We start from the raw sequence: 69,354 nt of genomic DNA, 5'->3' as shown, positions 1-69,354 counted from the left end.
TGAAATTTTACTCAGACATTGTTATGAAAACACAATATTATCTTCCAAACAGTATTATTTTAGAAATAGTCACAATAAATCATGTGAAATTGATTCTCTCAGTTGAAAAGTTTTCAAAGTTTTTCTGATCGAAGCAAATTATTTTTCAAAACAATTTGTAATCGAAATTTGAAGTTGTAGCTTACCTTGCTCTTCATACTGCTAGTTGTTGTCCTAGAGATGTATTTGCTCACTGTTCACTGCCCTGAGTGGGACTAGACTGACTACCAGATGGGACAAATCTTGTTTTATATTGCACCCATTGACGAATGTCCAGTTCAGTTTACCGCAACCACCACCACCACCACACCATCTCTTCGACCACCACACTTTGGGTCAGCTTATCCCCCTTCTCCATGTCTCAGGATTGCATGAAAGTGAATGAATAATGCACTAAATGATAACTGGAGAAACAAGGATAGGTGGGGAGAGAAAGAGGATGGATGGATGCAAGAAGATGATGCACGCAGAACAAGGTTCAGTTATGTAATGGAATTTGAGAAAAAATGCCGGGGCAGCATGCGTGAAAGTAAAACGGACTAATTACGAGTTTTCCTGTAACAACGCCGTTTCGAACAATACTGGATCATGCCCGATGCAACTTATTCTTCTTCTTACTACTGTATCTACCTCTCATACTTTTCCTCTTCTGCTATCCGGTAAGGACATGTCCATCCTCCTCCTCTTCTTGTCTCTTCAACCATAACCAGATGCTTCCTCTCACTCTCTGTCTCTGATGCGATTCTACACCTATCCTAAGGCTCTATAACATGGACATGCACGTTATAGCACCCACAGACTCACTCCAGTACAATACCTCTGTGCTTGATTTATGCGTTAGCAATAAACTTGTCATAGGTACCTATTACGGTGGCTGTGTGTTATTCATTCGTTGGTTATCACGATAGCAGAAGACATCATCTCTGACAGATGAGCTAACATCCGAACAGTCTTGCAAAGACATCTCTTGCTGTGCAGGATGTTCAAGCCGTTGGACCACCATCCTCAACAATATTAATTAACTCGGCGGCTGCGTTTTAAGGATTAAGTCATAGTTAAGTGAGAGAATGAAGTTGTCGTGATGTTGTGAGGAAGAAGATGATCTTGATAAGGCCGCAAAAGTGAGGAATGGGAATGATGAAGAAAGGTTCAAGTAGGTACGTAGTTGAAGATAGTTTTGAGTGAGGATATGAAATTGTGAGTGATTCGATAAGTTGCTAAGAAGCAAAGAACTTTGAGTTGCGATATTATGATGAGTATAGAATAAAGATTTCTCAAAATGAGAAGGATCGTATGTGCTTTTTCGATGAAAAGTTTATTAAACGAGTTGATAAAAAATTGGCTCCTCTCCATAATACACCATCCATATTCGTTCATCACATGATACAGTGTTATGGTAATATAGTTGGGTTTGGTTCAAGTTTCAAGAAATTCGATTCTTCAAACAAGGAGGAGTTTGAAGTTTTGAAAAATTGGATATGCCAAAATGAGTACGATTTGAACCAACTTAAACACCAATGATTTGTTTGATTTGTTTTGTTATGCTCATGACATCAAAAGTTCTAAAATATGTGAAAAAGTATATTAATTTTTACCAAATTAACGCTCTTACTAAATTTATTGTTAGAACAGCTGGCAAAATCCAACTATTATGCAACAGGTTGACACAACACCAAGTGCAATATCAATCGCAACAAAAACTTGTGACCCTAATCCCCGAAGAGATTGTAAAAATTTACATTGTAATAAATCGAATACTTGTTCTTGCAATATCAATCAATGTCTGAGCTTTTCTGCATGAATGTATTATTATACTCAAACAACGTCTGGCATGAACTGAAATAGCAAGAAGATACATCAAACCTGGAATGAACTTTATGTTCCACTATCTCTATTAATGGGCCAATCAGAAACTCTATATTCTATCAGATAAAAGCATTGATTGCTGCAATCATCCATCTGAGAAGAAGTTTTATTGATTCAGTGACAAGGAAATAAATTACTGGTCTCTAGAAAGCAGGCTATCAAAGATCTTTCAACTGTACGATAAAAGTTTCATGAGGATCTTTCAATGGAGAGCTCAGTGGAATAATATGGACATAAAACTCCAATAATAGTTTTGGTTTTGATGTGCGAGCAACGCAATACCTGTGTGTATCTAATGTCTTGACAAATAATGAAGAAAGCTTGAATTATCACGAATATTATCTTGTCGTTGGCAATAAATGGATTTGATTTGAATAAGGATAAATTATAAGTGGATAACGTATGCTACTCTTATTTTGTTGATGCACGAGCTCTCGCCTTTTGTGGGTAATGAAATTGATCAGTTGCGACCTGAAAACTCTGACACCAGACCTGAGCCAGCCAGGTCACTCGATATTATTATTATTATTATTATATTGTGGGAAATGAGACAGATTATGATTAGATCAGAAGAGTTAAAATTCTGGTTCATACCCTATTTTACATTAAATGACATTATAGCTAATTATTCAACGAATTTTACGAGGTATAAAAAATTATTAATCACAATGAATAGAATTATGATGCAAATATGAATATTATCTCAATGAAAAAGTTATTAATCACAATGGATAAAAAGCGATTTCAATATCTATTGTATAATATTGTATTTTAACTACAATCAGCAGTGTTACAACAAATAATTGTAGACTCTCTGAAAGGATATAAAATAATATCCTTTCCTTCAACAGACGACCAGAGAATTATGATGAGAGATGAATAAGCAGCTGCAGCTTTGGGTGGGTTCCAAACACCGGGAAGAGATATTTGAACTCATGAATGCTATTTAGAGGAATTCGACTTATAAAGTGGTCACCCTGACAACGGGAGTAGCAGACGCATGGAGCGTCTTATCGAACGATAGCTTATCAGCGCAGCGCGATCACCAAGCCAAACGCTTCAAAAAGCTCTTTTGTTCTAGAAAAGACAATCTTAAATATTACCAGGCTATTACACACAAGGTAATCATTTATTAACGTACTTGGAAATTATAAGAGAATTAAGCGCATCCGTACAAGTCAAGAAACATTCAATAGAAAATCAATAAGTATTAAAAAACTGAGCACGAACTCCATTTGTGCCGGTTTGAATCAATAATTCATAAAACTAGATCATTTTAATAATTCAATGTGAGAAATTCAACGTAATCCACTCGTATGTACAACATTACAGCATATCTCAGTACAGCATTATTTGATAAACCATATACATCATTTGAAAATTATGTATCCAATCAATCCTATAGTTTAAAACACAGAGTGTTTTATAATAAATATACATACAGTTAACATATATGTAGTGCTATCATGGACTTATTCTCTGTGTTTTAAACTTACAATGTACCATATTATGTTGATATTTATGTTAGAGGCAATGAGACTTTTAACATCATATCTTCAGGGGGAAATTGTGAGTTGTGCTTGGTCAGAGACCCTTCATATGGTCTTTAATGCAATATCGTGGGCTTCTGCAGATGTGCTCTGTTTGAAAACTTATTTATCGCTTAGCATTTTCTTTATGCGCATATTTTTCAACACTTCTTCTTGATCATCTTGTTTCTTCGGGATAATAATTTTCAAGAAGTTATTGGCTAGTATGGAGCACAAACTTTACCATAGAGCTGTATCATATATTGGAAAAATACTCGCTAATAGGACAACGAAATATTGCATTAAGTCACATTCAATTATTCTCTTTCCACATTCTATTTGTATTAAAAAATCTCTGAGACAATAATCCATTACCATTTAGTGGTCTGTGTGAGAGAGAGAGAGAGAAGGAACCTCGTATCAGATTAGAATTACTCTGACCAAAGTGATGACATCAAGTACAGTCCCAATACTTATATCCATTCAGAGGAACATTTCCTTATTATCTCCTCTTCCATTTTCAGTTATTCATAAATCAGACATACAAACGATGTAATATTGAATTTGAATAATACACATCAATATTGATAAACTTGCACATATCCATTAATCCAATTGATTATCATTACTCATCCATTTCTCATTGAAGTTTCAATTCATCCTCCAGACGCATTAATGATTTTCTATTATTAAGTCTTCATTAGCCATCACAATTGGTTGTGAGGGCGCTAGAGATTGCAATATTGCAGCCAAGCAGAATATGAGTCGTATAGGTATGTCACATAGGTATTATGAGAGGGATGGAGAATATTGGATTCTCATGAATCAGCATTGGTACAATATGTAAGTTCGTTTTCACAATAATTCGAATAGATGATTATAAATAATATTCATCCATGAAGCAAGCTTAAACCGCTTATTATTGAAGATAATTGATCCTAATGTTTCGGAGGGAGAAAGAGATCAGTGAGCTGAAAAACACAGAGTATTCAAGTGCTTTAGATAATTTCAGGTAAAAATTGATAATATGATTTAAAAATAGTGATTGAGTACTGTCTTTCACAATATGAGCAAGATAATACCTATAAATGGAATGGAGAAGAGACCATTCAGATTCCATTATTTGAATAAATAAAAAAAAATGAATTTTTAGATTTTCTCCGGTGAATGTTGAAATTGAAAATATGCATGGATAATAAATAAATTTAATAATAATCGATATACTAATATAGTCTTATCATCACCGATTAAAAAATAGTGTTTACATAGAAAATTAATTCACCATTGTAAATTCAATTAAGTGCTTTGTTAGCCATAAATGAAAGCGGAGTATCGAAAATGGTTCACCATTCCAAAGGTCTCGTAATACTTTGTCACTAGACCCTACTCAACTCAACTTAACAATCACTAGATAAGTGCGCTCAAAAACTTCGGATAATCACTTCCATAACTTTCAATTCTTTCCAACAATAATTATATCATACTTCACATTTAAGACTTTTGAGATTACCACATCAACAAGTTTCCTCTACTAAAACTGGAAATTACTGTGTTATTTTTAGAGCAATCAATCTTCCACAAAAAGTGCCGATAGCATGGTTGAATATTCGCCACCGAGAAGCTAATAATCAATAAATCATTCTGGAGACTTTTCACATAGGAGCCTTCTCTTCCATAGTTGTTAGTAATCAAATTATTGTAAGTTTACCAAGCTCAGTGTGCGCTAACGATATCTTTTGAAATCTCCACAGATATAAAACTTGACATGCTTAACTTCCAACTAAATTTAAAACTCATTACAGGAGTAGAGGAGATATTCTACTGGGCTACTAGAAATTGAATTGAACATGCATTCTACGTAACGCATAAGTAACGCATAATGCCATCCAAGTAGTTATAAAGTTTCCAAATCATTGATAATAATTAGATCACAAGTATAAGAAATATGAGGTATTGGTACATCAAGTCAGTGAATTGGTTACTCAATATCCCAGTATCATATTATCAGTTGGTATTGGTGTGGCCCAAAAAAGGTAGAATAATATACCACGTTCATTTGTCCAATCTCTTATCAGTTTTGTATAAAAATAACAGTGAAGTATCACACTGCAAGCGCAATTAATATATTATTAATCAACATCAAAAGCTAACCACACATAGAAGAGCAGATACATTTTTGCCATGTATCTGATTCAAACTCAGATGATTCGAATACGGGAGCATCATCTTAATTACCATAAATGAATACTTCTGCATACTAATGGAAAACGAGGATTGTTCTCTGCATATGTAGATGACAGGTTGATTTGAACCACATCATTCTACTACACAACAATCATATCAATTGGAAATCAAAGATCAACTTCGTTATCTTTCAATTCTGATTACAATATTAGTACCATGTATGTTGTGATGTCTCTTTTGTTTAGATTGAATCTTTATTCAAATTCACAGTAAATAACAACAAAGAACTCTTGAAACGACAAGCATTTAAAGCAGAACCAGCAACCAAGTAGGTAACTAAGTTTGTGATCTCATACAGGTCTAGTAGGTACTTCGAGATGGGCAATTGACATCTTATTTTGCAATAAAAGTTTTATTATGAGTTTGAAAGCATATAAGTCAACAATATATTATGCACAAAATGTATTTTTCTTCTTCTTTTTGTAATTGTGTTCGTGGAATAATCTTTTTTGCCAATAAAGACTTAACATTTTTAAGATTGGAAGATAAATGTTGTTCAAAATGAGATACCGTCAGGCAGTCTTGGAGTTACGAGACTTTCAGTCAAATAGGTATCAGATTATTTAAAAACTACTAAAAAGTGGAATCGAAAAGATAGTTTCCACATCACTCAAGAAACACGTTAGCAACCAGATCGAAATCAATATCTTGCTACATGGCTGGTGAATCAAACTCGTTCCAATCACGTTTATTAACAAAATTAGTTTCGTGAGTGGAAAACTATTAACGTGTGAATTACATTCTCTGAACTCAACACCACTAGAATATCCTAGTCATCGAATGGTGTCAATAAAAAAACGTTATTCATCACTTTACCTAAAACGCAGAATAAATGGACTAGATTAAAATCTCATTCCAGAAATGTGCCACTTATTCAATACTTTACTGTTGCCTGTAACCCATTAAAAATTTGACAATTTTTTCATCGAAACAAGAGAACTCTTTACACTTCTAAACTGACTACAAATAACTCTAAAATGACCAGTCGAAGAGTCGAAGTTTTTGCGGATAACTTGTATGGACTACTTTTTCCAGACAGACCAGACCAGACAGACAACAGTGAGCAGGAGCCATTGTAAATGCCATATGTATTAGGTGTTGTCAGCCACTTCCTTTCCACTACTATTATACAGGCACTGGTGCTGGTTGAGTGATATAATGACCAACTTGCACTTGCACGGAAATCATATATTACCAAACTCATTACTATGCGAATGGATCATAATATAAGATTGGTTCTTTCTAACAGCAATATGAGCTAAATATACTTTTTCTCCAAATTTGAGATGAGAACTGATTTTGTTTTTTCAACTTGGACTTAAAAGACAATGATCACATGGGAATGGCAGTCACTCACTGGCATCTAACACCTGAGAGATTATCATATTAATTTTTTCATCCATGTCTTCTGCTGGTGGAGAGAAATGAATGTTCTTCAACCTCGTCGCATACAGTAACCAGGTTATTCTCAATTTGGTTTAGGACGCTATCATTTGACATAAATATTGGCGTTCCTTACTACTATGGCAGCATATAAATACTGCAGAAGTTTCCACATGCTGAGGGGGAAGGCGCATTGAATTTTCTTGGAAGGGAGGGATTGTTCAGGAACAATTCTTGAGGGGGTCCAAAAAGGAAGGTCAGCAGTGTTGACTGACGAACTTTTCTGAGAGGTGCCTTCTTTTACGTGGCTGGTACTAGAATTTGAGAAATTTAGAGGGGGTGCGTCATTTGGCTTCAGTTCGGGGGATGGGCAGCCCTGTGTACTGGATAAAGATTGCTAGAATCACATGAAATAGGATGAAATATGTTTTTCAATAGTTACATTTCAATTCAATTGTAATCATTATCATTTGACAATGTTCAGATCAACCTCAGAAATGTTCAATTAACCTACATGAGATATGAAGAATGAAAATTAGAAGAAAGATAAAAAGAAAAATATGGATATAGCAATAATTTGAAGAGTAAAAATGGGTGTATAAATAGGAAAATCAATTTATAAGTTGATGGCATTGCATGGAAGAAACAGGTGAAGTCTGTTGTTGAAAAAACTTTAAGAAGACGACGATTGAGAGGACCATCCTGATGAGGAAAAATAAACAAAGCGTTGAGCAAAAAATAAGCTAAATATTGAGGGCCGGTTTCCGAGCTCGGGATTCAGTCATGTTCGAGATTTAAACAGTCAGAAAATTGGGTTTCCGAAACGGGGCGTAGTCGTAGTCCACGTTTTAAATTGAATTTCGAAAAACTAGAAAATTGAACACAAAATAAAATAAAGAGAAAATAGTGTAAAGTTTCAGCTATTTTGAATTATTTAGAAATGTTTCATTTCGTCAAGGAAAAACGTTTCCAATATAGAAATGAGAAAATAAGGATTATCATGAAAACTACTAATATGCCCGGTTTCGGAAGGCCAATTTTCTGACTCCAGCTGTTTAAAGTCTAGAACTCAGCTAATCCCGAGCTCGGAAACCAGCCAGTGCTTATATTGGGATGCTATCACAATCATTGAAATGAGAGAGTGACTGTTGAAGAGATAGAGAGAGAGAGGCTTGAGAGATAAAAAAGTTAAATAGAAAGTAATAATTTAAAGAGGGTGGGAGATGGTACAGGATTTGACAGTATATATTTATTTATTGGATACAACAAACAAAACAATAGTCAGGAAAGAAAAAAACAGGCCATTGAGCACGTTCAATTGAAAATAAAAAACGTAGTCTACTGCATATCAGATTGTTCTTTCGATTGGGGAATACACAAAGTATGGGAAGAATCGATAACATTTCAATTAATTCAATGTTTGAGTTTTTATTCTCCTGACGATGATACTGTAGCACGGACTCAATCAACCGATGACCTACAAATAATTGAATCCTGAAATGACATGAAAATGAATTGATATTATAAAATACAAGTAGGAGAAGCAATATCATTTTATATCATCTCTCTGGTCTGCCAGTCTAGCTCTAGAGAATTGTTTCTCTATTTTTTTATACGTTATTGTGATAATATCATTTTCCCGAATACAGTAGTGATTCGATTTGATATTCATTGATTGAGTAGTAGTCTATAGTGGACGTTGTTATTCAAACTCCCCTACGACATCAAATAAAAGGTATTTTATCTCTAGGCTACATTTTCTGTACTCTCCAGAATTAGCTTTTGCTCACATATTGGAGCAATGTAATGAAAATAAAAAACATGAATTATTATTATCATAATTATTATTATACTAGGGCTTTTATCTAGATCTACTAGTCTACCTTAATCAGTATTCAAATCGTACGACGGTACGGTACTTAACAATTAAGAAGCAGAGGTAACGAAGAACAGCAGAGATAGGTAAGACACATGCAAGTCCTGATAGTCCCATAATAAATGAGCATATTCTTGTCTTGGCATTTGCATGCGTTCTCCCTGAGAAATTTATCATGAAAATCAAGTTTCATTATTTAGCACAATAAGTAGGGTCGCTACGTACTACAAAAGCTGAAAACGAAATACAAAAATCCAGTTAGGCTATAATACATTGACAACTATGAGTATGATACACTTTTTCCAGTTTCAATGGAGTTTTCAACTCGTCGAGTTAGAAGAACTAGAAAATTCGTTCATTCTATGGATGATTTCTATTCTTCTTGGAAAATACAATTATAATATCAGGACTACACTCATTTTTGAAAAATCCATGTCTTTTTCTTGGGGATAAGCATCAGTTCAGAAAATGTGTTACAGTTAGTACCATACTTAATAAGCAATATTATTATTAATATGAATGTGAACTCTCTGTGAATCTTTCCTGACAGTGCTCAATACCCTAAAAATGTTACAAAACCAAGAAAGATGACCAACAGTGTAGAAATGTTTCGCTCGATAAGTCTCGTCATCACTGCTCAACAACAGAATTTTCCAGACATATTGACAAGTTAATCCATAATTCAATACTATGCGAAATCTAGTTTCCCTCCATGAACATCAATTTCAATTCTCACTGACTGTCAGGGTTCTATCAATTAGTGAATTGTAGGTGGGTCAATCCCTCTGCAATTTTCTCTTCAAAGAATCGAACGTCACGCCCGTGAATTTCGAATCATCATGAGAAGCAAAAGTAGCCAATAATAGACGTTAAACTTGACGAATGATAACTGGATGTTCTCATATGCTTTTTTATGCATTGAAGAATAGGCTAGGTACTGCACAACGAGGTAGTATCGAAAGTAATAGTAATCGAAATAACTATCTTTGGAACCACAAGATTCAGAAATTATTCACGCACGGCACATTTTTATTGAACTTATAGCCTAGCTTATTTTTCTAGCATGAGAACTTAATCAAACGTTCGTCTTGCTTGAATCAATATATGTGGACCATTGATCATAATCACATCTCAATCTAACATACCTAGATTAGCATAGGTGTATAAATAGCTCATCCAATAATAATCTCTCATTTTTGTCACTGACCTGCTACGACCATGAGTAATTTCAATTGAATGCGAAAAAGTTCCAGTTTCTTATACAATTGAGTAACAGCCTAGCTAGAATAGCTTGAACAAATAGCTTTATTCACTTCTACTCTATTAATTCCTTACTATATAGCCTTCTTTATTTTCATATTCTTCGTTCAAAAAATAGTTTTCCTCCAATCTGGAATTTTATGATGAAAAGCTGTAGATAAATTCAAGCTAGGTACTTGATTGTGCATAGCGATAGTTGAGTACTCAATAATAGCCTAGTCAAGTTAACTATTAAAGTAACAATAACATTTACTTGAATATTATTTCTACAGTTCAATAAGAATTGGTTCAATACAAGGATGTTCAAGCTCTTTCAAAAACAAAATTGTAGCGAATTCGCTTCATAATTTATTACAGAAAAATATTATTTCTCTAAAGACTTGAGACATTGAGAATAGAATTCTATTAGAAAATACGATGTTCAGCCTACTTGCATAAAATAAATGCGTTTTTCACTATTTTAAATAAATGGGTGATTCAAAACTTTCTAATTTTATAAGAAGTTCCCTGCATGATTATATTTAACATCCAATCACTCCAAACTCTTGACAGTATTAGGTCAAATTCATCCAAAGAAAGATCAGGAAGAATTCTTATAACTCAAGAGTGCACCAATATAAATTTAATTAAAAAACAATTTATTGCTCCGAGAAAATGCTAATCACTAGCGAAGAGCGTGTAATCTATATGATCGCTCACTTCAATTTTGTTGCTCGATGTTTTTATCAATTTGCAGTGGATGCTGTCGTGTGAGAGGTCGCTTCGAATCCAGTTTCACAAGTTGATGTTGAGTAGTAAAGGTAATCTTCACTCTCAAATACATGTACTTGGGTTGACCCACTTATGCCTGGTTCAAATTTCTTCCTTCTCAGATTGGAAAATTATACGGCGTTGGATATTGATAGGCTTCAAACGCTTTGAACATTAATATTCTGTACTGTGTGTAGTAGGCTACTCTGTAACGTTCGAATAGTGTTGAGAGTTTGTCAGAAATACTATCTTGTTGCTATTTAAGGTGTGCAAAGTGGGCTTGGATACATTATTCGATTTTTATTCATTCATTTCAAACGCATATTCATTTTTGATAAAACTTCGTGTCGTGTATCCTTCAATGATTTGTTCAAACGAAAATAAGATTTTAAATAAACTATGTAGGAGTAACTTATCAATAGATCCGAACTATTTGACCAAGATGTTCCAGAATGACTGAAGTGCTCTAGGAAGTCTAGAAGAATATGCTAACTATTTCACAGATGGAATTACAAATTTTGAATTGCGTTCAATAATTCTTTCAAATTATTAGGTATTTATTTTTGATTTTTATTTTATTCTACTGAATAATAATTTTTATTGATTTTCATTTTTTGTTGAGAGATTTTGAAAGAATATCAGAACTTATTGGCCTAGATGTAAGAGCACATCAAACTCTAGATCTCAAGTTCAGCATTAATTTATTTATTAATTCAAATCACAATAATTCGGGTGTCTCATTTCAAATTATAGTCATACTGATTTTAAATACAATAAAATTTTTCATCGATTCATTCATTATTCTCATCAATGATATATGAGTATCTATTGCAGCTATTCATGTAAATTTTGTTGTAATTCATTCATAGATTCAGAAATTGAGTCTAAACTATGAATAATACTCCACTACCGTATCAACAAGATGATATACATTCCTCATTTTGAAAATCATCCAATAATGAAGCTGGACTTGATGATCCAATAATGTTCTTCTCATTAGATAATTTGGAATTTGAGTTATGTAGGTCAGAGCTACAACATGAAAGAATGTAAAAAAGCATCGCCATTACGATGTTATTATTGGAAAGTCGGTGAACTGACAGCAGAGTGAGAATCACTAATTAGCCAACCGGTTCAGATCTTGTTTTTAATGTATTTTTCTTTTCTTTTTCGCAGTTACAATTTCCTGGGAAGACTTGTTTGCAAATTCAATTTAAGGATGAATATACCTATAGTATTTGATACCTTATAGGATATAGGCTTTTTTGTATGGTCAAAGCACAAATTTCGGCATTCAATCCAATAAATCAAGTTTGAATCCCCATAATCTGATCATAATCACTTATTAAAGTTTATGAATTTGTTATTGCTCATTATCAACGTTGTATAAGTGAGTCAAATTCCTGGTTTCAACAAAAATCCAGTCATACCAATAACTTCTTTGGATTTGCCATTTTTCATGTACAGAATGGCATAGCCTATTACGACATTACGATATTTTTCTTTCTTGATTGTCATTATCGAAATAATTTGTAATGCATTGAGATTATATTCTCATGCTCATGAAGTATTCTAAACAAAAAACAAATGCCTTTTTATATTGGATAAACTCCAGTTTGATGATACTTCGATATGAAATAATTATAAATTGTTTAATAAATATTGTATGTGAATACAGTATAATTATTTTCTCATAATGGAAAGTACGGTACAAATTATAAGAGTAAAATAACTAAATTAATAATTTAATGAATTATTTTATTGCATATGGTGCCGTCCATTAGACCTAGGTTAATAAATTATACAAAACAATGAACAAACAATATACCAATTTTGGATAATAATTGTTTCATCCGGGATATCTGCGTGATCTACATCATCAATATATTGTTAGATTGCCATATCTAGCAGTAGCCTACTTCTGCTTGATAATTTCTGGAATGTTTTCAATCTCTCTCATTGTCCTATCGATTGCGCACATTCAATACAACACACTGCAGCAACAAACCTGGAAGCTATATCAGATCTACTGCAACCAAAAATGTAGTCAGCTCCATGTTCAGACACATTAAAGCAATGGAATTCCAGTGGAATACTCTGCTCGGTTGACGTAAATCTCAAACGATCCTTTGCCATATTCATGTAACTGATCGCCTCTGGAATGATTCGAATGCTACTTATGATCGAGCCACTATCTCGAATTTTGCAATGCATTCATGATAATGATTTATAAATAGTTAGCTTTCTCTTTAATCTGTACAGATTACATTCTTCCAATTCTATTTATTATTTCTCTTTTACATTTCATTCTGTTGTTCCAAAAATCATTAATAATCAATCAGTCATGGTATGTGCAATTTGAGCAATTCAATAAGATATTGCGTATAGAAGATACAAGCGATTTGTAGTTGTAGCCCAATTATATAGACCTCATGAATATTCCAAATAGTGGAGCTTATTATCATAATACCTCAAATTATATAGAAACTAAAGAATAGCTGTAGATAGATGACTGAAAATAACTCAGCAGCAATCATTATTATTAGGTACTATTTTATTTGCAGACTAATTTAATATTTCTCTTTTACATTTGCTGGGAGTAGTCTATTTTGTTGTGGTCAAAGTTATATGAGGCTGATATTAGACAGTAGCAGTTGCATTTGATAGTTTGATTCCTATATAGTTTACCATATTTGTAGAGAATTTAATTTATTTTCTATTCAACTGGTAAAGTAACTAAAATTTTCCTTATTTAATACCGTATCTCATTTCTTAGGAGAACCATTCATTCACTGAGCACCAATTCCAAGATAATTTCTAGGTTTCATCGATTTTTAGGAATACATGAATAGTAATCATTCTTTGAAGTTATCCTTAGAGAAAAATTGTTCAGCCTGCTCTCAGATGTTATGAAACTGAAGAATTTGCATCATAAAGCATCGATCCAACGAAAGGCTTGGAAATATTCAAAAGACGTTGGATCCAGGCAGAGAAGAAAAGTTTAAATTGAAATTTCTTTTGATTCATACTTTGCGAGCGCGTGGTAAACATTGCCGGGTGGATGATACGGTTTCATTGATTTTCTAGCCGATATTAATATTTCCACACCAACTGACAGAAGTAGCGTTGTCTGGAAAGTAATTTAGATACAAGAGACTGAAGAGATTCTTGTAGATTTAGAAGAAATATCAAAGAGAAACTATGATGCTCATCCCAAAAGATCTCAAACCTATAATTATCAATAAAGGAACAAATATATTTCTATCGACTAATTGTATTATTTCATAAACATTATAATTTAGCCGGTAGTAACGCAACAACCAAAAATAGCTTGATGTTTTGGAGATTTTTTAGGAACTATTTAGGTACTCCGACAAACTCTCAAATTTGCTGAGTTTTCGAATAGAGGATTTTTTAATTCAATAATATTGCGATAATGATAATATTGAGGAACCAAAATAAATATGGATGAGGAAGAGTGACAAATTCCGCTGACAGCTTCCAAAAGTCGAAGAATCTTATTTATTCATTTATATAGCACATAATACAACTTTCAAATTCAATTAGTTTTCTACTAAGACAGTTGAAATCACTAAAAAGCTAGTTAACATGACACAATCAAATAGAACACGGGTTCATTATATTCTCTTTTATTCTTTCAAGGATCACGATTTTCTCTTCAATTTCAAAATTCAATTCATGTGGTTTTTTGTAATTGAAAGAATAAAGTACTGTACAGCCAAAATTCTATTAGTTTTTGTTCAACTTGTAATAGGTACTCACAAATAATTTGCATCAGTTCTCTTCCAAAGTATCCCACGTTGCCAAAAACCCAATCAAATAATCTGTGGTATTGGTAAATTTCCATTTAGCTTATACCAAGTCTCTTCGACAATATTACTCGTTGCCAAAAACCCCGTCAAATAATTATCTCTGGTTCAGATGCCTTTTCATCGGAAGATACGCAGGCAGCTTGCAACAAGTACGGACACTGTTGTACGACGTCACCCGTTGAGTTTTGCTCAGGTTTATAGACGGGCTGGTTGATGAATTCGGAAGTTATGTTGAGCCAGGGGTCAGCCTGTGATGCATAGAAGACGCGCATTGTGTTGGTGAAGCCTGTACCTGGGCGGGAGTTGCTCAGAAGCACCAGGGGGTCTCCTGGCTGCACTATCGATTTGCTCTTTCCCAGATCGATTCCCGCCTGCAGGCGAAGGTCGATGTTGGTTTGCCAGTCTTTCACTTCAGGAGCTGCAAAAATGGATTGAGAATGTTGTTTATTCATAATTGTTTTATCAATACAATTGGAAATAATAGAAAAATATATGACTGGACGATAGCAGCAGACAATATTTGTGTTTGATAACAAATTCGATGCGAACTGCGATTGGATAAAAATGGACGGAAAGAGCACAGTTGTAACACAAGAAACATTTAAGCCCCAGCCCTACAATAATTTTTATAACAATATGTTCCATCATTAATTGTCAGAACTAATAATTCCAATTGAATCCATTAAATTCAAAAACCAAATTTATAATTTCTTTTTTTTTAATTGAAGTATTGACTGTTTCCCTCAGTTGAACGTCACTACTCATCATTCATCAACAACCAAAGTTGCATTGTGTAAATTGTGAAAATAACTTGATTTGATAAAGTTTCAACTGGACTGTCCATGATGCTACGAGAGATAAAACTACAACATTATTAATTGATTTACCTGTGAATGAAACATTAGAAGTAATATAAGAGGGTATTATTGCAATTATTGGATTTCACGATTTCGAAAAAGTTTTGCTCTCCAGACTGAAACATGTGATAGAGAGTGGACAACTCATTCCTGATCATCAGTTTGGATTTAGAGGAAAACATTCAACAGTTCAGCAAGTCCATAAAATTACTCACGTAAATGAGAAGACTAAAGAAGAGAAAAAATATTGTGCTGCTATCTTTTTAGACGTCGCTCAGGCATTTGATAAAGTGTGGCATGTAGGTCTTATTAAAAAACTACAAAAAATTTTACCTCAGCAATATGCCTCATTGCTAAAATCTTACCTGTCAGACAGATTCTTCCGAGTGAAACAAGGTGATAGCTACTCAGGACTAACACCAATATTAAAGCTGGAATACCTCAAGGAAGTGTATTGGGCCCTACTCTGTACCTGCTCTACACCAGCGATCTTCCTGTGCCAGAAAATGACACTATTGCAACCTTTGCAGATGACACAGCTGTCTTAGCAGTTGGAGAAACTAATGAGGAAGCTACAAGTAAAGCGCAAGAAGCCATCAAGAAAATTGAGAAATGGACTAGAACCTGGCGGATTAAGTTGAATGAAAGCAAGTCCACACATGTTGTCTTCACAAATAGGCATTATGTGTACATCCCAATAAGATTAAACAACAAAGAAGTTCCATTTGCAAATGAAGCTAAGTATCTTGGAATGACACTACATCCAAAACTACGATGGAAGTCACACGTCAAAAAAAAGAAGAACTGGATTTCAAATACTCGAAAATGTACTGGTTATTGGGGAGAAATTCAAGCCTTTCAACCTAATAAATTACTATTATATAGATAAATCAACACCATCCAGAAATTCCAGAACAAGATTTTAAGGAATGCTGTCAATGCTCCATACTTTGTCAGAAACTCGGATCTCCACAGGGACCTGCTGATGGAAGAAGTCGATGTCATGATCACAAAGGCTGCCAGAAACCATGAAGAGACTCTACATAATCATCAGAACATCCAAGCTCTACACCTCATTGACAACTCTAATACAGTGAGAAGACTGAAAAGGAAGAAGCCTACAGATCTCGTTTAAATGTAGTAAGAGTGATTCTGAAAGAAACCGTGCATGGACATTGCTCACTTAGACTGTGAAGGAGTGAATACCCCTTTAGTGTCAAACTTTAACGTATTAATTTGAGCTAGAATTGAACTGTTCATTAACTAAAGTGTTAGATTGCAGTCAAATTACAATAAAAAAATGGATTTCACGAAGATACTGCTCCACACCATCTATGGAAACAGTATTGAATTTGAAAGAGAAGAACAATCTATTTTACAGAATCACTAACAAGAAGAAAGGGACTAGTTTACCACGTGTAAAATGAAGGGGTTAGTTCTGACACAGCGTTTGCTGAGATGTAGTAACACTTTTTCATGATGAGTATGCACAGATATGGCCAATAATTTATTTGAACAATAACACAAACATAACAATAGATGTTGTTCCAATTCAATCCCTATCACTGATTTGATAACACACATCTTATCATGAACCCATTTGACTCACCAACATAATGGTAGGGTAGGACCGTTTTCCAGATGGCAAGTTGCCTGGCGACACGTGAGTGGCTGGTGACTGCGATGACCGGCATCCTTGGCAGGTAGCGGCTGATGAGGCGGGCTGACGCTCCTGACGTTGTGATCACCACAACCGCAGCGGCCGCTATCCGTGAAGCTGTCTCCACCACTGATAGAGCTATCGCCTGCGCTGGGTCTATCGGCTTTGCAGTCTGTTCACATACAAGTCACATTTATTCAATTCAATTTTTACTTTCCTTGCCCTATTACCATAGGTAAGGAAAGTATTGCTTTCCAAAAAAATTAAGGTACCCTAATTTCAAGTTTTCTATACGTTTCAAGGTCCCCTGAGTCCAAAAACATGATTTGTGTGTGTGTGTGTGTGTGTGTGTGTGTGTGTGTGTGTGTGTGTGTGTGTGTGTGTGTGTGTGTGTGTGTGTGTGTGTGTGTGTGTGTGTGTGGTGTGTGTGTGTGTGTGTGTGTGTGTGTGTGTGTGTGTGTGTGTGTGTGTGTGTGTGTGTGTGTGTGTGTGTGTGTGTGTGTGTGTGTGTGTGTGTGTGTGTGTGTGTTGTGTGTGTGTGTGTGTGTGGTGTGTGTGTGTGTGTGTGTGTGTGTGTGTGTGTGTGTGTGTGTGTGTGTGTGTGTGTGTGTGTGTGTGTGTGTGTGGTGTGTGTGTGTGTGTGTGTGTGTGTGTGTGTGTGTGTGTGTGTGTGGTGTGTGTGTGGTGTGTGTGTGTGTGTGTGTTGTGTGTGTGTGTGTGTGTGTGTGTGTGTGTGTGTGTGTGTGTGTGTGTGTGTGTATGTGTGTATGTGTGTATGTCTGTGAACACGATAACTCCATTCCTAATCAACCGATTGACTTGAAATTTTAAATTGGTCATTATACCATATAAGAAATTCAATAAAATTCATTAGACAATAAGAAATTCAATAAAATTAAATTCAAAATGGCGGATAATCACTAAAAAACCATGTTTTTCACGGTTTTCTCGAAAACGGCTCTAACGATTTTTTTCAAATTTATACCATGGATAGCTATTTATAAGCCCTATCAACTGACATGAGTCTCATTTCTGGGAAAATTGCAGGAGCTCCGTAATATTCTTGAGAAAAATGGCTGATAATTACTAAAAAACCATGTTTTTCACGATTTTCTCAAAAATAACTTGACCGATTTTTTTCAAATTCATACCCTGTATAGTTATTTATCAGCTTTATCAACTGGCATGAGTCTCCTTTCTGGGAAACTAATGGGGGGGTCCACCCCATCCTTGAGAAATGGACTCAGTAACCTTCTTCTCGTGCATGAGGTAGGTAGGTAGCGCAGTTCATAAAAAGTATACATACATAGTCGAGATATTTTATCTGTAGAACAGCTGTTTTGACGACTTCAAAAAAATGACTAAAAAAATCGAATTTCACAATTTACACAAAGGAAAAAGTACTCTGAAAACAATTAGGCTATATATACACACTAGCCGTCAGGCTCGCTTCGCTCGCCATATCCGTCTAGCGGAGCCCCCTGGACCCCCGACTGGATCGTCCAAGAATGAGATCAGTAGGCTCGCTTCGCTCGCCTGCATTTTTCGTTTGAGTATTTTTATCATATGTTAGGACGATCCAGTCGGGGGTCCAGACTAAACGTCTGGCTAAACGGATATGGCGAGCGAAGCAAGCCTGACGGCTAGTAATATAATATTCCCAGGAATAACTCTGATTGAAGTAGCAGTGCCCAATCAATTTTTCCGCGATAAATGAATTTCAATCTTCAACTTGGTGCCAACTTAACAAAGTCAACTCAACTTAATGTCAACCTGACAAAATTATTAATTTAGTTACCAGTGTTAACAACTGTTTCGAAGAGGTACTCTCTCTAGATTATAGTTCTATATTAACATATGGTATGGACATTTCAATTATTATAATTAAGAGATTGAAATAAGAAGAATATACATGCTAAAAGACGAACTTTAAACCCTTAAAAACCACCCTTAGTGTTAAAATATTGCCAAAAGATTTCTTAGTGCACCTCTAAAGGGCCAACTGAACATACCTACCAAATTTGTACGTTTTTGGTCCGGTAGATTTTTAGTTCTGCGAGTGAGTCAGTCAGTTAGTGAGTGAATGCCATTTCGCTTTTATATATTTATATACATTTACATAAGTCTGATCGTAGTTTCAAATATGAGCAAGGAAAGATGTGTGAGTGTACCACACCAGATTTTTATTTCCGTAACAACAATATACAGAGCATATCAATATAATACAATGTAGTACCAGAGACAACTGATACAAGAAAATATACCTTACTAGAGAAAAAATACCTTATTACTAGAAAAAAGATTCCTTACTAGAGAAAAGATAGCGTAAGGTATGATAGCACTATGCATACGATAAATGCCATCCCTCCTAAACTAACCCCCACCTCCCGTCAACCATCACACAGATGAATAGTCTAGTAGTGGGATTCAAAAATATATTATGTATATTGTATTTCATATTCGTGTATTATGTTTATTTGTGAATTAATTTGAATTGAATTGAAATGTATTTTTTCTCACATGGACTTTCGATCTGTGTGTGAAGAAAGAATTCTCATCCAAATTTCAACTTCTAATTATTTTGAATTTTATTACATCTACTCATTATAATTACGTGTTTATCGAGTTCATTTGTTTCAGGGTCCTATCTATCTCTATGGGAGTTAGATACTAAAATACCTTGACAATATTCTAAAACCAGGTCTCTTTCATAAACATCAAACAAGAAGCAGGGATAGACTGTTTTTGGACAAACATAATCTTGAATTCTATAAGAAAAAGCCTTATTCCTACATTGGGGGGGAAATGTCACAACTGCTGTTTTCCCCAGAAATTGAAGGAGAGACAAACTATGTTAAGTTCAAGGAAAGATTGGAAGATGTCCTAACAGAAAAAAAACTCTCTATAGTGTTCATAAATTCTCCGAATAATTCTTGCTAGTATATTTTAAATGGCTTACTTGAAAATTTCATATCAAGTTTGTTCCATGGAGTGGTTTATTAATGGTAGGATTGTTCGAATAAAAGTGACACTATGGTATTGAATGAGTAAATAAATTTGAAAATAAACTCTTAAATAGAAATTCTATAGAGTATATTGGAGTCTATTTGGCTTTATTCCACTTCAGAAAATTTAGCTGGAAAATTATGCATTTTCAATTGTTGACTTATTTGTTTCCTTCTGCTATCAGTAAGTTGATAATTTATTATCGAAATTTCTACTTAATATCTCATTGATTCCTTGTTTGTGTTCGGTTTACAAGAAAAGCAAAACATATACGTACAACAAATTCAATAATTCGTTTAATTGTTAAATGAATTAACTGGTCATGCATTTCAGTGGATTTGTTTTAATTCAACCTAATATCAGTGAAAAATTATTTTAGTGAAAATATAACTATTTTTTCAGTAAATTTGTTCTCATTCTACCTAATATCAGTAAAAAATTATTCAAGAGAAAATATAACTATTTTTCAGTAATTCTGGCGTAAGCTGCGATTCTGGAACTTACTGGAGTGACAAGTTTGTGGAAGGAATGTGATTGCCAAGAAGAAGACTCCGCTTGACAGCAGATGGAGACGATTTCTTTCAAGCATTTGGCCGGATTTGAGCCATTGGCTGTCACATCTCCCAGCACAAAGCCATCGAACCCGATTCGCTGACACGTGACCACATCTTGCACCTCCAACAATGATGGATCTTTTCCTGAACTCATAGAAGACAAGACGCCTCCTTCCAAGAGCACTGGTTTGCCGAGCTGTTCAAAAGAAAATCGATAGCAAAATTGTGGTAAAACTTTAAGAAAAATTTTGATGTGTTTTTTAATTGAGAGAAATTATAACAGTTTTGACTACAATAATAATTATAAATCAAACAGAATATAATTTTATTGATATGATTACTGAAATCTCCGTGAAGGGTTAATGATTTTTGTAGTTTTTGGAAGACTTTCAATTACTTTTTGAGTTTATGTTTTTATATCTAGGGTTCATGAATACTTTTATAATATGAACTGATTTGTAGATTGAAAGTTTGAATGAGTGGAGTGCAATTTGATCGCCAACTATTGTGCACAGTGGATATAAGATTATTATGTGCTAATTGATGTTTAAAGTTCCCAACACAATGATAAGGCCTATATCCATTTCCTTTGAAAAATATTATTATGTGATCATGAATATAACAGTTCCCTCTTGTAACAAAATTCTTAATCAGTATCAATATTCTTCCAAATTTATCTTATTAATTTCAATATTCTTGAATACCATACCTTTTTACACATGGAGCAGATATTATCCATTACAGATACAATTCTCTCTCCACTCATTTCAACACTCAGTGCATCTCTCACTAGAATTATAGCATCGGCTTGTTTTACAATATTCTCAATATTTTCATCCACAAGTTTGTTTTGCAACTTTGCTACGATGAGAATATTACTATGCCGTCTCTCTGTAATTGAATAATCAATCTATATCATATGCTTTGTCAGTATCTATATAATTATATAAAAGCGAAATGGCACTCACTCACTCACAGAACTAAAAATCTACCGGGCCAAAAACGTTCAAATTTGGTAGGTATGTTCAGTTGGCACTTTAGAGGCGCACTAAGAACAGATTTGGAAAAATTTCCAAAGATATGCTCAAAATCTGCGTTTTTCCAGCGTTTTCTCAGCTTTATCGAGAACAAATGAACATAAATTGTTAAAATTTAATACAGAAGCTCAGCTCGGGTGTAATAATGTTGTGTTAGAAGGAATTTGAAATAACGCCAAAGATACGCCCAAAATCTGCGTTTTTCCAGCGTTTTTTTACTTTTTATCAGATTTATTAAGAACAAATGAACATAAATTGTTAAAATTTAGTACAGAAGCTAAGTTAGGGTGTAATAATGTTGTGTTAGAAGGAACTTGAAATAACGCCAAAGATACGCCCAAAATCTGCGTTTTTTTGCACTTTCTCAACTTTATCGAGAACAAATGGACAGAAAATGTTCAAATTTACTACAGAAGCTCAGCTCGGGTGTAATAATGTTGTGTTAGAAGGAATTTGAAATAACGCCAAAGATACGCCATAATTAGCAGTTTTTTGCGTTTTCTCAGTTCTTTCATCAAGTAATAAACAGAAAATGTTCAAATTTGGTACAGAAGTTTAGTTAGGGTCTAAAAATGTTGTGATGAGGTGACTTTGATATTTGATCAAATATACGCCCCAAAATCATCGTTTTTCCAACGTTTTTCTCAGCTTTTCTGCGTTTTCTCAGTACTTTGACTTTCTGATGGAATGAAGCATGCTCAAATGAAAAATGCAGGCGAGCGAAGCGAGCCCGCTGATCTCATTTTTGGATGATCCAATCGGGGGTCCAGGAGGTCCAGGGGTTCGAGCGAAGCGAAGCCTGGCGGCTAGTTCTATAGGGTATATAAAAATGTATTAATCAAAAATATACAATTTATGCTTTTTATAGTCCAATTCATTCACAATTTTCTAGCAAAGAAATATCTGCGTGAAGCTGCTTTGTAGCCAACAGGCGTATCATAAAAGAACATCAGTCAATGATATGAAAAGTTTGGAATTGTTTGAATAAGGCCTATGGCACACTTGGCCACCATGATGGCTCCACCTTGGAGGAGCGATCAAGCGATATCGTACAATTAAATGGGAGCATGTCACATTACGATTTGGCAGCGCGATCAAACGCACCACCAAAAGTGTGTTGGCAGAATAGAAGGCCCCGATTTTTCATCCATCAGCTGATGGCGCTCATTGGGTCACTTAGAGCATGTCCCATTACGCTTCCAAAATCGCAAACACTCAGTCACCACTACCATATTCGTAATCTTTGATTGCTGGTTAAAATGTGATATATTTTTATTCATAATATTTGTTCCGCTTGGTGGCAATATTGGAGGAGTGATCTAAATTTATGTTGTCACCAGAATCGCACGACTGGTGGAGCGTCCATTGTGGCCGAGTGTGCCGTAGTCCCAAACGCCAATCAGAAAATAAATATTTCACACACCATTGAAAGTTCTGATATCTTCCATTACTCTCTCATTCCGAACGCTCGGGACAAAAATATAATCCAGACTCAAATTGATGGCTAGATCGATGTCATCATAATCCTTCTGAGTCAAATTACTTGTAGGTAAGTGGATTCCAGATAATTGCACTGGTTTATTTTCTTGAAGTGTACCACCTTTTATAACTTGGCATACTATGTCCTCTTCTTCTAAAAATGAGAAAACACTCTAACTTACTTATTGAACTTATTCTATAAATAATTAGTTTACATCTTGGATTTGTTCCATTCTATGAAATATAAATGAGGAAATTTAAGTTCATAATATGGCCTCCTTTCATAAATATTCTTCTATTCTGTCAGATTTATAATTTTTTCAGGAACTTGTAACTATTTGCGATGCGATTTGAATTGAAATTCAATTATTACAAAAAAAAATTAAATATAATATTGTAAAATGTTTTTCTATCACAAGATTTAAATTTATGAATGTTCTTGTAGAAAATATTCAGTGAGAGTTCACTTTTACAAAAATAACGAGCGATTTTTAACATTGTTATTTCATATTTTATTGGTTGATTCTCAATTTACCAATTATTATGAAAACTAATTGAATGTGTTTTATTCACAGGCTACGGTTATCTAATGCACTTTTATTCTTATATTCTAGATTTTTCACTGCTCCAATGTACAATTGATAATCTGAATAAGAAAAAGAGGCAGTAGGCCTATTTCATCTTACAGGCATACGATAATTTCATAAAAATTCTCAAACAAGAAAGGGGTAAAATATGCATATTATCACCTTCTCCCATGATGTAATCTACATTCAGCAATATTTCTCCATTGTCAATATTGATTTCAGTTCCTTGATCTAGATAATCCATCTTTTGAGGGCAGCCGATAAATACTTTTTCAGAAGATCCTTTACTTTTCCAGTCCTCGTTTGTGGTTAAAATCAGATTACTGCCTTCTGGAATTTCTATTGTTCCTCCCTGGAATTTAACCGAGATAAAATAATATAAAATGTAATAATGGAATTAAGATAGAACCATGATATGATATCATTAATATATATTATTATGATTAATAAGATTTTTTTCTTTGGAAGACAAATCGATTACGGTATACCTGAAATAATCAAGATTTATTATGTATTTTTTAATAAAAATTTAACTTACTTTCCCCGAATAAAAATACCAGACTTTATTATGACGAACTTTTGAAAATACTCAACAAATAAACAACCATAAAATTTATACAAACTATGATAATTAAACATGTCGTTAGCCTTGATTTAGAAAATATATATTCTATTGTACAATTTATCGAGAAAAACATCAATCGAAACATTGAAAAATATATTTCTACATAATAGAAGTTGAAAATTTGAAAAATGAAGTAATACTGTAAACAGTGGAATTAGAAGGAGAATTACTTCTACTGAGAATGTTCACAAAAATATTTAGTGTAATCTATCCTTACTACAGCCCTATAGATAGGCTCTCTACTGATGAGTCATGTCATACATGACATCAGAACCCATTCAATTTTTGAAATATTATTTTGTGAATTGGAGATCAGGTCGCCGATTTAATTATTAAATGTAATTGATAAAGCGAGAAGATCTCCGATGTACAAAGATCAAACGTGTGTTTTATTACGTTTCGTGAAGGCAATATTATGATTTTTAGCTCCATGCTATACAAACAAGAGTGTGTCGACTTTTGATCTGTGAATCAAGGCTGCATGTTTTTTCACATAAATCGATTTTGAATTTTTCTTTCGAGGACCGTATTCTTTGAACCGTTCGTGAAGTTAGTTGAGGCATTGGTTACCTGAAGGATTCTGTCTTGAGAATTCAATTATTATAGGCTGTCACAGTTCGGGCAGTTTAAACCTACATACTTGTGTTTTCATGAATCTTGTAGGGGAAGCTGGTGTTATTAATTCAATCAACTGGCAGAGGTTTTTTTCATATATTTTTTTTATTTAAAATCGGGAGTGTTTTAACCGGACCTTGAGGATTCAGGCTAAGGGACAATTTTTCAAGGTAAAGTAAGATAATAGTTAATTGTACATTTTTTTATTTTTCAGACTCATAATTCTAAATAGTAATTTTGTTTTTATTATCAAGAAAAACTGAACGACCACAGATCAGCTGAGCGAGTAGCTCTTAAATTATTATCTGATTATTATAATCAGAAATTTTGATTGTTGATTATATAGTTGTAATCTTTCCTTTATCTCAATTGCAATTGCTTCCGTTTCGCACCGTTTTATATTGGAATATTCGTATTAAATAAATAATTTTTGATGTTAAATAAAAACCGAAAGCTATAGTTTTTCTTTTTCTTCCCACCATTCGCTTACATATTTGGTGAAGGCATTAGGTTACATAGTTATTGAGAATGTGCCACCGTCTCATCTACTTTACATATTTTGTGGAGGCGCCGGGAAAAAGTATAGGTCTAATTATAAATAATGATAGAATTTTGAAAATATCCTAGTATTACATTATTATAGAATATACTCACTTCAAAAAGTTGACCAGTATGTATGGTCTGACCCTTAATTTCGAGGGCTAAAGCAAGTGGATAGGCTCTGTTGATTTGAGCACTGTACATATTGACGGCTTCGCGAATATCTCTGACAGTTTGCAGAATTTCGTCAGTGCTCATCAGACATGATTTGATTAGAGCAACTGACATGCCTGCCTCCAGCAGTGATTCCAGAGCAGGTAGGGAGCTACTTGAAGGCCCTTCAACAAAGAAATGAGAATTTCTCCAGAAGTCGTATTAAAGAACTACCGTAAGCACTCAAGATACTAGAGATTAATTGAATAAACATAAAAAATCTTATTCAACATTGATTAGAACTTTTTAATAAGTGATTTTCAAGAAGAGAGTTTAGTGAAAACCTAAAATTAATAATTTTCCAATTGATAGGAAATTTATATAAGTTAAATGAAATGAACATTAATTTTAAGAAATGAATAATAAGTATATCCTGCTCCTATAAAGCAAAGAATAGCAGTAGTCCATTTGGAACAGTCCATAAACCATTCTCCATCATTGGAGTTTTAAGAATTCACAATGCAATATAATATTGTCTATTAAACTAAAAAATGATTTATTACCAGACAATTCAAATCTTGTAGTGTGAAAAATGATAAAACAGTTTTCCGTTTACATGAAAAAATAAAGTAGAATTAATACGACAGAGCATCTCTTCTGTGTCTAGTGTAAATTTCAAATATAAGGATTATTCTCAATAATTTGAATTATAAAATAATATGCTGATAATGTGAATGAATTTTGTGGAAAACTCACAAAAAAGAGTCATTATTGCATTGTAATCGAACAAGAAGTCATAATCATATATAATTTTTGAAATTAGTAAAGTATCGTGCAAATAATACTCATTCTAGGAAAATCAATCTTTTAAAAAAATATGTTTAAACATTTCATGGTAACAAGTTACTGTATAGTATTTTTTTTTTGTGTTTATGTAGTCTAAACGACATGAAATTACAGGCATAACTAGAAAATACTATTTCCAAATATTGATAAATTTATTTAGATGTTACTAAGCCTATTAATTTGTATTCAGATATGGAGATGTAGTAAGCCTACATACCTATTGTACACACAAATTTGGACAGCGGTTCTCGACTGACCCCTGAAGCTCGATCCTCAAGAGACATCATCTTGATTCGAAACAAGATTTTCCAATATTGGAAATACTTTGAATTTTTTGTTTAAACAAGTTCTTACTCTTCCAATGTGATTTAGCTGTGTACAGATGAATAAAATACTGAAATGTTACAGCGTGTTATTGTATTAAATTTATGACGACTAATGTGAACAACAAAAACTAAAACTAACTTAATATTATATTTTATAAATATTCTTATTAAAATCATTTCCATAAATGATTTTTATCCATGTAAACATTTAAATTCAGTAGAATAGATATTATTTGAATTATTTAATAGTAGTTTTATTTCACTTGAGTATTCTAAGAAATAAATAAAGTGTCGTATAGAGCAGTAGATTCTTTTAAAAATTACAATGTGTTTTTAGATCTTTTATAAGATTTCTAAAATATTTGCTAGAAAGGTATCAATAAACATTTATTTTAAAAAATACAATTAATTTACTTTAATCTTACTTACAGTGGATATTGAATGGGGATATTTAAATTGATTAATGCTATAAAAATATAATTTATTAATTCTACTTTCTCAATACCGGTACTCAAAAACTAACCTTGAATATTAATCTATCAAATAAAACTACTGACACCCATAACTACTTTGACAGCTGTAAAATACAATTGAGTGTAGGCTATTTCAAGTCAATCATTGAAACTCCTACTTGGAGTTATTTAATAATTTCTTACATGCTATGGTATGAATTAGCTAAGATAAGATACCATAATATTATATAAGATTATGGTCGGTTAAGGTAGGGTATGAGTATTTCCAAGGAAAACTTTTTATTCTTTCTTCCATTTAGCCTACTATTTGCGTACAACCGCAGTCATTTCTAGTACGATACTTACTTGATAGAAGATCAATATAGAATTAAGAATAATATGAATTATCCTTTATTTATTCACAGTAAAACAGGGCTGTTTTCTCTGGATCTTAATATTTATTTCTTCCATCATCACTATTGATAAGGTATTATCTGATGCTAGAAAAGAGAAAGCATTTGGAAAAGACTGCAGATTTTTTCCAATTGATGGGAAATATTATGATAAACATAGAACCAGTGGCACAAAAACCTGTTAAATTTTCTTTCTGAGGGTGATGACCACATGAGCTTATAGGCTTGTGCGTGGGTAATGAGGCGGATGGTAATGGAAGATGAGTGGACCTAAAATTTAAAGTGGGTTCCGAACCACCGGGAAGCGATATTACAACTAATGAATCATATTCAGAGCAGTTAGCTCAAGCGGTCACCCTTTAAACGGGAGTAGCAGGCGCATGATTCTCAACTTATCAAAACGATAGCTTATCAGCGCGATCACTGAGTCGAACTGCTCCCATTTTTGAACCATAAATAATAAAATAATATTCGTATGGCTTTAATTGGTGGGGAGTTCCTGATGGAAGTTCCACCTCGCCTGGATATATCATTTGAGCCGTCAATGGGCCTTACGACTGTCATACTTCAGCCGGGACCGACAGTTAACGTGCCCATCCGATAACACGGGAGTGACCTGTTCAAAAACTTTTGGCTCTGAGTGGGATTTGAACCCGGGATCTCTAGGTTGACCACTAGACCACGGATCACTCCATGAACCATGATTAAATGTGATTAGAACTAATCAGAGAAGGGTTTTCTGCCTTTAAAATTGAAAATTAACAGGCTTTAACGCAATTGGGCAATAATGTGCTGAATTTTATTTATTTTTATTTAAGGAAATTCAAATTTTAATTTACCACTTTCAACATGAGTTTGAGTATAAATATTGAGTGTACATGAATTATATTCATAGGTCTTATAATATGTTTATATTTTATATTGTTTATTGACTAAACTATGTAGGTAGTACATTTATTTCCGTTCCTTCTATGGGTGTAAATATAATTGAGCGGCGAAGATAGTTTCGTTGGAAGTGCTGAATATAATTGAATGTCTGTATGGCGAATAGCGAAGTGGTATGTTTCAACAAATTTCAATACATGTATTACATTCAACAATCTCAAGCTTGATGCCACCCTTGCCACTCCGCTGTTTGCACAAAAAAACACGTTCTAACTGGAAGTACTAGATTACCGTATTCAATAAACAGTATTAGTACCCCTAAGAAAACAAATCCAATATATAGGCCTACTGTATAATGAGCACATATCGAACCTGTATTGAATTTATTTTTCGCTGAGTTGATTTCTACCCTAATATTAACTAATATGTCTGAATAAGAATGACTGTTGTGAGAAACTTGTGTTTGAGACATTGTGACGTAGGTACTGGGGCCTATTTCACAAAGGTACAAGTATTGTTACCAACCATGGTTACGCACAAGTACTTGTAGTTACAAGTTTACAAGTACTCACGTTTCACAAAAAATTCATGATCTACAAGTTTACAATTTTACAAGTCTACAAGTACTTCAATAGTAAACATAACCTATTTTCATGATGATCTCCTTTTTTCATCCTTTATAAAGGTTACTTGTACTTTTCAATAATTACTTTGAAAATATTTGAAAGCAATATAATGTTTTTTGTACAGTCTACTTCATTTATTGCTGAATTTGTAACCTACACACTATATGTACGCTGTATATATATAATAGATGTACTATATATAATGTATATTATATATACTGTGTATATATACTATAGTACACATAACCTATGAGGTAACACATTAATAACTATTTTGGAAATTTATTAAATTTAATTTCCTGATGCATATATTTCCAAAATAATGAATTTTAGAGGGATATAGGGCATTTTTGATCATTAGAAATATTTATTGAATATTTGAAATCATTTTAATGATTACTTGTAAATCCTTTACATAGCTTTCCACCTTGGTAGAAATTTCATAGTTACGAACAAGTAATTTCAACAAAAATTGTTGGCTACAATGAAAATCTTTGTGAAACACTTGTTCGTAACAAGCAAATCACTTGTAAACTTGTAGAAATTCATAGTAACTACAAGTTTACAATTCAGCTTTTGTGAAACGCTAGTAATCAGCTGTTCTCCAAAACCATGGTTGGCAACAAGACTTGTAACCTACTTGTACCTTTGTGAAACAGGCCCCTGGAGTAAATGACAGAACGCTTTGAAGTAATGTGGAAAGTTGAGCATAGTTTTTCAATACCAATTCTGCATTAATATAAATATCACAAATAAATGGAGTACCGCATGCAAATCTAGAAGATCACAAACGTAAAAAAGTGAAATCGTATAATACTGAACTTTTTCATCTTGCAAAGTAATGTCTATTCAACGACTCTATAGATGGTTGCACTTGGTTTCCCTTTATATTGTATAAGCACATTGTCAAGTACGATATTTTATAATCAAGTCAATATGATTTGTTGAAATTGATATTCAGAAGAGTTTGGTGTTTTAGTCTGTTTTTAGTTAAATTTTCAATTCACCTAGTTCTACTAAGAACTTGGTAAGAGTTTTAACAATAATGATTATTGATAATTCCACGTCTTAATCTGAAGACCCATAAAGAAGCTACTGATTCAGCTCCATTTACAATGATACAACTGTTTTATTGGACTTGTCGAAGAGATTCATTGATGGTGTCGTAGGTTGGAACTTAATTAAATTAAAATTTTCTTAATAACATTTTTATTTGTCAAAATAGAAGTTATTGTTGAACAAACACATTACTCATCAGAAGAATTAATTTCTTGTTCATTGGTTTCCTGAAACGAATTTTCATTAATTTTAGAATTTATTTCTTCAATGGCGTTTATTATCTCTTTCGAGCTTTGTTGAGATTCTTCTAGCAGCTTTTTCTGGAATTCAACGCTTTGACGAATCCATTCGCTCATTTTCTCCACTTGATTGAATAGAGACATGAATAAATGATACTGCGACTGCAAGAAAGAACAGAAATTATTTGATTAACTGCATTCCCTGATTTATTCGGGGGAAAAATTGCTTTCTAGGAAATGCATTCATAGCAGGCAGCAATATGCAAGATAATGAGATAATGAGATTTCTGAATAGGAGTGAGAAGAACAATGCTTCATTAAATATTAATATCAGTTGAAGGATAGAAATAGTGGTAAAGAGATCTATGTTTTTTTAGAATAATTATTCCATGCCCCTTCAAATAGGACAATAAAAAGTTCTATAGACCCTGAGTCGAAAGAGAAGTTGCACCAAGCATTGGAAGGGTTAAAGAATAGGAAATGTTTAATAGAATGTTTGAATGGTTTAGATCGTGAGCTATTCGAGTTTAGTCCAGTCACTATATACATTGATGCTTGCAATTTATATTGTAGTTTTGATTTTTCAATATATTGTTTGGATACACAAGAGAAGTACAGAACCAATTTTTTATGCAAAATTTCCTTGTGGTAGATACCGAGTGGCTCAAAAACCACGTATTTTTGGTTCAAATACCAGTTTTTAGATATTTCCGTCAAATCCTGTAATCGGACAGAAAAATTCACTCAAGTCTTATTTTTATATTTAGAAATTCTCAACAATATGAGATCATTCGGAACTCTCTATCTTCAATAAGTACTGAGTTACAATTTTTTTAAATGAGTAAAGTTTCAAGAAAAAATCAATGTTGATGAATTTCAGTTTTTGAACAACAATATCTTTCGATTGTTGACATTTAAATGTATAATTCAAAATCACTCTCATAATTTTGTGCTCTACAATCTGAGAGCAAGTAGAGCGCTCTATTTCATATAGATTTCCAGGTACACTTGACAACAATGCTATTTGTATTTTGAAAAACACCTAATTCTTACTTTCAATCATTATCAACAACTCAAATGTCGTCACATTGAGATTTCGCACAATGAAATGAGTTCATAAGATCATGTTCTATGACAGTCACCCGTTAGATTCACTTAATTGAGTGGAGAGCCGCGCATAAGGATATCTCAAGGATCAATTTTTCAAACACATAACTTTTGCCAAAACAATCTGTTCTCATCGTACTACAGCTCATTCTCCTCGGCTCGTCAAGGCGGTTCAAAATGATGCATCATAAATCAAATTCGGTCAAAAAATAGAAAATTCATCCAAATTGTAGATAATTTCATCTCTACGAGCTCAGATGCCTAAAATTCATCTTGAATCACTGTTTTCTATCAGAGACCGTTAATATAAGGAAAGTATCTTCAATCCCTTGAATTTTTAAAACAATCGACTATTACTTTACGAACATATTTTTTCATGAATCGTTCACATCAAAGGAAACAGACGATTATATCCTACAATTAATTGAAGATAAAGTTATTTTTTATAATAACGGGTTACCGAGATACATAGTTTTGAATATAGGAATAATTGGTAATTTTTTGTGTAATGAAATACTGGTTAAAGTACACTCACGGATGAATTTTCTATTTTTCGACCGAATTTGACTATGATGCATGATTTCGAACCGCCTGATGAGCCGAGGAGAATGAATTGTAGTATGATGAGATCCGATCATTTTGTCAAAAGTTGAGTGTTTGAAATTTTGATCCTTGAGGTGTTGATTCTTGAAATGTATGTATTCAGGGCTACCTACTTATTTCCATTTATAAAATAACATTATAGTACCCTTTTTGAAATTAATATAAAATAATAGTTTCAGTTTGTGTTTTTAATTGATTATTTTATATTTATTTCAAAAAAGGGTACTATAGATCTAGATCTATATCTATGATTTAGAGTGTTTCCAAACTCCCTACCAATATTCTAGGGCATTGTTCCTAAGTACGTAGCATGCCCGAATATCTTTTTTAAACTGTCAGAGAGTCCTCAGTTACTCACACAGCCACCATTTTGTTTTTTCAGTTACTAGTAGTTCTGTGAACAGTAGACCTCACACAGTTTTCTCATCGACAAGTATTTGATGTCACCAGTTTGAAATGTTAACAAACTCTGTTCACGTTTGAATTTGTATTCCATATGATATAACTCATCCAGTTCCGTGATAAACTTTCCATCTGATGAAAATTAATTTTTTACAATAAAAAATATAATTTATTGACCGAGCGAAGTGAGGTCTAAGATTCAAGTCGACGGTTTGGCATTTCACTCAATGTTTGAATGTTCAAATGTTTAAATGTTTTTATGTTGCGCATTTACGGCGAAACGCGGTAATAGATTTTCATGAAATTTTACAGGTATGTTCCTTTTTAAATTGCGCGTCGACGTATATATAAGGTTTTTGGAGATTTTGCATTTCAAGGATAATATAAAAGGAAAAAGGAGCCTCCTTCATATGCCAATATTACTGTAAAAATCAGACTATAGAATTATTCATCATAGATCAGCTGTCTAGTGGACTATAATACTACCCGTTCAAAAACATCGAACATCTTGGAAATGTATCTTTCCATTAACGTGAGTAGACAGTTGACTATAATACTACCCGTTCAAAAACATCGAACATCTTGAAAATTGTATCTTTCCATCAACGTTGTAGACAGTTACAGCCAGACCTGATAACAGCGCTCACACTCACATTCCGGGACGACACGTCTCGGTACGATATAGGACAGAAAGCTCTATGTTTATTTAGGATTTTTTCTAGACATTTTTAATTGATAAATTATTTATTAATTTTTGAGAAAACATAACAACAGGTCAATGTAACTCACTGAGCGCGAGGTCTACTGTTCACATAACTACTAGTTTAGCATTATTTAGTTCATTTGATTATTCTTTACCTATCAAATTAGTTTTTTCAAATGTGAGAATATTGATACTGATCGGCACGCATAATAATACCATGACTGCAAAACAAAATATTGAAACCAAAGACCTTAAAGATGCATAACTCTTCAAGGTCTTTGATTGAAACCAATGTACCTAGAATACAATGTATTTAGAATACGTTCTAGGTACGTTGATTGAAACTATATATACCTTATAGCAATAGACACGGCTTCTCCAGAACATCTGTGTAATCCACTTGTCAGCTGATTGATTATGAATAATTCTATAGTCTGATTAATCCTATCTTCAGAGTAGATGATATAATATAGTGATATCAGAGTATGGAGGAATTCCTTTTCTTTTCATATTATCCTTAAAATGCAAAATTTTAAAAAACCTTGTGTATGCATCGACGCGCAGTTGAAAAAGGAATATTCCTGCCAAATCTCATCAAATTCTATCAACGCGTTTGGCCGTAATCGCGTTACATACAGACAGACAAAAGAAAATCCGAGTCACTCACTATGTTCGGTCAACTATTTTTTTCTCAATAATGGCTGAATATATGAAAATGAAACTTTGCTTAATCATTTATGACAACAAGACAGCTACAAAAAATTATGATAATTTATCAAGTCAATAAACAAAATGGCAGCTGTTTAGAATTGTATTTCTTGAATATATCCAAAAAACCGCTAAATAACCAAATAGATTTTTCTAGTAAATTCAATTAAAAATCGATTGACACCTTATTTGTCAAGATTGAAAAAATATTGAGCGGGATATGGCAGCTTTAGTGATAGGTGACCACTGAAGGTTTGCTTTAGTGCACACCAAGGCATGCTGATGAAGTCGCCTCAATAATGCAACAATTCTCATTTGCATTGCATGTTGTTAGTAAGCGATTTTAGATTATTTCAAACAATAATATAACGTTACATAACCTTCTACAGATTGGTCACCTACCACCAAAGCTGTGAATTTTACTATTCAGATATGTTATGTTAAGTACCCAGGAACAATGCCCTAGAATATTTTTAGGGAGTTTGGAAACACCAAAAGCCAGAAATGTAACTCACTAGTGGAGTTTGACTATGCACTGATGATTCCGGTTGCAAATCATCGTCTTCCTCCTGGCTATCATCGTGCTTGCGCTTGACTGCTGCTAGCCTCTCGTTGCTTGAGTCAGGATGAATGGACGAGTAATCACTTTCTTCCCTGTCTCTGTCTCTCTTTGGACAGCTGCACACTTTTACAAGCATGCTTGATCTGCCCAACACCTCACCACTGAAAACAAAAATACCAGCGATTATTTACATATTTGTTTCGAATTAACAGGGTACAAGTGGAAAATTGAAAAATACGGAGAATCCAAATGACTGACATTATTGGGAAGATTAACAATTTTAGATATCTTTTTGGATGTAACATAAACAAAACATTCTAAAAGTTGTTCGAATAAGAGAGACACATAATATACGATAGCAACAATATAAAAATCGCGAAAGCCATAAAATGAACTTCTATGGAATTTACTTTCCTGAATTTGTTTGATGAGACCAGAAAGGAAAGACTTTGTTTGTCGATATAAAATTTATTTAAATATCCACCAAGTGAAGGAACCTAAAGTTCAAGAAACCATGAACTCGATTATTTCAAAATTTCCAATAAGTTATTTATTTATAAATCTGAAGTTTTCTATGTTCTTTACTCATTCAATGACTGAATTATAATTATAAAGTAACCATGTAGGTTACATCATAGAGAAACAATAAGCATCTTATGCTATCGTTTCTCTATGGTTACATCTACCGTCTTCTTCTATTGGAAATTTCAGTCTGATGGAATTTGATTTATATTGTCTTGAAATCTTAAAAAACAACGAAGTTTAATTAATCATAGCAGTATTTCATTGAATATTATATTTATAGTGTAGAAGCACAAGTAGGGAAACAAATAATTTTTATCATTCTTTTTTTTTTAATTTTTGCAAATATGATGGGAGTTTTTTGTTTGGATTCGTGTAAAGAAATAATCTGATCTCTAAATTCAAAATGTCAGTGGATAAATTTTCTTTTGGTCTAAAAATTGTTTGTGAATTACGGGATAATCTCCATATAACCTCTAGCTAGACTGTGTATTTCAAATTAAGGTTTGGAGCAGTTTTGGGCGAATGCCTGTTATTTTTGCATGAATTGTATATGTATATGAATAAATGAATATGAATGATATATTTTTGGCCTATCAATACAAAAAATTGATACAATAATTTTGTCTGAAGTTCATATTCAAGTTATAAATTAGGAAAACGAGAACCTTGGAAATAAGAACAAAGTTCCGTGAGCTTACAATTGAGTTTCGAGTGTGAAGACCAAGTTGACCTGACGCCGCGACATGCCGCCTTCGCAGGAGGTCTTGCAGCCGAACTGGTAGCCGATGAATGTTGCGTCAGAGCCGGCCTGAGGCGGACGCAAGCCAACCACCACGCTGTGGCGACCACTCGACGCGGCAAACTCGTAAGCGGCAGCTGCGTCATTCGATGTCAACACATGACCCGCCAGTCTCACCTCACTGCAGTTGCACACGTTCTTCTGCACGTGAGCTGCAATTAAATCAAAATTATTATTTATTTTATTATTATTATTAAATCAATGTTACATATTCTCCATATTATTATATGAGGTAGATTCTTGGAGCCTCGCGGAATGAACAGCAAATAAATTGGAAGCATTCGAAATGTGGACCTATGGAAGAATTCTAAAAATACCGTGAATGGACAATGTATCAACGACAGAGTTTTTCACAAGCTTGATGAGAAGACTGTGATAATGAACACTATTGAACAACGAAAATTTGAGAATCTGGGACCGCAACCATTCAGATAGTTTTCGATTCTATGCATCCGACATCCATAAATAACATTGGATTTAATGATGCGATAGAAGTCTTAAACAAATACTACACGAAACCACAAGCACCTCTATCCCAGAGAGTTTGTTTTTCTCGACGATTCCGGAATGAAGGTGAGACCATAACTCAACTTGAACTAGATTTAAGGTTTCTCGCAGGAGATTGTAATTTTGGTGATAACCTGGATGAACGTTTAAGAGATCAGTTCATATTAGGCATCAACAACGATAGTTGGCAACTTGAGTTATTGAGAATGCATGCATCAACACAAACAACTTTTACAAAAATAGTAGAATCAGCAAAATTGCTAGAAACCGTTAACCTTCAACAGCAAGAAATTAAAAACAGTTCTACAAATTTGAATAGAGTAAAAATTTCTGATAAACATCAGGCAATGGAATCTAACCCTCAAAAGTACAACGAAAAATATGAAAAGAAATCGACTCTAAAATTGAACAAAAATACACATTGTCTCCGTTGTGGAAACCGGCGACATTCTGATGGTGTCATGTGCACTGCAAATAACAAATTTTGTAAAGCTTGCGGAGTTAAGAACCATTTTGCTAGAGCATTTGTCTAAAAGTAGGGAACGCTACAATTGTAAAAGACAAACAGATAAATCAGGTCCGCGAAAATTTATCAATAGAAGATGACAACCTGTCACTTTCCGATATTGAACATATAAGAACTCTGGAAAAAGGCTGTAAAGTAATGGTGAACGTTAAACTCAACAACAACACAGTGAAAATGCTGTATGATCCAGGTGCCGCTTACAGCGTTATTAACGAGAAATTATGGAAAAAAATTGGAAGTCCCATTTTAAAACCAACAAGAAACCTCACGGCATACACAGGGATTGACATTGAAACACTTGGAGAAACACATATAAATATCAATGCTTTTGGTGACTCCAGGAAATCACCAGTAATTGTTATAAAGAAAGATGACATACCTTTGTTTGGACTTAATTGGGTCCTCAAATTCAATCTACCCTTACCTCCCGGTGCTGAAATATGCTCAGTAAAAAAAACGATAAGCTCTCCACAAAAAAAGAACTCAGTTTTGGTAAATAAAATAATCACAGATTTTTCTGATGTTTTCAATCCAAATCTGGGAACAATAAAGAACTGCAAGGTACTTTTCCACATGTCAAAAAATGCCATACCAATAGTTGCAAAACCACGTCCAGTTCCGTTTTCCTTAAGAAAAGCACTAGAAATGGAACTACAACGTTTAGTAGACAGTAATGTTCTATCACCTGTAAACACAAGTGAAGAACCTATCATATGGTCCTCACCAATAGTTATTGTGGTGAAACCTACAGGAGCAGTCCGGATATGTGCTGATTTTAAAACCACCATAAACAAGTTTATAAGTCCAGACAACTATTCCCTACCTAGGTTTGAAGAAATCACTTCAAAATATACAGGAGGGAAAGAATTCACAATTATTGACTTGAAGGATGCATATCTACAAATGGAAGTTGATACTTCTGTACAAAAGTATCTCACTATTTCTACTCATAAAGGATTTTTCAGATATTCACGCCTTCCTTTTGGGATAAAAATAGCAACAGCAGCTTTTCAGTGTAAAATGGATCAAATCTTGGCTGGCTTGGAAGGCGTTGCATGTCTTTTAGACGATGTAATAATAACAGCTCCCACAAGAGAAGAACACATTAACAGAGTCAGGGAAGTGTTAAAACGTTTTGAAAACAATGGACTTCGAGTACAAACCACAAAATGTAAATGGTTTGAGGAATCAGTAAACTATTTGGGACACAGAATAGATCAAACAGGTATACACCCCACAACTGAACACATCAAAGCCGTAGAAGATATGCCATCACCGAAAAATGCCAAAGAACTAAGATCCTTCTTGGGATCAATCAACTACTACAGTAAATTTGTTCCACATTTACAATCACCGTGCGTTCCGTTACACAAATTACTTCAAAAAGGAGCAAATTGGCACTGGGATAAAAAACATGAACAAATCGCTACAAAATTGAGACATTTATTAACAACATCAGATACTTTAGCTCATTATGATGAATCACTTCCTCTAATTCTTGCCACAGACGCAAGTGAAGTCGGATTAGGTGCAGCTCTTTTTCACAGATATACTGATGGTACTGAAAGGCCAATTTTGTTCGCATCAAGACGACTTGACAAAGCTGAAAAACAGTACAGTGTGATTGAAAAAGAAGCATTAGGTTTAATTTTCGGAGTAACACGTTTTGAACAGTTCCTCTATGGCAGACACTTTGAGATTCGTACTGATCATAAAGCTTTAGTGAAAGTTTTCGGTGAAAATGACTCTATTCCAAAAGATGTTTCCAACCGTATTGCTAGATGGGCTTTAATTTTGAGCTCATACGACTACTCAATAAATTATCACAGAGGTGCAGATAATGCAACGGCGGATATGCTATCAAGGTTTCCTTTGGAAAATGTATTGAAGTCAAAAAACGAAAAGTTAGGGGAAAACAATAGAGCACATCTTTTCCACCTTCGATTTCAAGATATACCATTATCAACAAAGAGCTTACAAGAAACAACAAAACATGACACAACACTTGCAAAAGTTACAAACTATCTCCGAAGTGGTTGGACAACAGATACAAATGTAAACAAAGAACTACTACCATATTACAATAAACGAGAAGAACTATCATTTGAAAATGGCATACTCCTCTGGTCGGGTCGTTTAGTCATACCCACAAGATTAAGAACAAAAGTACTACAAATTCTTCATGAAGGTCATCCAGGAATTGTAGCAATGAAAGGAAAAGCACGATTCCAAGTATGGTGGCCTGGACTGGACAAAGATTTAGAGGAACATGTAAAACACTGCACCGCATGTCAAGAAAACAGAAACAGAGATGTTGAGATGCCACTTTTCTCATGGACTCTTCCAACAGAAGTGTGGTCTAGAATCCACATAGATTTCGCAGGACCATTTTAGGGAAAATGTGGTTAGTCGTTGTAGATGCTAGATCGAAATGGCTCGAAGTAATACCCATGTCAACAACCACAACAAAATCCACGATCAATATATTACAAGATCTATTTTCTAAATTTGGCTACCCAAGAATAATTGTAAGTGACAACGGTCCTCAACTGACTTCGTATGAATTCCAAAATTTCTGCAAAGAACTGAACATAAAACATGCACGTATCACCCCATATCACCCAAAAAGCAATGGATTGGCGGAGCGTTGTGTACGAACGTTCAAAGAACGTATGGGAATTTCAAAAGGAAGTACTGGCACCTTACAAGAAAAACTAAATAAATTTTTATTCGCTCATAGAACATCCCCAAAGAGAGCAACGGGAAAAACACCTGCTTTTATGATGTTCGGTCGCGAGTTACGCTGCAAAATAGATCTATTACTACCAGATGTTAACGACAGAGTAGACGAAGAGTTAGTTAGACAAGGGAACAGCAAGCTGAGAGTCAACGCAAAGGTGTTCGGAGAGGGCGATGGCGTATGGGTACTAGACAGATCAGGCAAAGGCTACAAAAAATGAAAAATCGTTAAAGTAAATGGACCATACTCATACCTAGTGAATGTTGAGGAAACTATGAGAAGATGCCACGCAGATCAACTGCGATATGCAGATTGAACTTAAGAAGAAAGGGGGAAGATGTAGTATACCAGAAACCAGATGTTATGCAAAACAGATGACATAAATCAGTTATAATATTTAATAGTTTGTTGATTGGAATTCACTCTATTCCTACATGTTTTAATAGAGATTACACACGTTGAGTATTAATCTTTGAGACTTATTTATTTCTAATATTCTACACTTCTGTTGCTGAGGGTGATGCCAACATAAGCTTTGGGTTTATGCTCAACAAGCATGAAGCTTCAGTGACCAACGCCTTAGAAAACTATTCCTCATAATATAATTGATGTTCATTTTCTAAACATACATACATCAATATCAAAGATTGTTATTCCCAAACACTGTGAGAGATGTTGAGCAGAATAATTTATTCCACAATTTGATGTCTGACATTTAAATAAATTTCTGGTTTCAATCCATGTCAATATTAGATTTTATAGTTTATAGAAGAGATATTTTACTCACTTATATATTCTCATATTATGGAACCACCTTGATGATTAAAAGATTGCCTAGCACAATAATAACTAGTTTCCTACCCATTTAATTTTACATAAAAATACACAAAGACGATTTGACAGTACGTTATTCTTCTCCTACTTTGTGTAGCTCTTTCAAAGAAAGTGATCTGTAAACGTCTAACATTTTATGAGTTTGAAGAAGTTTATTAGTTCTTTCAATTTGATTCAAATATTCAATGTATTGCAATGCAACTGAGATCAAGCTGTGTTCCACCAGATTATCTGTTGCACGAGAAACTCAGGTTGACAGATTTGCTCAAATTTCACTATGAAAAATATCGTAAACGATCATTATTATTAACTTTACGGTAATAGAAAAGTACTCTCTTCTGTATAAGTCATTATTTCAAAGTAAGTTGAAGTACTCAGAAATAATAGAAAAATGCAACTTTTCAAAATAAATTACAATAATTGTTGAATAAAAAACAAGTAGTATGTTTTTATTAAAATGTTATGAGTGATGGAAACAGAGAAGTGTAGTTGGAAACGTTTACTCACCAAGGTAATTGGGATCGCTTTCGAATGCATGCAGCATACATCGATTGACAGGTAGATGGCTATGATCGGGACTGGTGTAGACGAGCAGAGCTCTCACTCGGAGATTCGATATACTTCTGCTGCTGTTCTTGTTGAGTTTGAATTGGAAAAGTACAATTTTATTGATATCAACAAACACTTTCCTCAGCTTTGACGAATACTGGAATACAACCAAATGAAAGTGATACATTATTTATGAAATTTGATGGATTCAAAATATTCAGTTACAATCTATTGACTTATTGTATTAAATCGAAAAGGAGTATTTTTGTGAAGTGCGGATAGAGTGGAAAGGTGGAATATTCAACCCTATTATTTGTGAATTATTCAAGAAATAAATCATGATGTCAGAGAAGATTAATAATTATAACGTAATAATTTGAAGGAATTATTTATGAACACATAAATTTCAGCAATGATATGGAAAATAAGAGAATTGACTACCTACTCATTTTTACAAAGATAAATATTACTATTTTTTGATTTTACTGTGCGTTATATTGAAACTAAGAAAGTTGAATAACTAGAATAGGATTTTCAGAATTTTAGAACTTATTGATCTCCTTCCGATTAATTCTGAGGAATTAATTACTATCAACTTCACATTCTATTAATAACACCAAAATCGACATAATCAACAAGGATCAATCTAAATTTGTACTGAATTATTAGAGATAGTGATGGTAGTAGTGATTACCTGAGTTTAAAATACAACAGTTAGTTATTTCATGTCAAATCTATAATGTGAACAGTAAATGGAGACTTTTCAAGAATTGAATAATATTCATCGTTGAATTTACGTTAGAAAATAATGTAAAACTCCAATTCAGCAATTTTTTCTCAATTTATAAGAAGGGTTCTCGCCTGGATCCTAACAACTATAGACCAGTCGCAATTTTGCCAGTTCTGTCAAAAATATTTGAGATCATAATAGCTGGCCAATTGTATGAGTTCTGTGAGCTGAATGGTCTGTTTGCTGACACTCAGTTTGGGTTCAGGGCTGGACGGTCGACAGTGGGCGCTGTTGAATGTATAATTAAAGGGATATGTGATAGTTTTGAAGGGGGGAGCCTTGCTGGGCTGACGCTATGTGACCTCAGCAAGGCTTTTGACACCCTGGATCATGAAATCTTGCTGTCTAAATTGATTCTCTATGGTGTGGTTGATGGCCCTCTCCAGCTTCTGCGCTCATACTTGGGTGGACGCAGGCAGGCTGTTCAGGCACGTGGTGGGCTCTCACGGGTTAGAGCCCTGATTTATGGGGTGCCCCAGGGATCTGTGCTGGGATCCCTTCTGTCTCTGATTATGATCAATGATGTTGCCCTTTCAGATCATAGGATGGTTGTATGCTACGCCGATGACACCTCTATCATGGATGTTGGCAGGAATATGCATGAGGTCCAGGAATTGATGAATGCATCCAGAGGGGCAGCTGCCGACTGGTTTGGCGTGGACTGGCGTATTTTGACTGTGGTTGGCCTCTTCATTTTCAGGTCTGTGATTGGGGCAGTTGGGGAGGTGGGTGTCCTGCCTACAAGGGGTGATGTCCATGGGCATAATACCCATAATAGGAATAGGCTCGACCTCCCGTACTGCAGGCTTGGGAGAACGCAGGTTAGTTCGGCTTACATGGTGGGAAAGATCATTAACAAGCTACCCATTACAGCGGGGACTCTGCCACTGGCAAGCCTGAGGAGAAAGTTGAGCTGTTCCTTGAGGATCACCCGTTTTATGCGCTGAATGAGTTTTTCAGTTGTGAAAGTGCTGCTTTGGAGCAGTATTTTACTTGATGCCTGCTGTTGCCTTGAGTGCATGCTTTTTCTTTCATTTTTAATGACTGTCTATCTGTGACCATCCAATGTGGTTCACATTATGGACAGAAACAAACATAATAATAATAATAATAACAATAAAGTTATTTTAAAACATTAAGCTTAGATTTGTTTTCTCATCTTAGTATATTGAGATTAATACATAACAATACTCACTCTCCAAGATTTTCGGTCGTTGATAGTTTCTGAAAGTTCAACTTGAAAGTCATATTCTCCAGGGAACTTATCGGTGCAGGGCGAGGGACCAGTAGAAGATTCGAGATTATGTCCACTGAGAGTTGTGAACTCTCGAGATATCGAGGACTCTGACACTCCATCGCTTGTTGTAATGCACACCTCATTCACCTGAAAACATGTGTTCCATTATAGAAGAAATAAGTGTTTAACATTTAATAACACTCATGTAAAGATTGTTATTTTTTATAAAAAGAATGGATACTGCTCATTTATTGTGACACAATCAACCACACCTTATTCATATGAAGATTATGGAAATTATTCATTAATTACAAGAAATGAGACTTTGAACTTTTATAGCTGTCGTGATAAATATGGATTTATAGAAAAAAGTATGAAATCAGCACTAATATGGCGATAGAACTTAATGTTATATAATACAAGAAACTATGTGTGAATAGCACTTAACAATACATTTTTCAAACGAGCTGTAACAATCATTTTTTGTGATAGTTGATAGGCCTACGTATAATTGGATGAGAATTGTTTGAATTAATATGAATAAATGTAGGACATTTCAAAATAGCTGTCTTTCATTTTTTCTTTCAATCGTTTACTATACAATAATTAAAAAGGTATTCTCTCAAACATTATGTTAATATAAATCAAGTAGGCGCCTATTATCATTAATTTGCTTAATCAATCAATCAATCAATCAAATCAATTTATTTTCCATTTTTACAATATATACAGAGCATGAAATTACCATAGTCACTGAAACAATTACCATATAACTAAAAAATTACAATCATACCCTGCTTCAAATAACTTGCTTCAAAAAGCTTGAAATAAGAACGTCATTACTTAATATCAAAATATTATAGTCCTATTATTCGTTCTGCATAACTCATTTTCATATTTGAATTTTAATTATTATAATCAATTTTTAATTGCACCAATGCACTTAGAAATAAGAATTTTATTTGCGTATTTTCAAAATACAATAATTTCACATTTATATTGCATATTTACCTGTTCGTCTACGCCATCATTATGCAAGCTGGACATTGTAATAATTCAATAAATGGAATTGATAAAAGACAACTTCAGTCGCCTATTTCCAAGTAAGTTTAACTCACGAAAATCAACTGACACTTTATAACTTGGTGTTCAACAAACTTTCCTCTACATGCAGTGAGACCTGGACAGTTAATAACTAGTTTCAACAGATATGAACAAGTCACTAAAGAGCTTCTACACTGAATTAGTAATCAACAATTTCGACAAGTCTGATTTTGTCTGTTATAGGTTTTGGATTTTTGATTATAAACTCTTGATAACTCAGCATGAAAGATAAAAGTGATAGATAATTTTGCTACTGATAGGTCAATTGGTCAACGCTTCAAATTGAACCTGAAAGTAGTCATAATTTATGCATTTATTATTTATAATAAGAACAAACAGTGGCTGGCCCAGGGGAGGGGGTGCTAAGTATGAAAGCCCGCCCACGGAATATGAAAATGAAATCCCCCCTAGAAATAAACTTTCGCTAACATAGCCTAAATAATAGCTTTAGCATATTTTAAAGCTTAGGCCAACCCTCAACGAATCTTACATATTTTTGGAACAAGACAAGACTTTCAATTTGGGGTTCAGCGGACCCCAAATTGAAAATGATTATAGCTGTCTTAAAAAGTCGTCCAAGTTATCACTACTGTATCACTATTATTGTCCTAAGGTAATTGAGAAATTTTCATACGTCAATACAGTTTTTGCCCGTTTGCACTCATTTCAATTTGCTAGACCGTTGAAAGTTTCTGGGGTGACGCTAGTCCCCCGCCCCAGTAGAAGTGTTTCATTTTTGTGTATATTTTATTTAGTTATTACTGAAATTGAAAGTGATATTCATTATATAATTCTAAATTGTTTTCAACGCTTTATGAATTAAGATGAGTTGAATGAATCTATGTGAAGATATGAGTGATGATGAAAACATTCTAATGTTGAGCCAGAAACAAATATTGATGATATGATTATAATAATGATGTGAAGGCTACCTAATTATGCTAATCAGCGCGTCAAAATTCCAGTGGATCAAGGTGCGTAAAATAAGCAATAGGCTATATCATCAAAGTACAAGGACAATTATTTTAATTGGTGATTTCCATTGTCTCTAAAAATGTATCTTGAGTTTCATCATTTTGAATTTTCTTCTTTACAAACTTCAAAAACGTTACATTTTCCTTCCAATTTTTAGTTTCTAAAAACGCAGACTGCGTCCTTGAAATTTTTAGAAGGGGGGATGCTCGAAATCAAATCTTGAGAGGGGTCCCAGAAATGGTCAGCGGTGTTTCAAATTACTAATGACGAGATTTTGTTTTTGTAAATGGCGTGAGGGTAGAAGCTTAATTTATTAAATTTAGGATAGGTAGGGGGGGGTTATCCTTAGGCTTCTAGGGGAGGCACCCCTGCAAAAATATAGGCATACAATAAATATTCTAGTATATATTTACTTTTCAGTTATATCGTGAAACTAATTGAATCAGTCCAAAGTTTGAGATACACAAACCTTGTATGAGGAAAATAATTTTTTTATGTTATTAAAGAAAACATTAATGGGGGTCTACCGGACTCCTGCGCCAGTACGTAGCCTACTTAGTCCAAGAGTTAACTACCGGTACTGGAGGGTTTATAGATGGATATCATCACGAAAAACATTTCAGCGAGTTTATAGATGGCTAGTTAATTCCATCTATAGATAGAAATCATCACGCAAAACATTTTAGCTGGGGTCCGCAAAACCTCAAAGTCAGTTTGAGGGTTTAATAGCCTACGTAAATTCAATTTCAAGTTCCATATTTTTCAGGGGGGACCCCCGGACCACCATCTCTTCTGGGGGCATATTAGACCCCCCGGTGATCACCCCCCACCACCACACAGAAATAAAATCCTGGGACTGCCAGTGTGCACGAATAAATACGGTAAATTAATTTATTGAGCTTTAGAGCCTCAAGATTTTAAATGTTATTTTTATACTTACGTATGTTACTCCTTGAAATTCCTTCTTTAAAAAAAATTGGTAATTTTGGCTTAGCTTAGATACAATAGGCTAAGCTCTACAGCATTATATTTTACAATTGCTATCAAAACTTTCAGTAGTATATCGTACCGACTTAATTTGTTAGCTATCATTAATACTACATCTGAATAAGATTTCATCGTTACCATTCTATCAATAAAAAAGAGCTATTTTATTTTTAATTTTAAACAAAACTTCGAAAATTAAAACATAAAACAATATAACCTATAAATATAAATTATTTTCCTTCTACATTGGCCGGTGGCTGCAGTCACGGCACTTCCGTTTGGTTCTGACGTCATTAACTATCACGCACGTCATGAGGACAGTGACATCATCTAAAGATATGTCTATAATGACTGTTTGCATTTACCACAGATAAGAAAATTATAGAATGATTGTTTTTTGTGTGATTGTGTATTTATAATATTTTTATGAAGGGTGGAAAATTTTCATTAATATCAGAACCAATTTTTTTTTGTTTAGTCTCTGATCTCTTTATTGTAACACCAAATAATAATTGAACGAGCGTTAGCTAGTTCTCACTTTCGACTACTCACTGAAGGCCAAAGTCGTTTTCTGTCTGTATATTCGACAAGAACTTTAGAGAGAATATTGACCAATCAGCTTCAAATTTTGAACACGAATTCTTCGAACCTTTTTACAGGTCAAGCTTGTTGTAGCCTACAACAAAATTGGCTCACTCCTTCGTTTTTTTCAGGATATAAATATAACATTGGAAGTGCATAAGAAGTAAAATTGTTTTTATTTTGTCATTAATTAGTCAGCTGGAATTAATTACATGCTATTTCCATAATTTTTCCATTTATTTAAAAAAGTTCAAGCTATTTGGGAGATATCACACCGTCTGTCAGACAGACAGACTTTATATGCGCCGACACATGATTTCAGCTGAATAATACACAACATTATTTTATAAAATTCTTCATTAACTCGCTTTCGTTAACGTATTTCTGCCTGTCTGTAAATTACTGTAACATACTCATGTTCACTAACACTTGATTATTTAATTTACTCATTCATTTCATTTTTGTACCATTTATTAGTATCTCCAAATATGTTGAGATCATTGAAATGTTTTGAGATATCGATTATCGATATGTGGTTTTCACCATTAATTTTCATTTGAAATTCTGTATCGAAATCATGCATCACATGACCACCTTCCCATTTGATAAAAATTAGTTGCAGTCAAAATGAAGCTGGATTCGAAATGAAGTTTTGAAGCAACAGAAAGTTTTTTTTTTCAATTAGAATAGGATCCCCATGGAACTTTCTACTGTAATTTATATAATAGCCTAGGCCTACTTGTAAAATATATCATTCAGCTGTTTCCATAATAATTCTCACCAACTCTGAATTTTCACCAACCACCTCACCGCGTATAATTACAAGTTATAGATCTCAGAGATCAATACAGCAGTTTATGAGCGAGTTTTATGAACTGGAGTGGTCTCCAGTTATTATCCTTTATTATTATTCTAGTTATTTAAGCTGGAATTGATGAGTCCCATTTGGATCATATATTATATTAGGTATCTAATTGCTTTGGCTGATATATCAAAAACTCAATTTTCATTATACTGGTGGTATCAATGTACCTAGAATAAAATTAATTCTAGGTACCTTGGGTGGTATGGTATCAGGCTGATTGTACAACAAACTGTAACTTGCCACAAAACGACATCAAATCCAACCTCACAAGGGATAATCTCCATGAAATCAGAGCTAATCAGTTGTGCTCCATCTGCAACTTGCATGAGTTGGAGTTGTTGACCATGTGCTACTAACATGCCCACAGTACGAAACTCTGCGATCATGACTAAAATGTTCTGGCGTTTGAGGAAGGAGATTCGAGCCTTGTGATCAACAACTACACCAGACACTACACTTGAATATTCATAATGGCATGGTGATAGATAATAATTCTATTATACTAGGAATGGAATATGAAGCATTTTTTAAGTCTAAAATTGTAAAGTTTTAAAAATAGTGCATCAAATAAATAAAACATATAGTTTAATCTTGAAATATCTTCTTGAAAAATAATGGAAAAAAGCAGTTGATTCGAGAGAAAAATATTAGGTACTGATAAGTTGTGCTGAACACCTATGCTGTACTAAAATGTCAGTCTATTTGAGTTTCGTCAAGACAATGCGGCTTTCAAAATCAGCCACCGTTATGTTATCATCAGCCCCCAAGTGATCAGGCTGGAAGTCTTGCACCATATAAACATGGAAAAAGTAGTTGAACTGATGAAATGCTCCATATGAAAATCCATAGACCGTTCCATACAACTCCATAAGGAATACAATGATTGTTACAGCCATCTCTTCCCCGCCTTCTCCTTCACCCTCTTTATCGTAGTCCTCATCATCATGGCCGAAATATTCATCATCATAATAGAAGTGATCGTCATCTTCCTCTGAAAAAGTTTAAAGAGATAAAATAAACTGGAAAATCAATCTATCATAATTTTGAATTTGAAGACATCGTTTTTCATTGAAGTTGATTCTTGATTGAAGTGCTTAAAAAATTAGTCAGGATGACGATGAAATAAATTAAAATATCACACTATCACATTAAAAGACCACTCCTCCATAAGTTTTACAATAAATTTACGATAATTATTTTCCATTTGGCTGGTTTATACCAATTTAATGTAATTTATACAATTTTTACCATGCAAAGATTTTAATCGCAGTTTTCAGTTCTTTATCAATACCAAAAATAATAAACTTGGAAGCCTGTCAAAATTTTTCCCCTGATATTAAACATTTCTGCATATTTTATCTATCACTAAAATCCATTAATGATCAGTTGAATCATTTATAGCTAATTATTGTTCGTGGTGAGTCCCTTTACGGAAGTAATGAATACATATTATTTTTCATCCTTATCAAAACGTCTTCGTTTATGAAGGAATTCATCTACAGTTGAATTTATCAATGATAATTTCATAGCATTGCATAACAATTCACAAGTCATCCAATATTCATCACAAATATGATTTGTCTTGGTAGGCTTTTCCACATTAAATTAATTTTGTATGTTATTATTAGAATGTATGTGTAGTAGGCCTATGCAGAACGGAAACTATTCGATCAAGTAATTGTAAAAGTTCAATATGAATAGTATCTGCACGAACCTAGAGAATTTCAATTGAACCTTATAATTTTCGATATCTATCACAATAAAATTATAAATATTTCAAGAAATTCCTTGATTTATGTGACACCATAAAAATACTGTTGTCTGTGTCACCACAGTGTCACATTAAATTAGTATCAAAGTCTGTGTCACATATGGTGCCAAATACTGTTTCACTATTGTCAATGTTCTGTAAATACTGTGTCACCATAAATTTAGTTGTTTGCTGTTTTCACTCTGCATATTCTAAAAAACGTGTTTATTATATTATTACGGTATATGAATCACTGTTGCATACGATTAAACTGTACAGTACATTATTGTGTCTGTAAACATAAAGCATATATTGAGACAGCTTATATTATAATGCACTTGGAAGTGATATACCATAATACATCATCATAACATGATATAACAATGTTTTGAAAACAGCAAAGGTTTATTGGAAACATTTTTGAAAACATTCTTAGATTCATATTATGGTTGATCTACCTGTTCCATTGATGGGACAATCCTCATCCATTTTGGAAAATCCTCTATAAGCTGCTCCATACTTCTCCGGTTTCCCATCTTCGTTGAAGTCTATTCTGTCCCAGGTCTTGTATGAGTGGAAGAAGCTCCTATGCTCGGCTATTGACTCATTCAGACTCCTCAGTATGGAAACGGTGGTCTGTTTAAGGATGCAGTGCAGATCATCATCCATTGATGTTTCAGTGGTGTTCAATTTTTTGTTGACCTTCCTGAACCAGTAGTTGGGTTTATCAGAGCCAGGTTTTGGGTAGTGATGATGGTGATATCTGGCATTTTTTGCATCATGTGGTCTGTAGGTTATAGAGCCAGCGTTAACTGATATCTGCGACGAAATAAATTCAATAAATGATTTATCTAAGAAGTGAGATCCAGGCGAATTGTATATTCAATTCCATATGTAAATTGATCAAGATATAGTTTTTCCCTCACTTGATTGTGGGAGAGATAGATATTTTTGCTGAGGATGATGCACACATGAGCACTAGGCTTGTGCTTGAGTAATGAAACTGATAATGAGAGAAGGACTTATATAACTCTAGATAGGTTCTGAACTCAAATTATGGAAGTAGCCTAGATATTTGGATCGATAGGCTATTCTTCAAGATCAATGCTCATGGCCGAATATGAACAACAAATTATTTTTAACACGTATTACTTTGTTTTAAAACCAATCTGTGCTGCGGGTACGGACAAGAGAAACATGTTCCATTCAAAAGATAAAAAATTCTTCTAAAATATCCTTTGAAGATTATATTTTTAAGGGTGTGAGGTATCATTCTACAGGTAAGCTTATTCCTTACATTGAACGTTTGGCTTATTTTCAAAGCTCTCGAATTGTCTCTTGGGTCATATTGTATGGAGGTGAAAATTGGCTTTTAGGCTAATTTCTAATAAGCTGTGACGAGTTTCATGTTTATACAATATTATTGCTTCACTCTTAAAATCATTAAAATGTTATTATGTCATCGTAATAATATGTAGGTTGATTCCACCTACTCGTGGAACATCGAAAAAAATTGTTCCGTACCGGTAACATAATTATTATGACTAATATTGTTCATAACAATTACCGTATTCTAATTTAATAATTTCTATCAATTATTAAAATATATCAAACTTTTTGAAGAAATAAAGTGATTGTGACAATAAAATTTTTATTGTTTTATTTAAATGATAACTTACCCATAACAAGATTTACCTTCAATAGAACACAGCAAATTTAATACGGTACAAGAAATATAATACTCGATTCAAACAATAGTCAATTAAATGATGCAAAACATTAAAAATCATGAATTCCAAAATTATTTCCAAGAATATATTTAATAAATGTATTCTCATGCGATAAACATTTTATTTATTGCATTTTGCTTCATATTAACATGGATAATTATGTAAATAATATAATACATGTGTTCTTTTCATGGATAAGTGAGTTGACTACCTTTGATAAAAAAGGTTTTTCGCGATTCGATTTATTCAACCCACTGCCTCTCAGTTCTTCAAACAATAATGTAGGCCTAACTTTTCTGAAATGAGTTGTTATTATTGATAAATTCCATTGCGATTTCAAATTCATGATGTTCTCTCAAAAATAATATTCTGTCATTTGAAATAGATAATAAGGGCGATATATCAAGTTCATAACCAAATGCAGGTTGCATTGCGAAGTTCAACATCTCTAACTAAGCTATCAACATCTTCAATTTAGAAACTGTAGTTTTGTAAAAATTTAGATGCAGAGACACTATTGAATTTCAGCTCATCTAGCCAAAAATTGCAAAACAAAACAACTTCATATAATATTAGATGAGATTAAAAACTTCTCCACATTCTTCATTACAGTACCTATACACCATAGGATACCTTTATTATAATGAGTATATTGTACATTAATTAATAGCTTTAGATTGAGAGTAAAAACACAAATACATTTTAATAACCCTCTAACCACATAGATTTTATACTGTAACATATTATAAGAACTCGTCAAAAATTTAATTTGTTATTCTGTATCGTGATTATGAATTGAAGCATTCATAACAATTCAAATTACACAATTCATAAACATTTATTGAGGGGAATAAAAGTGACTGTGACAATTCCAAATTATTTGAATGAATAAGTATTTTTCAATAATACATGAAAATCTGCAACATGCCATGCATATATTTTACATTTTGAATTATAATTAATTATTATTTGAGTAACAAAAAGTCATTAAATCCTTATAAAATACTATTGAATAGGCTATTCACTTGGAGCTTAGTACTTACAAAGAGATGTTCAATGAATAGTGTTCCAACAATAGAGATTCCAAGTTCAGCAATTATTTTCATGGTAAATTATCGGAGCACAATGCAGGGTGCCATCTGCCAGTGAAATAGTCAATCGACCAAAGAAGATCTTCTTAAATATTGCGAAAAATTATATAACGTCAAGGACTGGCAAAAACAAATTGCAGAGAGCAGCTATTATTGTGACTATACCACCATGACCCAGGATGTCATCAATAATTAGTGATTCGTCTTGCAATGCCATCAGTAGGCCTACCCCCATGACGATAATCTGGGTCTCGGTCTATGTTATAGGCCTGAAACATATAAATTGAGAGGTGACATGAGAGCCGGCTAATTGTTTAATCGATACTCATGATGGATCAAGAATCACAGCAATGTCTTACAACTGCTTGTAACAGAAGACTGAAAAAAGTAAAAAAATTGTCTTGAATCAATAATTCTGCTTGTTAGCAGATTGGCGGAGTTTATATATATATATATAATTCAATCAGGTCTACACGGTAGGAATATAATCTAATATCAAATAATAGTCTAAATTTCAGATAGTTTTATCAATTATTAAAAATTATCAACCTTTTTGAAGAAATAAGTGATTGTGACAATAAAATTTTGATTGTTTTATTTAAATGATAACTTACCCATAATAAGATTTACCTTCAATAGAACACAGACAATTTAATACGGTACAAGAAATATAATACTCGATTCAAACAATAGTCAAATAAATGATGCAAAACATTAAAAATCATGAATTCCAAAATTATTTCCAAGAATATATTCAATAAATGTATTCTCATGCGATGAACATTTTATTTATTGCATTTTGCTTCATATTAACATGGATAATTATGTAAATAATATAATACATGTGTTCTTTTCATGGATAAGTGAGTTGACTACCTTTGATAAAAAAGGTTTTTCGCGATTCGATTTATTCAACCCACTGCCTCTCAGTTCTCCAAACAGTAATGTAGGCCTAACTTTTCCGAAGAGAGTTGTTATTATTGATAAATTCCATTGCAATTTCAAATTCATGATGTTCTTTCAAAAATAATATTCTGTCATTTGAAAGAGATAATAAGGGCGATATATCAATAAGTTCATAACCAAATGCAGGTTGCATTGCGAAGTTCAACATCTCTAACTAAGCTATCAACATTAGAAACTGTAGTTTTGTGAAAATTTAGATGCAGAGACACTATTGAATTTCAGCTCATCTAGCCAAAAATTGCAAAACAAAACAACTTCAAATAATATTAGATGAGATTAAAAACTTCTCCAAATTCTTCATTACAGTACCTATACACCATAGGATACCTATATTATAATGAGTATATTGTACATGAATGAATAGCTTTAGATTGAGAGTAAAAACACAAATATTCGACACATTTTGAAAATACAATAGCCTATACATTTTAATAACCCTCTAACCACATAGATTTTATACTGTAACATATAAAAACTCATCAAAAATTTAATTTGTTATTCTGTATCGTGATTATGAATTGAAGCATTCAAAACAATTCAAATTACACAATTCATAAACATTTATTGAGGAGAATGAAAATGACTGTGACAATTCCAAATTATTTGAATAAATAAGTATTTTTCAATAATACATGAAAATCTGCAACATGCCATGCATATATTTTACATTTGAATTATAATTAATTATTATTTGAGTAACAAAAAGTCATTAAATCCTTATAAAATACTATTGAATAGGCTATTCACTTGGAGCTTAGTACTTACAATGAGATGTTCAATGAATAGTGTTCCAACAATAGAGATTCCAAGTTCAGCAATTATTTTCATGGTAAATTATCGGAGCACAATGCAGGGTGCCATCTGCCAGTGAAATAGTCAATCGACCAAAGAAGATCTTCTTAAATATTGCGAAAAATTATATAACGTCAAGGACTGGCAAAAACAAATTGCAGAGAGCAGCTATTATTGTGACTATACCACCATGACCCAGGATGTCATCAATAATTAGTGATTCGTCTTGCAATGCCATCAGTAGGCCTACCCCCATGACGATAATCTGGGTCTCGGTCTATGTTATAGGCCTGAAACATATAAATTGAGAGGTGACATGAGAGCCGGCTAATTGTTTAATCGATACTCATGATGGATCAAGAATCACAGCAATGTCTTACAACTGCTTGTAACAGAAGACTGAAAAAAGTAAAAAAATTGTCTTGAATTAATAATTCTGCTTGTTAGCAGATTGGCGGAGTTTATATATATATATATATATATATATATATTATATATATATATATATATATATATATATATATATATATATGATTCAATCAGGTCTACACGGTAGGAATATAATCTAATATCAAATAATAGTCTAAATTTCAGATGGTTTTATGGATGATGATAATTTATGCAAAAAATAACAAATGGATTGGAAACTTAGAAATGATTATGGTACTGAATATATATATACAATCGAATATCATTCTTGAAATAGTGAGATATTCAAGCTTCGTCTGAAAAGAAATATCCAACAAAAAGCCAACAATATGAAGATGAATTAAAAAAATATCAGCTTTGGATAGAATCAAATTCAAAATTGAAATACACTTTATGAGTATTTCCATCTAGGAATAATATACGGTAATGACAATGTAATGAAAAATACCTTTTATAAAATAAACAGTAGAATAATTAATAAAAATCAATAGTAATGTTCAAGCTCATGCAGTTTGAGAATGATTTATTGTTATAATATCCTTATTAGTCATGCAGTTCGAGAATGATTTTCAGTTATAACATTCTTATTTGTTTTTAAAATGTATTTTCTATACTATAACAACCTCCTTACAATAAATATTTAAAAAAATATCCTATAAAATGAAATAAAATATTTAGGCCTAATAAGAATTAATGATGATAAAGAACACGAATACCTCACTCAGTTGAGTAAATAGAAATCATATGATATAAACAATAAATTTGAGCTGTATAAATGATCGCCATTATAACTTCTTAATGGAAATGATTTTCCTCTGCACAACTTCACTAGCATAGAGTACCATTAGAGCATTGGAGTTGTAAACCGGTGAAGCATGTACTCGTGGGAGAGTTCATCATATTGTGGGAATTTTCCCGTACCTCGTTGATGAATGAAAACGCAACTATATTGAGAGCAAGTACTATGCCATGTGTTATAGGAGCAAACAATTGACGGAGCCTCTTCCACTCAATAATGCACTCCACTGACTCATATACTTGTGATACCGTAATACACTGGACTACTGATCCAATCCTTCATCTTCCAGTAAGGAGGTCTGTTGCGAATAACATTGCATGACAGCCATCTCGACTAATCTCATCATAATACTGAAACGTCCACATTTTGCGTCTTTTGTGCAATATTATCGTCCGTGAGGCAATGAAAACGGGATTCCTCTAATGTGGAACTGTCGGTAGAGGTGGAAGGCTAAAAATATTTTTGTTCGACACTTTGTGTTGTTGAGAGTTATGGAAGTTGTATTGTTGCACCATCATTACCATCATCTTAACTTCAATGATTGAGTTTTTTTTATAAATATAACCACAGAAAGAAGATATGTACGAAGGCCGGGGAAGAGATGGGTACCGGACAGGTTATTAAAAAACCCTTATCCTATTGTGGCATCATAACTGTTAAATAATTTTTCTAATAGTATAACAATAAATAATTGCGGAAAAGCAATACTATTCGATTCTTTTCAACAATAGTCGAATTCCAATCAAAATCAACTTATAAGATGGATTAAGTATGATTTTCCCCTCTCAATCATTTATAATATCTGTCTTATAATATTAAAAATGAGTTAATGATTTCAAATGAATGAATGTTTAAATAAATGAATAAAAATTTCGAGAATTAGTAAATTAATAAACGTAATTAGAACGTTTGTCATCTACACAGCTTACCACATTATGCATAAAATAATATAGAATTCTCAATTCAATTGATATATTGTTGATTTTTGATTTATCGATAAAGGAAATAATATGTTTCAAAGTTTGCTGTAGTAGTGAAAATTTTAACTGCAGTGATCTTGTAGATACTTCTAAGGTTAACCAAAATTTTATTTCATGATCTGAAGACAAAATAAACAAAATCTGGACTAAAATATAAATATTTATATATTTCTCAGCTCATTACAGTATAATATATATGCATTTACCATTAAAAAACTAAAAAATTGTTTGAAAATATTATCTTCCTCAGTATGATTTCAACCAACAGTAGTTTGTGTTACACTCATCATTATTGGAATCAAAAGTAATAGTAGGTCACGGTATAAAGAGCAAAGTACAATTCCTGTGCTTAACAGTATTGAAATATTAATAAACACAAAACAAATTCTGTCAAGCACTATTCGTTAAATACATTTACTTTGTGTTTTTTATTTTCATCTTGTTTTTGTATTGATAAATGTCTATTTTCAACTCAGAAATGAATGTGAGAGAGCAATAAAGAATGAATAAATAATCGAGTAATATCACCCACTCACAATTCAAAAATATGATTTATTCATTTATGGAGACAACAGGTTACCCCTTATGTGCCTTCTTCACAGATACAGCAATACATTAATATCAATATACAATGGAAATAAAATAAGCAATGAAAACTCATTTAATATAATATATTAATGATTTGTAAGACTTATAATAAAATTAAAACTGTGAGATCACATAGGTAACTAATGAAAGAAAGCAGATGCTGATTGTACATTGATGTTCATTATTCAAGAGAATTGAAAGCAAATCCCCTGATAAAACTTCACATAGTAAAATCAAGTCTTCTGTTCTGATGAAATCTCTTTGTTTATGATGTTAGTTTCGTTTTAACCTTTCCTCTCCTTCCCTGTGAATATATCTAATCTCATACCACCTCTTTCACACTCCATACCCCATCCACTTCAATTCTGGGTGATGATATAATATGGCTCATCATGTTAACAATAAGATTCCATGTAATTATGATGTACAATCTACATAACTGAAATATTCATTAAAATATTCTCTGGCATATTACACGGAAGAAATTCGTCGACGTTACTCCCACGATAGCCTCTTCTAATACCCACTACCTCTTCTTCAATAATGACTGCATAAAAAATTAGTATCTATTACATCACTCATTCGTGTAGTTATTTTATTATTGTTATACCACTCTTGACTCCATTGATGAACTATTGTTCATGGTTTGAGGCCTATGTATGATTAAGCTATAGGCTATTATTTATTGCCAATATCATAACAATAATTTTTAGAATATTTAAAGTGCCCAAAACCAATGTTTTTGTCGAATAATAGTTTTGATTTCCTGTTGAGAAGGAATATTATAATAATTGTGGAACATGAAATTGGGAACAAATTTTAAAATAGGTTAAATGTATTTAAAAATTATCTGTGTTAAATTAACATTAAAAATAGTTCCTTATATTATTATAATCACTATTACTGTTAATATTTTAAACCTCAATAATAATTTGAAAAATATCCTTGCTGATACATTAGAGGTAATTTTGAGTATAGGCTAGATGATTGAATATGGGAATAATACTTTATTTTTCCACAAGTATCAATGCAATTACATTAAAATGCAATGAACGTCTCAAGATCAAGAAATGAATATCACAAGTAGTCGAATAATGAGAATGAGTATAATTATGTGTATAACCTAACGTAACGTATAGGCCTATAGAGTATATGTGACAAATATTATGTTGTCTGTTGTCACAGTATGTGAATAAATTCATTTATTGAAGAAATTTGAATGCTACAGTAGTCGTTCTATTTACAGATCGTTCTAATAATTTCTACATTCCTTGACATCAAGAATAATATTATTTTCATGAGATATTCTTTATTGATAGAATATTATTTTTATTAAACGATTACATATTTCTAATTTAATATGACAGACAAACCATTTTCTATATTATCTTTGCCAGGCCTAGCATGAAATAATAGACTACCTATTGTTTATGACATATCCTTGAGTTTTTGTCATTTGAACAACAATATAACCTTTTGCATAGAACATAAATACTTTTCTCTGTAATTTGAACAACAATTCCTAGTCCCGGTTGCACAAAAGCCTGTGAAATTTCAATAATAATTAGATGACACGAGAACCAATCAGAGAAGCTTTTTTTTGAAAAATATTCTCTGATAGGTTCTCGTGGCCTTCAATCATGATTAAAATTTAACAGGCTTTTGTACAATCGGGCCCTAGTGTATAGGACGGAGTTAGTACGGTATAGGCCTATAGTGATTTTTTAATAAATTTAGTATTATAATTATGTCTCCTATTTTAGTAGGATTTTCCGAGACTGTAATATTAGCTGATTATATCAGATAATATCAGGAACTGTATTATTTTCATCAGAAACTTTATTATTTCAGTGATTTAAAGGAGGTCAAGAAACGCCTCTACCTATTTTGGTTTGCTAACCATTTATAAGTTAATGATAATTGCTATAATTTCAATGTTCGACTATTGCCAATAAAATGTCAAGTCCACTAGTATGAGTTGGGTCTAGGTATTAATTCATAATAATGAAAAAAAGAATAGACGGCTACTGTGCACTGTGCACTGTGCAATGGATTTGAAGGCAAGGTGAGCCAAGGAGAACCAGCCCCAGCCCTAGTGAATATTTATAGATCAGCTTCCATGTTAACAGCCTCTCTTGTCTCAACCTGTCTCAGCAGCAAGGTAAATGGGTTGACTGTTGATTCACTTATTGTAATGAGAGAAATTGTAAACCATCTCACTCCAGTGGAAGTGCAAATACACATATCATCGACTTGATGATTAGGCGAAGAAATTGAAATGCTATCAGTTGGAAAGATATGCAGTAACTCTTATAAATGCTAGGTGCGAATTTACAACAACCAAAATCGGAACTCGGTATTAGTCAATTCACACCAAAGATAGAATATTGAGCTTAAACAGATTACTTTACTACTTTTGAAAATAATCTGGTAGCATACAACACGATTATATTGTTCAACTCCAATATTTTCGGAATTGCCGTTATATTGAGTGCAATGAGTTGAATAATATGACAGAACTTACCAATGCTCTTATAAGATGTCAGATTCTGGAAGAAAATCCAATCTCTCATAGGCCTGAACCAAATTCGAGTTGAAGATGTTATGCATCATTAATATAATCTCGAAGTTCGTTTTTGTCTGGCTCTTCAGATTTATTTTTAAGAAGATATAATATATCATCTTTATTTCTTATGAAGGAAGGAGAGAAGGAGACAGTTGTTTAATTCATGAGTGGAAATAATGGAAAATATAATAATATAATAATTATAATTATTGAAATTTCCTGTTAATACAAATTGAAACAAGTTGCAGACTGTTGTAAGATCGGAAAAGTGACTGTTGTCATTATCGTCCTTAAGCCAGGCCTCGGTGAGAATGATACAATGGATTTTGAGTTTAAGACTGTACAAAAAAAATTAAAAGAAATCAATATTTTTATTAAAACTACGAATATATTTTGATGAACTACCCTAAACGCCGCAGTATTATCATGATCAATACTTGCAAAGTCACTTTACTAGACCTAATCATGACCTCAATCAATCATCTTTCAGACTAAAAATAAATATTCGAATAAGTTTGGCTTCTAAGTTTGTCAGATATTGCCGCATGTTTGGAAATACTTCATTTATCACTAGAAATCCCTTAAAATATTCATCCCTTTGAGCTTGAAAAATCCCTAGAAGTGACATCACGTGACGTGACGTACAGCAATGCCATTCATTGGTCTACTGGTACTGAGTTGTGCGTTTTGCAGCCAACTGATTAACAAATAAGTTTTCCGGTTTTGAAACTAACTCCTACTTCAAACACTATGACACGTATTTTTATGTCTGTTTATGAAAGAAAGTGATGCCATTATCGGAAAGAGCGCCAACAAATACCTATAGATTCAGTTGATATTGGAAATTCGAAAAAATTGAGTTGATGTTGATAGTGAACTACTCATCTCATATTATTTCATCATCTATTTTCACAATCCTCCGGGAATGCTTCAGAGGAGCCTGTAAGAATAGCAGGCCCAATCAATAATGGTAGGCCGAGTGTGTGTAAAAGGAAGCAATTTGAAATCATCGAATTGGCCCAATTAAGTGCTTTCGACTTTTGTCCACCTATTCTTGGACAATCAATTCAATTAGTAGTTTGATTCAGATTTCTTTTCCGTTACAATTAATCAGAAAAAAGACGGGACTCAATAGTAACTAACAGGATAGAGGAAACATCAGTTCCTAAATCATTTCATGATGAGTTTCAGAGTGCATTTCTACATGTATAATTGAGAATTTGGTTGCATTCCTTAATGTCAAACAAAATGAAAAGTTATAGAATAGCATTTCCAGGTGAAAAGATAGAATATAAATCATTTGAGTCATCTTATTACTTCCTGACAAAATAATATTATAACACACATCTAATGCTTACTCAGTCTATGATTATAATAGCTAACTCAAATTAATAATCTGCAATTCAGATTTGTGTGTACAGCATCCCTTTTTATAACCAACTATCTCGCAACTTTCGCTTCCTCTATCTTATAAAAAGTGGTTGACAACTTCTATTTGTGTTTTCACTCTCATTCGATATTTTTGTATATATTAGCCAATAATACAAAACCAAATTCATGATTCGATCTTAATCTAAATTTGATACAAGGAGATTCAAGTTGGATAAAATGTATTTATACATTAGTTGAATATTTTGTGGAAAATATTGATGCAAAAGAGCACTTGGACTTTGTTTTTTCATTTCTTTTGTAGTAGAAGAAATTATACGGTACATCATGTTCTTAAAAAGTAAATAATATGAAAAGTTCAAATACAATAAAAAATTACTATATCTGTGAAGAGGAATGCCAATTTGAGAAATTCCTAAGAAAGAAAATAGACTTGAATGAGAGATATTCTTCTAATAGCCTACAGTGATATAAACTATAAAATTTAATTAAGCAGAATCAGATTTCATTGTTTAAAACCCTCTTTTTTGCCATTAATGTATTTATTGAGATCTGCAAGGAATGTATATTCATAGAATATATTTTAATGAAAGTTAATCAATACTAACAGTAATAAAAATCATCCTTGTCATAATATTCCTCAACAAATGATGGGTAGCCTGGGCCCTATGTATTGTTTCAACGAAAATTGAATAAGGCACGCGAATAACTACTTACTATCGCAATCTCAATCATTTTAAGCTGCGTTTACACCAAAGTTAATAACAAATAATGTTAATACCGTAACTTTAATCCTTATAGATTCTATTACATTGAACATATCTTATCATACACATGATAAACATATGTGTTTGTCAAGTTCCGTTCAATCTAATAGAATCTATAAGGATTATGTTTTAACATTTTGTTTATAACTTTGGTGTAAACCCACCTTTAGAGTAACCTGTGAGGTGGCAGGTCTATCATACTGTTGATCCTATGTTTAGGCTTACGCTATTTTGAAATCGTGAACTCCTTGAAAAATGAGAGCCTAAAGATTTTCATTTGAGAGAAAATACAGACTAGAATATACACTAGAATTTTTAATGAAGATAGGAACTATACTTTGTCGGCTCTTGTCATTTCTTTTTACATCACTTGAAAGTTTGTGATTTTTAAAATTATTCCAGCCTTTTTCCCATGAAAAGGTCACGCTTGTTTCATTTGTTGTAAGAAATGAACAGTTTGCGGTTGATTCACAGTGGAAGAGATAATCAGCAATACTGGAACGCTAGAGGAGAAAAGATTAGCGTTGACCCAGAGTAGAGTAAACTTTACTTTTCTTTTCCTTCATCTAACCAAGCAAGAAATCGGGCTAACAGTTTTCTCATCTATTGATGTTGAATGAATCAATTGTTTATCAAGATACTTGACGCGTTCTTCGTGAGTGAACTTAAATTAACTGTTCATTTCTACAATCCACTATTGTGTGAAAACATCAATGACGATTTCTTTTTCAGTGTTTGTTTCAGAGCAAATAATTGATAGCAAATTTCTCCAGTGACGATTGTTTTGAAGTCTAGTACAGCTCTTCAATTGCACAAGAAAACATCTAGTAATTGTACCATACCGTGATTAATGGTAAACTTGGAATTAATACGAATGCTATTATTGGTAGTTTAGATTCAAATCAGCCATAAAATCATGAAATAGTTGTATAAATTTCCAGAAAATGGGATACTAATACTCGAATTAACTACCCTATACCAAGTTGCAAGTTTTTGCGTTGGCATTAAATCAGGAATTTAAGAATTATAGCATGCATTATAGCATAATGCATGTATTAGTAAGCATAAAGCATAATGCATTATAGCAGTGTAAGCTATATTGGAATTTGGCTAATACAGTAGTTCTCTGACAAATATTGAAAGGATCACTGATTTAATGAACTTTATATAAATTTCATTCGCTCTGCCATTTGAAATTTAAACTTCTATCTGCCTGTAGCTCAGTAGCTGTGTGTGATTACTGAACATAAACATTTTCAAATGTCCAATCACAACACTGGAAAATCAATGAAAATCTGTCTCATAGAAAAATCTCTGGACGGCACTTTATTGTAGTCCAAGTGAGGTAAAACTCACCAACTAGTGATACCTGACAAAAAATACCAGTGCTTGAAAGAAAAAGAAGCAATAATAATTATAATTCAATATTGATATAGTCAGAGATAAAGTTGACTATAATGAGGAATTGGGCATCCATAAAATGCAATATCCATGATATTCAAAGTTTTATAATCGACGATCATGGGTTATGGGTGATAATTTTTTCAAGTTAATACACATAACATGCCTTTTTTGATTGGCAATACGTTGAATTATGACCTCAAAATAGGCTGACAACTCAAAGAGCAAAAATGGTATATGAAGTATCGCTACGGTACTCAAAGTTCGCAAATCCTTCTTTTTTTTCTTCCACCTTCATTCAGGTAGGATGATATTTTCTATCATTGCCAACAACTAGCATAAAAATTATTACTGAATTGGAAATAATGGTATCCTATCGATTCCATTTACAGGAGATTAATTGTCTTAATTTTAGTCACGTTTCAATGCTTCGCTAGCTCCTATTACTTTCTTTTTATAGGTACGTCGTATAGATTCTTATCTACTCAGACAGTAGAAATTCGACTGTTCCTTTCACTCACTATTCAAGCAGAGATTTGGTGTTTCAATAGTGAATATTGATTTTTTCCTCATAGAAAAATGTGAACATATTAGAGACGAGATCTACACTCCTTGTTAGCAGATCTATACTTCCCAGTGAAGCTTCAGGATAACAAAGGAGAGAATCAAAAAGATTCAAATTGAGACACATTATAAAGCTTATTATGTTTGATTAATTTAATGATTAAGTAACTAAGAAATTACAATTTTTGATTGAATTGAAGCTGGAGAGTTCAATGAGTCTCAGAAGACTCATAAAATAGGAGTTTTATGAGTATATGAGTCTGGCGAATTCCATTGGCTTGAGCTTTGTTGGAATCCTATCAACTCTTCATTTATTTGTAAATTGAAGTCCACGAGCAGGATGTACATAATTGTACTATAATTGAAGGAGACACTTTATCATTTCTATAACTTATTATTAGGGATGGGATTTACCTCTCATATGTGATGAATAACATAGTAATAAATTAGTGAGGACTGATGAAGATGCAGGATCAAACTCTTAAATTTGATCAATAAAATTCGATTTCTATCGACAACCATGTGATTAAGCATTTCCTAAGTCTCAATTGAAAGTTCTCAAAGTTGGCTTTTCTATACTGAAGCCTCTCAAAACAAATCTCTCCAGCGAAACTTGTTATTTTAATGAGTATAATACTGTCATTCCAAACTACTAATCTGAATCCGTAATGTATTCGATTTCCCTAGATCAAATTATGTGAAAAATGCAGTTCTGATGAGTGAGTTATCAAGAGATAACATGGCATGGCATGAAGACATTTGAATTCTGTCATGTTTGTTTAATATCTCACAGGAAAATGTCATTCTTCAATAAATATAACAAGTGGCTATCATTCTAAAAATCCACTTCTGAGAATCGAATATTGTCAAAATTATCAAATAATTGAAAATTTTTGAAATTATGCATTTATTTTTCCTTGTTTTTCTTGAAGGCCGACTGTATATGCATTCCAGATTCACGGTAAGAAAACGATAAGAAACGGTCAGTTCGATTATAGCATAATTATTATGTATGAACGTCACAAATACCGTAGCCATTCTTTCAATTGTAGACTATAAATCGAAAATAATTCAAGTAATAAGTATTTGAACTTGAAAATTCAATTAGTATTGACTTTAAGAGATAAATTTCATGTTTGAACAGAACATTTTAAGAATATTTGTATATTTGGGTGCTATTTCTCCCAGATCACTCTCCAGTGCATCGTTCTCCATGATTGCAGTGAGCAATGCTCATTGGGGCCATTTTTTGTGTCTTCTACAGAAAGCGCTGCACGCTTTAGTAAGTTATCAAGAGAAATCGCTTAGTCGTTAATCGATATGATAGCGATCGATTGTTTTTGCCAGTAGAATTAAAAACAGTGATTGACCAATAATCGCGACTTGATTGTGCGCGCAATTCTACCACTATCAAAGCACTTGCCAATAATTGTGAATTGGAACTCATCGATTGAAAGTTTTCTTATTTAGAAGTGTTTAAGGTTCTTATACATTGAAGTTATTGAAGTCTTGAGAATCAGATGAAATTGAGCAGTTATGCAATAGGATGAAGTAAGGAATTATGTGATTGAGTGAATTGATCTATTGATGGGTGCACGCCAATCATCAAATAATCATCATTATACTATCAATCATCAATGCTACAGATTGAAATTGAAGCTGGATCAAGATGGAAATCTTTCAAATTCTATCCTCAATACTCACAATATTGGCGAGCAAAATAAATAATGGAATCATGCTTCTCTAGGAATGATCGAAAGGATCGCTAAAGTTTTGTAAAAAAAGATTTGTTACCCCAAACAAGGAGTGAATTACAATGAAGATATAGTTTTTCTTTCATTTTCTCTGAAAATGGTTACACAAACATCAATAATTATAATTCAATTACTGTCTATTATCACAATAGAAAAAGTGGTTGATAACCATTTGAGAATTCTCGGAGCTTCCGTAGTTGAACATTTACTGTTGTGGAGATTCCTAGTTCTCACCAAAATCTAGTTTGAGTAGTCTCTTGTTTTTTTTTTTTTTTGAACCTCGCAAAAAGGTTTTTAAACACAAAATCGAAACAGAAACTACGTAAGTCCTGCTATCCAGTGTATACTAGTATACATGTTGCATGCTACAGGTTTTAATGAGTGATTCTCATTGGGGTTCATAAAGACTTTAAAACCACACGCTTGGAATTCCAGCATGATTGAACAATAAATTTAATAGTAATCAAAAAAGTCCATAACTTTTCAATCATATTACGTAAATGACACTCGCCCCTTATGCCTACAGCACCTGACTCCTCTATGTACATTATAAAACGTCACCGCGGGGTGAATTACGCAACAGGTTCAAGTATTGCGATCCCTTACCTAAGTTCATCGCACAGCCTAGCGAAGTCTGCGAATGAACCTGTTTCGAGGTGTGTTACATAGCAGACTGAAACATGTTGTCCCCTTATTATTGTCTGAATATACGCACCAGACAAACAGCCGCAGAGACTTGGCGCAGAATTTCCCATGAGCGGCAACTAGGTCTCACTAATATCCTGACAGTCGTCGTTGTCGTCTATTGTTCTGATAAATTGACTATCTTTGTATTACGAGTCACTCACTCAACATACCAGCCAAGCGTTGTGCAAGATCAGAGCTTGTATTTCTCTGGTAGGCCATTTCTATCATTTACCACTGTTGAGAAATAAAATTTATTGATTGACCGTAAAATCATAAAGACAGTTTGAGTGAAATGATTTGGAATCGCTGTTCAAGACTAGTATGGGAATATCGGTTTCTATAATGAGGAAGCTCAGCGAGTTTTATTGACTGACTCATGAAGAATGCTTGATCCTTTGTCAATATTTTTTTCAATTACGCCACTAGACAACTCAACAAATACGAATATCTGAAGATCTAATAGGCTCATGATTTCACTGGAAGTTATGCATGATGATATTATATAATTATTAATATCATTGAAAATCACTCGTAATTATTGAGGGTCATTGGAACACAGTAAATTGCTAGAATATTAGTCTAGGAATACATCGGTCATTGGAAAACATCACTAGAATATTCGTTTCGGAATACATTGGTCATTGCTAGAATATTATTTGTATAAGAAAATGTTTTCAATGAGAAAATTAATTTTCTCATCTTCTAGCCAAAATGCGTCATTCATGTATCTACATGTTTCTATGATTTTGGAGGCAGCAGATGAAGGTGTAGTTGAGAACCAATCTAGTTATCATTTATTTATTTATTCATTTTCTTCACATAGAAAGGCTCACATAGATCCATAAAGAGCCTTATTTACACAATTGAATGAAACAACAATTTAACTTATATACATTACGAAATATAGTAAATAAAGAAAAGAAAGCAAAAAGCATTTACACAGTTGAAATAATCAGATTAATTACATTCATATAGAGAAAAATGTGAAAAGAAAGAAAAAGCATTTACTCAGAATGATCAATTCATTATTATAAAGAAAAATGTGAAAAGAGAGAAGGTAAAACAATCCTTTCCAAAGATTCTAGAGGGAAATACAATTAAAAAAAAAACGATTTAAATATTACAGGAAAGAAAATAATAACTAAAAAAAGCTAAGTAAACAGGAAAAGAAAAGTCTTAAACTAGGAGAGTTCCAGCCAGAGTTTTCAAAACATTCATCTCAAAAACGAGCGTCTTATGATAGATTCAGTTCAAAATGTTTCTTATATTCATTGAATGAGTTCGGAAAAGGATCAATGTGTTCATTAAAGCTATTAAACAGTCGTAAGGTTTTATAAAGAAATGAGTTGTAAATGATGGTTTGTTCTAGCAAAGGGAATCTCGAACAATATATTCCTTCTAGGTCTTGCATATGGTACACTGAAATTAATTAGGCTGATAAAATATGGTAAATGGACGTTATGATTTGAAATATTATATAACAAAAATCTGGTGTGGCGCACTCACACAACTTTCCTTGCCGTTATGAAAATTGATCAACTGACGCTAGTGTTCCCGCGCATCTAAAGACTACTATTCCAAGATCTAAGCCAGCTGGTGACAGGACAATAACGCTGCAGACACATGAAGTCTGCTATCTCTTCATAGTGAATGATTCATTAGAATCAACACTTGCCAACAAATTGCAAATTGAATACCTAATCTTACTTTCTCGAACTTCGAGCTTAATTCCAATTTTAGGTGAAAATGTTACTGAACATATTTGTAGAGATTTTTATGCTCAATCTTTTCCACTTGAAATTTTTCGTTTAAATTGTATCTGAAGCCTGTTAATTGGGAATCTAAAATCAAACTTTGCATAGTTGGGGCGGAGCTCCTGAAATTTTTACAGATATGTGACTAGTGGCAGTTAATAGAGCTTATCAATGACTTTCTTAGGCATAAATTTGATCAAAATCGTTGGAGCCGTTTTCGAAAAAATCGCGAAAAACCCTGTTTTTGACAACATTTTCGTCATTTTAGTCGCCATCTTGAATTGCATTTGATCGAAATTGTTCGTGTCGGATCCTTATAGGGGAATGACCTTGAGTTCCAAATTTCAAGCCATTCCGTTAATTAAGAGATGAGATATCGTGTACACAGACGCACACACACACACACACACACACACACACACACACACACACACACACACACACACACACACACACACACACACACACACATACAGACCAATACCCAAAAACCACTTTTTCGGACTCAGGGGACCTTGAAACGTATAGAAATAATTATAGAAATTTGGGTACCTTAATTTTTTTCAGAAAGCAATTCTTTCCTTACCTATGGTAATAGGGCAAGGAAAGTAACAATAGGACATTTAATGATCTCCGCACCTGCAATGACCGGATATTCAATAAGGATCTCAATTCACTAGTTGGAAAATTGAATGGACAGAAGATACTGAATTTCTTGATGAAAAGGTGTCTTAGAAATCTATTTTGAATCTTCTCAATTTCGTAGCTATCAGTTACATTAGCAGGACCCCACACCATAGATGCATACTCAAGTTTACTCCGAACCAGTGCATTAAACAGTACTCACATCACAACTAGTAAAAGGTTTTGTACTTCGTAATTCAAAAAAAGTAAAAACAAAATGAGTAAAAACAAAAGAGGCCCAAGATTCGAATACTATAGGCCCATTTAACGAATACTATAGACTATTAATTTTATACGTCCAAATATCGCATTTTACCATGAATTTCATTTTTCACTCTGGATCACTTGAGGGTATTGGGGCAATTTAACGTCATTGTTTCTTGTTACAACATGAAACAAACCAGCATTCTTCTCACCAATAGTACAATGAATGTATTCCAGTATCTCCGTAACTGAAAAGTCAGCATCTTGACCTTTCAGACATCTTCCAAGGCACGAATGCCTTGCTCGGAAGATTTGTTGTCACAACAGAAGAACAAGGCCAGCATTCGCATCCACTTGATAAAAAGGACTTCAGAACGAGGTGATAATTTGGCAAGTGGTACCGTATGTGCTATCGTCTATCTTCGAATCTAGACGGCAACGAAAACAGAAAAGAATTTAGAAAGTTTATCATTGTACGAACGAGTGGCTGACTGGTCCACTCTACGATATTCGCTACAGATTTAAACGGTCCGCACATATGTAAAGCGAACTGGGCGTTATTGGGCCGGGGACCCGCATAATATGAGTGCGACTGCGTTGATAGTTGGCTGCTGC

General features: G+C 33.2%; 4 protein-coding genes across 8 annotated transcripts in view; all 4 read right to left on the bottom strand.

The window, feature by feature from the left end:
* Window positions 1-341, bottom strand: part of LOC111043798 (proline-rich protein 4) — a 5,808-nt gene extending 5,467 nt beyond the window's left edge. Inside the window, exon 1 of the mRNA XM_022328848.2 lies at window positions 186-341. Within this exon, the coding sequence (XP_022184540.1) occupies window positions 186-197 (12 nt within the window). The 5' untranslated portion in view covers window positions 198-341. The remainder of the gene's footprint in view (window positions 1-185) is intronic.
* Window positions 342-14,433: 14,092 nt separating this feature from the next.
* Window positions 14,434-28,489, bottom strand: LOC111043797 (pyruvate kinase). 4 transcript variants are annotated; one of them, XM_022328847.2, is made up of 9 exons: window positions 27,495-27,632; window positions 26,957-27,111; window positions 25,855-26,078; window positions 24,123-24,312; window positions 23,318-23,527; window positions 21,567-21,748; window positions 20,808-21,053; window positions 17,247-17,469; window positions 14,434-15,198 (listed from the first exon to the last, which is right to left on the bottom strand). In XM_022328847.2, the coding sequence occupies exons 2-9, from the start codon at window positions 27,024-27,026 to the stop codon at window positions 14,867-14,869; spliced, it is 1,677 nt and encodes a 558-aa protein (XP_022184539.2). In that variant the 5' UTR covers window positions 27,027-27,111; window positions 27,495-27,632; the 3' UTR covers window positions 14,434-14,866. The 4 variants fall into 4 exon arrangements, with proteins under 4 accessions (XP_022184539.2, XP_039290495.1, XP_039290494.1 ...); XM_039434561.1 differs by lacking the exon at window positions 27,495-27,632 and adding an exon at window positions 27,884-28,489 and having other exon boundaries at window positions 14,441-15,198; XM_039434560.1 differs by having other exon boundaries at window positions 14,441-15,198; window positions 27,589-27,663.
* A 2,144-nt stretch (window positions 28,490-30,633) lies between these two features.
* Window positions 30,634-46,653, bottom strand: LOC111043784 (cellular tumor antigen p53). Its single transcript, XM_039434555.1, has 7 exons — window positions 46,351-46,653; window positions 44,343-44,511; window positions 43,290-43,478; window positions 41,263-41,461; window positions 36,048-36,300; window positions 34,778-34,985; window positions 30,634-30,901 (listed from the first exon to the last, which is right to left on the bottom strand). The coding sequence occupies exons 2-7, from the start codon at window positions 44,376-44,378 to the stop codon at window positions 30,689-30,691; spliced, it is 1,098 nt and encodes a 365-aa protein (XP_039290489.1). The 5' UTR covers window positions 44,379-44,511; window positions 46,351-46,653; the 3' UTR covers window positions 30,634-30,688.
* A 483-nt stretch (window positions 46,654-47,136) lies between these two features.
* On the bottom strand, window positions 47,137-54,463 carry LOC111043783. Of its 2 annotated transcripts, none has more exons than XM_039434556.1 (3): window positions 54,147-54,463; window positions 50,053-50,413; window positions 47,137-48,835 (listed from the first exon to the last, which is right to left on the bottom strand). In XM_039434556.1, the coding sequence occupies exons 1-3, from the start codon at window positions 54,207-54,209 to the stop codon at window positions 48,543-48,545; spliced, it is 717 nt and encodes a 238-aa protein (XP_039290490.1). In that variant the 5' UTR covers window positions 54,210-54,463; the 3' UTR covers window positions 47,137-48,542. The 2 variants fall into 2 exon arrangements, with proteins under 2 accessions (XP_039290490.1, XP_022184521.2); XM_022328829.2 differs by lacking the exon at window positions 54,147-54,463 and adding an exon at window positions 52,368-52,679.
* Between the last annotated feature and the right edge of the window lie 14,891 nt (window positions 54,464-69,354).

This window comes from Nilaparvata lugens, chromosome 8, assembly GCF_014356525.2.
Source record: "Nilaparvata lugens isolate BPH chromosome 8, ASM1435652v1, whole genome shotgun sequence".
NCBI lineage: Eukaryota > Metazoa > Arthropoda > Insecta > Hemiptera > Delphacidae > Nilaparvata > Nilaparvata lugens.
Note: the sequence above shows the minus strand (reverse complement) of the source record. Positions and strands in the feature narration are given on the sequence as shown.

Coding starts and splice junctions, on each gene's coding strand:
- LOC111043784 (XM_039434555.1), bottom strand. CDS start 44,378: ATGTCCAGCTTGCATAATGATGGCGTAGACGAACAG. Junction 43,479..44,342: donor ATGATGGCGTAGACGAACAG/GTAAATATGCAA, acceptor ACATGTTTTCAG/GTGAATGAGGTGTGCATTAC. Junction 30,902..34,777: donor TGCATAGTCAAACTCCACTA/GTGAGTTACATT, acceptor TCTTTCTTGCAG/TCGCAGTATCATTTATTCAT.
- LOC111043783 (XM_039434556.1), bottom strand. CDS start 54,209: ATGAAAATAATTGCTGAACTTGGAATCTCTATTGTTGGAACACTATTC. Junction 50,414..54,146: donor TATTCATTGAACATCTCATT/GTAAGTACTAAG, acceptor ATTTCGTCGCAG/ATATCAGTTAACGCTGGCTC. Junction 48,836..50,052: donor TTGTCCCATCAATGGAACAG/GTAGATCAACCA, acceptor AAACTTTTTCAG/AGGAAGATGACGATCACTTC.
- LOC111043797 (XM_039434561.1), bottom strand. CDS start 27,026: ATGATGTCTCTTGAGGATCGAGCTTCAGGGGTCAGTCGAGAACCGCTG. Junction 26,079..26,956: donor CAAATTTGTGTGTACAATAG/GTATGTAGGCTT, acceptor TCTTTGTTGAAG/GGCCTTCAAGTAGCTCCCTA. Junction 21,054..21,566: donor TCTGCTCCATGTGTAAAAAG/GTATGGTATTCA, acceptor TCTTTTGAACAG/CTCGGCAAACCAGTGCTCTT.